This window comes from Balaenoptera musculus, chromosome 13 (assembly GCF_009873245.2).
Source record: "Balaenoptera musculus isolate JJ_BM4_2016_0621 chromosome 13, mBalMus1.pri.v3, whole genome shotgun sequence".
In the NCBI taxonomy this organism is placed as follows: domain Eukaryota; kingdom Metazoa; phylum Chordata; class Mammalia; order Artiodactyla; family Balaenopteridae; genus Balaenoptera; species Balaenoptera musculus.
In genome coordinates, this window is record NC_045797.1 from 56,128,042 (window position 1) to 56,200,130 (window position 72,089).

A 72,089-nucleotide genomic window follows, 5' to 3' on the forward strand; every position below is an offset into this window, starting at 1 on the left:
CTTCTATCCCTAGGCCCGAGGAGTAAGGGAGGGAGTGGTTATGGGAGCCCAGAGAGGACGGTTTATGGAGAGGGCTGCCTTCGTTAGAGGTGCACACCCAGCTTGGCTGACTCAGTAGGGAGGGAGCTAGGGAGTAAAATCTGATTTTACTTTCTTCTTTGCTTCTAATACTCAAACGGTGCTTCTCAATGTCTGGATCTACGTGAAGCCAAAGGGCAAGGGAACGCATTGATGCAGTGTATACTTAACCTCCTGTAGCAAAGAGGCGGTTGAAGAAAGGTAGGGAGTGGATTTGAAAGAGTAAATGGGAAATAACCAGCACATTACTTGTTTCAACTACTTGTATGGAAGAAGAAATCAGCATCTGTGGAACAGTAACCATCCGCTAGGCTCTGTGCCAGACACTCTACTTATACCATTCCTGTAATGCAACATTCCTTATTCCTATGCCTCAGAGGAAGAGGCACTCAGTGACGTACCCCAGGCCAGAAGTGGGATTCAAAATCTGTGCTGGCTCATTTCATAGCCATTGTTCTGTGCATCCCACCATGATGACCCTAGTAACACATGCTCAGGGAGCCAAACAGAAAGGAACTTCTGCTGTCTTGTATGAACATTCTTTCCTGCAGCAGAGAATGAAAAAATAGGCAAGAAGTAGGTAACTTGAGGAATTTGTCTTCTCTGCATCAGAGGACAACATAGGGCTGATAATGACCTGCTTGCAAAAATGGGGAGCTGGAGACCAAGGGCGATTCAGTGCTTATCGGTGCTTAGCACATTGATCACAATCTGTGTCTTCGGAAAGTGTATCGTTTACTGGGTCTTTTTTCATGGGTTCTTGCCTGGCATTCATGGAGCCTTGGGGATCCATGGATGGAACTGTGTTCCAATGTAATTGGTCCCTTTGTGATACAATGTAGTTTATTTGTGCATTTGTAGGCTTTAGTGACTGACATAGGCATCCCACCATACAAAAGATTAAGAACCCCTGTGTGACAACGAATTCAACATTAGTTAGTAATAGAGGACTTTAATTTTAATAAGAATATGATTAGAAGTCATGCATCCCTTGTATAGGGCAGGAGAGGTACTAAATGTCATGCCCAAACTCACTGTTCTAAGTGACAAGGAAAAGGCAATGCTTTCATTAAGTAGAGAAGAAAGCAAGCAAGCATGCTAGAAATATTTCATCAAGAAACATTTATGAAGTAGATATTAGGCACGGTAGTAAGTGATTAAAAAACAAGGGGGGGGGGTCCTTTTCTGTGCCCAGATATTAGATCTCGCCATATATTCTTACCTTATTTTGATGTGCAGGTTTGTTGTTTTGTGGCAGACACAGTTAAGGTGGGGTGGGATTGGAAGACCCAAGACCTGATGACCCTATGTGTGTGTTAAAACACAGAAAGGCAAAGTCACAGAGGCAGAGTTAGAAGGGACATTGGAATCCATGAGATTCAACCTCCCACCTAACAAAGGACTCTCTTACATAACTCGTGTGACAGCTGGTTGTCTGACCTCTGCCTGACATGTCAGAGACGGAGCACTCCAGACCCTGCAGGGCCCAACGCTGTCTTTTTTTTGGCCTTAATTTAGCATTAATGAAGCAGTAGCAACACCACCACTCACGTCATTTATAGAGTACTTACTCTATGCTGGGCACTGTGCCTGAGCACTTTAAATGCATGATCCCCTTTAATCCTTAAAATGACTCTGTGGGATGGGTGATGTCACCTCCATTTCATAGATGGATGAACTGAAGCTTAGTGATTAGCCCACATATTTGTCACAGGGGTGTGTGTGTGTGTGTGTGTGTGTGTTTGTGTTTGTAGGAGTATGTGTATTTGCGTGTAAAATAAATATGTAGTACCCTGCTTCTCCTCCCACAAGCAGAAGACCAATACACACTGCAGGGGATCTGACAGGACACTGTTATGGGTGTCCCAGACAGGCCAATCATTTGGTGACTTTTTAAACTTATTTGGAATTTTCTAGAAGTTATAATTTTTTTCTGCACATAATTATTGGGAAGTTATTTATCTTTATCCACCTCCTTTCCTTCTTTCTTTCGTCTTCTTCTTTCTTTTTTTTTTTTTTTTTGGTCTTTATTGAATCTGTTGCAATATTGCTTCTGTTTTTTATATTTTGGTTTTTTGGCCACGAGGCATGTGGGCTCTTAGCTCCCTGACCAGGGATTGAAACCGCACCCCCTGCATTGGAAGGCAAAGTCTTAACCACTGGACTGTCAGGGAAGTTCCGTTTCTTTTTGTTTTTATAATCAGTTTAAAAAAAATGTATTTTTTAAATTGAAGTATAGTTGATGTATAATATGTTACAGGTGAACAATATAGTGATTCACAATTTGTAAAGGTTATACTCCATTTATAGTTGTTATAAAATATTTGCTATATTTCCTGTGTTGTACAATATATCCTTGTGGCTTATTTTATACCTAATAGATTGTAGCTATTGATCCCCTACCCCTATTTTCCTCTCCCCTTTCCCTCTCCCCTCTGGTAAATACTAGTTTGTCCTCTATATCTGTGAGTCTGCTTCTTTTTTGTTATATTCTAGTTTGTTGTATTTTTTAGATTTCACATATAAGTGATATACAGTATTTGTCTTTCTCTGTCTGACTTATTTCACTTAGCATAATGTCCTCCAAGTCCATCCATGTTGCTGCAAATGGCAAGATTTTGTTCTTTCTTATGGCTGAGTAGTATTCCATTCTATATATATACCACATCTTCTTTGTCCATTCATCTGTTTATGGACACTTAGGTTGCTTCCATATCTTGGCTATTGTAAATAATGCTGCTATGAACATTGGGGTGCATGTATCATTTTGAATTAGGAGTGGAATTGCTGGGTCATATGGTAGTTCTATTTTTAGCTTTTTGAGAAAGCTTCATACTGTTTTCCACAGTGGTTCCACCAATTTACATTCCCACCAACAGTGTAGGAAGGTTCCCTTTTCTCCACATCCTTGCCAACATGTGTTATTTGTGTTCTTTTTGATGATAGCCATTCTGACAGGTGTGAGGTGATACCTCATTGTGGTTTTGATTTGCATTTCCCTGATGATTAGACATGCTGAACGTCTTTTCATGTGCCTGTTGGCCATCTGTGTGTCTTTGTTGGAAAAATATCTATTCAGTTCTCTGGCATTTTTAATCAGGTTTTTTTAAAAAAAATAAATTTATTTAGTTTTTAAATTTTTGGCTGCGTTGGGTCTTTGTTGCTGCGCACAGGCTTTCTCTAGTTGTGGTGAGTGGGGGCTACTCTTCGTTTTGGTGCACGGGCTCTAGGTGCTCGGGCTTCAGTAGTTGTGGCACACAGGCTCAGTAGTTGTGGCTTGCAGGCTCTAGAGTGCAGGCTCAGTAGTTGTGGCTCACGGGCTTAGCTGCTCCACAGTATGTGGGATCTTCCCGGACCAGGGCTCGAACCCGTGTCCCCTGCATTGGCAGGCAGATTCTTAACCACGGTGCCACCAGGGAAGTCCTTGTTTGTTTTTTTGATGTTGGGCTGTATGAGGTGTTTATATACGTTGGATATTAACCCCTTATCAGTCGTATCATTTGCAAATGTTTTCTCTCATTCAGTAGTCCACCTACTTTCTTTTTCTTTTTCTTTTTTTAACATCTTTATTGGAGTATAATTGCTTTACAATGTTGTGTTAGTTTCTGCTGTATAACAAAGTCAATCAGCTATATGTATACATATATCCCCATATCGCCTCCCTCTTGCGTCTCCCTCCCACTCTCCTTATGCCACCCTTCTAGGTGGTCGCAAAGCACCGAGCTGATCTCCCTGTGCTATGCGGCTGCTTCCCACTAGCTATCTATTTTACATTTGGTACTGTATATATGTCAGTGTTACTCTCTCAGTTAGTCCCAGCTTACCCTTCCCTCTCCCTGTGTCCTCAATTCCATTCTCTACATCTGTGTCTGCCCCTAGGTTCTTCAGAACCATTTTTTTTTTTTAGATTCCATATATATGTGTTAGCATATGGTATTTGTTTTTCTCTTTCTGACTTAACTTCACTCTGTATGACAGACTCTAACTCCATCCACCTCACTACAAATAACTCAATTTCATTTCTTTTTATGGCTGAGTAATATTCCATTGTATATATGTGCCACATCTTCTTTATCCATTCATCTGTCAATGGACACTTAGGTAGCTTCCATGTCCTGGCTATTGTAAATAGTGCTGCAATGAACATTGTTGTACATGACTCTTTTAGAATTGTGGCTTTCTCAGGGTATATGCCCAGTAGTGGGATTGCTGGGTCATATGGTAGTTCTATTTTTAGTTTTTTAAGGAACCTCCATACTGTTCTCCATAGTGGCTGTATCAATTTACATTCCCACCAGCAGTGCAAGAAGGTTCCCTTTTCTCCACACTCTCTCCAGCATTTATTGTTTGTAGATTTTTTGATGATGGCCATTCTGACTGGTGTGAGGTGATACCTCATTGTAGTTTTGATTTGCATTTCTCTAATGATTAGTGATGTTGAGCATCTTTTCATGTGTTTGTTGGCAGTCTGTATATCTTCTTTGGAGAAATGTCTGTTTAGGTCTTCTGCCCATTTTTGGATTGGGTTGTTTGGTTTTTTGATATTGAGCTGCATGAGCTGCTTGTATATTTTGGAGATTAATCCTTCGTCAGTTGCTTCATTTGCAAATATTTTCTCCCATTCTGAGGGTTATCTTTTCGTCTTTTTTATGGTTTCCTTTGCTGTGCAAAAGCTTTTAAGTTTCATTAGGTCCCATTTGTTTATTTTTGTTTGTTTTTATTTCCATTTCTCTAGGAGGTGGGTCAAAAAGGATCTTGCTGTGATGTATGTCATAGAGTGTTCTGCCTATGTTTCCCTCTAAGAGTTTGATAGTGTCTGGCCTTACATTTAGGTCTTTAATCCATTTTGAGTTTATTTTTGTGTATGGTGTTAGGGAGTGTTCTAATTTCATTGTTTTACATGTAGCTGTCCAGTTTTCCCAGCACCACTTATTGAAGAGGTTGTCTTTCCTCCATTGTATACTCTTGCCTCCTTTATCAAAGATAGGGTGACCATATGTGCGTGGGTTTATCTCTGGGCTTTCTATCCTGTTCCATTGATCTATATTTCTGTTTTTGTGCCAGTACCATACTGTCTTGATTACTGTAGCATTGTATTATAGTCTGAAGTCAGGGAGCCTGGTCCTCCAGCTCCATTTTTTCCTCAAGATTGCTTTGGCTATTTGGGGTCTTTTGTGTTTCCATACAAATTGTGCAATTTTTTGTTCTAGTTCTGTGAAAAATGCCATTGGTAGTTTGATAGGGATTGCATTGAATCTGTAGATTGCTTTAGGTAGTATAGCTATTTTCACAATGTTGATTCTTCCAATCCAAGAACATGGTATATCTGTCCATCTGTTTGTATCATCTTTAATTTCTTTCATCAGTGTCTTATAGTTTTCTGCATACAGGTCTTTTGTCTCCTTAGGTAGGTTTATTCCTAGGTATTTGATTCTTTTTGTTGCAGTGGTAAATGGGAGTGTTTCCTTAATTTCTCTTTCAGATTTTTCATCATTAGTGTATAGGAATGCAAGAGATTTCTGTGCATTAATTTTGTATCCTGCTACTCTACCAAATTCATTGATTAGCGCTAGTAGTTTTCTGGTAGCATCTTTAGGATTCTGTATGTATAGTATCATGTCACCTGTAAACAGTGACAGTTTTACTTCTTTTCCGATTTGGATTCCTTTTATTTCTTTTTCTTCTCTGATTGCTGTGGCTAAAACTTCCAAAACTATGTTGAATAATAGTGGTGAGAGTGTACAACCTTGTCTTGTTCCTGATCTTAGAGGAAATAGTTTCAGTTTTTCACCATTGAGAATGGTGTTGGCTGTGGGTTTGTCATATATGGCCTTTATTATGTTGAGGTAGGTTCCCTCTATGCCTACTTTCTCCACCTCCTTTCTTTAACTCATGTTAATCCAGTATACCCAAGGATGCATTCTGGGCATAGATTTTGACCTCAGATGCTGCTTGGTTTTACTTGTCTCTTAATCCAGCTCTGGAATTGAGGTGGTATTGCTGGTGGAAGTGTATTGTTGATGAAAAGAGGGGTTCTCAGCCCAGAGACAGATTTCCTCCTTTGTAAAACGATATGGGCAGGTTCCATGGGTGCCTAAGTTTCATTCTGGCTATGACACTGTGTGAGTCTATGAACCTGAAAGTGAAAAATGTAAACATGGGGATAAGAGAGAACACAGTGTTCGTTGGCTTGGGGGAATAATAAAGAAATTTTCCATAGATAAAATTGCTTTTATCAAGTTAACTTAGTTACTTATCATTGCTAAATAAAAAAGGAACTATTTTTTTCCTCAAGGCTGAATGCTGAACGCAAGACCTGCGTAGTTCCTGTTAATGGGAACGGTAATTTGTAATATTTAGTGAGACCACTGGGTGGCGCAATTGCTCCACATTGTTAGTAAAAACCACCCTGCATTTTTAGGTGAAGTGGGTTTTCAGGAAGCTGCTGAACCTGCATCTCCTTAAGGAGAAATATACAGTGGTTATAGCCGGAAAGGACTTCCGGAGTTATTTGGTTCAATCCCTTTTATTTTATTTTAATTGCACTATTTTATTTTATTTAATTTATGTGATATATAAATACATTCTAATTATAAAAGAATGAAGTTTTATATATGCCCCGCTTCACTCTCTCTGTGCTGTGCTCATTCCCCACCACAGAGAAAACCCATTGTTAACCCTTTGGGGTATTTCTTTAAGGTCCTTCCTTTGTAGTATACACATAGGTATATGTGCATGTGATATATGTCTTTTCTTTTTTTTTTTTTAAAGGCTCAATGTTTTCTTTCCTTTTGCTACATTAGTTTTTTTTTTTTAAATTAATTAATTAATTATTCATTTATGGCTGTGTTGGGTCTTCGTTTCTGTGCGAGGGCTTCCTCTAGTTGTGGCAAGCGGGGGCCACTCTTCATCGCGGTGCACGGGTCTCTCACTATCACAGCCTCTCTTGTTGCGGAGCACAGGCTCCAGACACGCAGGCTCAGTAGTTGTGGCTCACGGGCCCAGTTGCTCCGCGGCACGTGGGATCTTCCCAGACCAGGGCTCAAACCCGTGTCCCCTGCATTGGCAGGCAGATTCTCAACCACTGCGCCACCAGGGAAGCCCTATATGTCTTTTCTTAATGAACATTCATGCAACCTCCTGATTTTGTAAATGAAGAAAGATACAGTGTAGGATTTGGAGCCAATATTGTCTTATGGGAAGAGCCTGTGCTTTAGAGTCACACAGACTTGATTTTTAAATTTTGATCTTGCAACTTAATAGTTACCAACCTTGGCCAAGCTATTTAGTTCTCACCTGAGCCTCATTCCCCTCATCTTGCAAGCTATTCAGGTGTACTAAAAGTGATGAATACATGCAAATGCTCCTAGCTCAGCTGGCCAGCTGTAAAGTGTTAGTTTCCTTCCCTGTCACTCTTTGCCAAGTTCATACAACTCAGTAGTGGAAGAACACAGTTTTCTCTATCCTGTGCCTCCTAGGAACCTTTGAAAGATGTCAGTACATGTGTACATGCATAATCATATGCAAACTCCACCTTAAGGACCCAGTGACCCATAAGTATGAATCCTGCTGTTGCCAAAGCCTTCCCTGGCCTCTGTGTATCTTGCTTCTGTCCAAATTCAGGGAAGAACTGTATTTGAGGGCTGGAGGGAAACGCCAGGGGTGCCAAAGGGCACAGGAATTCAGAAAGGCTCAATTGACTGGGGTTCAAGTTCAGACTAGGCTCAGGTCTGTAAACTTGTGCAAAACTCCTATGTTCTCTTTGCCCAAGTTTCTTTACCTGTAAAACCAGAAAGATGAATTTGGACCCCATTAGAGCTTATACTAGTGAGTAGATAAATAAGCCATGTAGCTCATGATGCTTTCCTTTTTGCCTTGTTTTCCAGAAAGCTCAGAGCCAAATTGAATGTGAATTGAAACCACTTTCCTTGCCCCCAGGTTTCTGGGCTAAGTACCTTCCATTTCGTGGTTTTATGTTGGTTATTATTTTAATGATGTGAACTGTGGATCTATAAAGGCGATGGTGAGGAGATGGGCTGGACTTCTTGCTAATCCAGGCATGTGGGAGCTTCAGGCCTTGCCCTTTGAGATACTGTGGGCAGGAGGGGTTCCTACCCCTGTTTAAAATGTTCTCCTCTCAGTTTTGCATAACAGTTCCTGATATTTCATTTGGCATTTTAGAAGATCCTTTCAGATAAGTTTGAAAATAGTTATTTAAAAATAAGATCTCTGATCTTATTTGAAACTCACAACAGTCTCTGAGGCTTGATCACAAAGCAGCAGGCACACGGGGACACTAGTCGAATAGTAGTTTATAAAAACAACACAACCTCAAAAACATTAAAAAACCAAACCAAACCAAACCCAGAGTAACAGCGTATGTGTTTCAGTTAAGAAAGTCCTTTCTTGAAAAAACAAAGCGGACTTTAGAGGAAACTAGATGGCTGGCAGCACAGGTCTTGAGGGCAGCTTTGCAGGTTGATGATTTTATTTCATCTCCGGGTAGACTAGGCTCCGTCAGATGGGGCCGCATGCTCCCTTGTCTCTGTCTGGTTCTGAGCTGCTCACTGAGTGACAGCTCGTTCCCCCTTTACTCTGTGGATGTGAATCTCACCTACAACCACCTCACAGTTTTCCTCAGGAGGAGAAAGGGGCTGTGGAACCCACCTTGAAGATCACAACCTGCATTGTTATGGCACCTTGTTCTGCCACTGCCCATGAAATGGGAAAGGTCTCTTTGTTTGGTTCATATCCTGCCTAAATTGACCAAAGAATCTCCCAGGGTTCCTGGGGTGGGGCCCTGGAGCTCCCCAGAGGGACCACCTCAGGGACTCCCTGGATCCCTGATTTTAGGACTCCTGGATGGTCCTTCTGAGATACAGAAGGATCAATTTTGCAGTTAAGGAGAAACGAGGAAGACACAGACCTCAGAGCAGAATCTTTCAGTCACTCTGAAAAGCAACTCCATTACTGTGAATTCTAGAATGAGCTTGCTGTGGGATGAACAGGAACGGCCTTTGCCACTTTGCAGGTTTTCTCTCATTCCAGGCAGGTGAGGCGGGGAAGCAGCTGCAGGCTTTGGGTTTTAAACAAGTCTCCTGTCCTGGTGTAAAGGCTGAGCTTTCTCATGAAGAGGAGAGAGAGGCTTCGATGACACAGTGGAGCTGTGGGAGAACGCCTTCACATCCCAGCAGAAGGGGCGGGAGATAAGCCTTGACAGAGTCTCCCTTGACGAGGCTTCAAGGAGGGACGTCTGTTTCTTTTCCTGAGTTAAGAGACAGGCACAGTCTACAGTCAAGGCTGTGAGCTGTGCTACTACTAATTTTATTTAAATAGAATTTCTTCTCATTTCTGCATGAATTGCTATTGACAGTGTCTGAGTATCTTCCTCGCTAACGGTCTCCCACTGGAGAGTCTTGTCTGAGTAGAACTGTACCTAAAGCCATTCAGGTCCAAGCTGCCCGGCATTCAGCAGAAGAAAGCCTGCTTGCAACAGCTGTGTTCCAATGGTCACTATCTTGCCTCCGCAGGAAGCTAGGCAGCTTTTTCGAAATGCAAAGTCAGCTAAGTCAGTGCAGTGCTGAGACCTGATTAAGAAAGCCTCACTATTCAATTTGACTTAAATGAAGCGATTTTCAAAATCTTAACAGTTTAGATGCCAAAGGAGAAGGAAGAAAGCCGAAGCTGATGGGGAACGAAATCATTTTCCAAAAATGGGGGCTATTTTCACAATGGAAAAATCAGTTCTGAACTGCTGCGCTGGGGACAAAGTGGTGGCAGACCTGGCTTCAGGGCCTTATCTGCGAAGCGTGCAGAGTGCCCTGGCAGTTGGAAAGAGCCAGATGGCCTGCAGGTTCCACTCAGCTTGGCTGCACTTGTCAATCCTGCAACAGGGCTTCTTCCTGACTCCAGACCTCTGACCTCCTTTTCTTAGAGTACTTACTTTAGAAAACTTTCAATTGTAAATTCTTTCTCTGCCCCTTTGAGAGGTAAATATTCTCCCAGCCTCTTGCCAGGGTTATAATCCAGGAATGTCTTCTTCAGGGACCTGGGAGCCACCCCTTTGAAATGAATCATCAGGAAACTTGGTGGTCGTATCTCCCAGTCTATGTGGGCAGGTAGCAGTCTAACTGCCACAAGCACCAATTAGCAAACGCAGATGGCCTGTTCACATTGATCCACTTCCCTGCTAACTCCCTCTAGCACCTTTACACCAGCTCACCCCAGCACTTAATAACTCTCCTGCCTTGCCTTTTGTTCAGCCTCTCTCCCCTCTTGCTGCAAGAGTCCTGATTAAAATCTTCCTTGCCTGTTTAATTCTGTCTAGTGCAATGTTCTTTGGCATTGCTCAATCCAAACCCTCTTTCTGCCACCCCCTGTGGAGCAAACTCTTCTCAGATGGAACCGTCCTGGGAGATGCCCCTCCCCCACCTTCACTTCTGGTTGGAAGAACCCCATTCCGGTCCCTCTGGCTGCCATCTGTAATCCCAGAGATGCTCACCTCAGTATTTCCTAAGGAGGGAGGACATGGGGAAAGGGAAAGGAAACCAGCACTTGGATGCTCCTTGGGTCTGATCTCTTTTTCCACAGTGGTCTCTCTAGTTTGTAATTTTCTTTTAAAAATACAGTTTTAGGGAATTCCCTGGCAGTACAGTGGTTAAGACTCGGTGCTTTCACTGCCGGGGCCTGGGTTCAATCCCTGGCCGGGGAACTAAGATCCTGCAAGCTGTGTGGTGCAGCCAAAAAAATATTTTTCTTCTTTTTTTAAAACTTGGATGGGGAATAAATTAGAAATGCTACACACAGCAGTGCGAGAGAACATCCCTTGAGCCACTGCACTGGGGTTCGGGGAGAGAGTATCTCAACGGCTTTACTTAGAGAAATGTGTGGTCCACGTGGAGTGTACATCCCACTGAGTGTGGTGCCTTAGAGACTGGGCTCTGGAGTCCGCCTGCCTGGGCTGATTCTCACCTCCACTGCTTGATGTGTGACCGTGGGCGAGTTGCCCAAGTCTCCCTGTGCCTCAGTTTCCTCATCTGTAAAATCTGGGCTCCATCATAGGGTTGTCATGAGGGTTACATGCTTACGTGTAAAACGCTTAGTACAGTGCCTAGCACAGAGTAAACTTCCAATAAATGCTTAGCCATAATCATTATAGTATGCACATTTTTGTTTTCTCCTGAAAGGAAGCACGTGCAGTTGTTAACAAATAACCTTTGGGGAGAAACAGAGTAGGGAGGGAGATATTGCCTTTTGATTTTATACTTCCTTGTACTGTTTCAACTTTTTAGCCCTATACTTCTTTTATTTAAAGATTTTAATTAACTAAACATTTTTTCCCTTTGGTAATTAAGTGAAATAGCCCATTGATAGGAAGGGAGGAAATAATTGTCTAGAAACAAGGCTTCAATAAATCTGTGCCATTTCAGAGTAAAATTTAATCTTGAAGAGCCCATTTTAAAAAATGAAAATTAAACATGTGAAACAAATAAATACTACTTATTTCAGATCCCTTCTCCTAAGCCCCTTTGATTTGATTGACTTAAAATTACATGGTAATGCAACAGAATCACTGCTGGGAAAACACTTAATGTGTTTCAGAGGTGAACTGCCCTGCAGGGTGGCACCGTAATGTATTTTTGGGTGGAGAAAAAAATACGTATTGTTTCCAACCTGATAGCAGGATTCCTGTCAGGGTGGGATTAGCCTTTAGGAAAATTTACTGTTATCTTCTTTAGGTGTGAGGGGATGCTCCTGGTCCCTCTGCCTTCCTGCCCCTACTGGCTGAGTTAGAGACCAAGAGAGATGAGAATTTCTCTTTATCAGAAGCTGGAGCAATGTTAAATTCCCATGGGCAGCTGGGAAATGAGGGGACGAGGAGCTCAGAGATAGAGGAAAGCAAGAAAGCTGACCAGGGAGAGGTTCTGGGAGGAATGGTCAAGGGGAGCTTTGGAAGACGGGTGTCTTTGATTTGAAGTTATCCCCCGTGCAGCAGTATACCCCACAATCACTGTTCTACGTACCAGCTCTCGTGTAAGGGTTTGGGGAAATAAGGAAAGAGACTAAAAGAGGACGAAAAGAATAGCCTTAAGAGGACTGATTTGACTAAGATAATTATTTAGGGGGTGGAAGAAGTCAAAGCCAGAGGAAATAGTGCAACCTCTTTGAGAGCTATTGGGGATGTTGGGTTTCCCACTGACTGGGGCCAAGGAGGCTGAAGCCATTTCTTCTAGTAGTGTGGCAGAAAATTCTAATTGTCCCCCATCATCTATTCTTGCTTTTAACCTAGAGCTCGCCTAGCTTCACCAAGGCACATGATTACCCTACTAGAGACTACATTTCCTTTGCAGCTAGATGTGTCCCTTTGACCATGCATCTCGCCAATGGAAGACACACAGAATGTGCCAAGCATGTAATTTCCCTTTCATTCCCTTGACAGGAAATGATTTATCTCTCACCTCCTCTTTTCCTCCTTCCATGGTCTAGAACATGGAAGTAGCAGTAAGTCCATTTGACTGCAAAGAGAAGGACAGCGTCTACAAGGCTTGTCAAAGCATAGATGGCAGGACCTCCCTTTCTAGAGTTTCTGATTCCAGGAGGGTTGAGGTGGGGGCAGGAGAATTTGCATTTCTAACAAGCTCTGGGGTGATGCTGATACTGCTACTCCAGGGAACACAGGAGAATGGAGGACAACACAGTAGGAGCCTGGGTCCCTGGATTTTCTTGTGGAGCAGAGTCACCTAACCCACTGTATTATGTCTGGACTGTTACCGTAAGAGTGGAGTAAACTTTTACCTTGTTGGAGCCACAGTGTTTTCGTATCTCTCTTTTTTTTTAAGCAGTTGAACGTGTATCTTTTTTTTTTTTAAATTTATTTATTATTTATTATTTATTTTTGGCTATGTTGGGTCTTCGTTTCTGTGCGAGGGCTTTCTCCAGTTGCGGCAAGCGGGGGCCACTCTTCATCGTGGTGCGTGGGCCTCTCACTATCGTGGCCTCTCTTGTTGCGGAGCACAGGCTCCAGATGCGCAGGCTCAGCAGCTGTGGCTCACGGGCCTAGTTGCTCCGTGGCATGTGGGATCCTCCCGGACCAGGGCTCGAACCCGTGTCCCCTGCATTGGCAGGCAGACTCTCAACCACTGCGCCACCAGGGAAGCCCCTGAACCTGTATCTTAATACAAATATTGCAGGTAAGGGTTACATAGTAAGGCTGGAGGACTTGGGGACTGCTGGGCAGCTGGCTCTTATGTTCGACACAGGTGATTTTTTATTTGGAAAAGTAATAAAACAAAGGCAATTACTTGTTTAATGACATAATGACTTCTTTTATGAGAGTATTACAGGTAGGCAGTGAACTGAAAACATTCCTTCCACGTCTGCGTCATTGCTTGTTTTCTTGCCTTGGGAAAATCTAAACACTTGTGTGCCCTTGTGTTCTCATTTAAGTGGGGCCTGCAATTTCAGTGGTTTTGTTCAAAGAGGGGTACCTTGTCTTAGAAGTCATTGGAAAGTCAAGCATTTCCTATTATGTACTTGTTAGTTAATATGAACATAAAGATAATGATAACAATAATAACGAACATTACTGAACGCTTACTAGGTACCAGGTACTATGTACTCTCCATGCATCATTTCATTTATTCTTACAGTGACCCTGTGAGGAAGCATTACTATTATCTCCATTTTGCAGATGAAATTGAGGCTTGGAGGGCTCAAATAACAGGTTAAATTCCATTCCAGGTCTGCCAGATACCAAAGCCCATGAGCTCAACCTTGGCAATACTGTCTCTCTCCCTGGTAAATGATTCATTCTCAGATGGTTTTCAGGCTTAGTGTATCAGGCCTATCATTTGTTAGCAACTGGGTTCTTTTTAGTGTGTATATGTTTTCAAATGCAAATATTATTATTTTTTCTTTGAGCAGTTAGGCCTACCTTGCATAATCTAGACTGCTCTGGTTCTAGGAATCTGCTGTGGGGACTGTTAGTTGGAAATGAGAAAAGAGCATGGAGTTTAAAAGGTGACAAATGGCTTTGGGTTGCCTGGATTTAAGGCTGTGAGAATTTACTACCAATGCAGTGTTGGGTTTAGTAAGTAATCACCTGCCTATGGGGGCAACAGTGAGGGGCGCCATCCGACAACAGTTTCAGGCAGGGACCGTGGTAATTTTCCAAGTTATATGCCTCTGGAGCAAAGCCAAACCCCAATAAATGCAGGCCAGCATGAATGGGGAGCATTAACCACCATTAGAACAAATCCATACATCTTTATAGTGGTCCCTCTTGGTTCTGGGCCTCTGGCTGCTTCTTGGAGTTGGTATTTTCCCCAGCCTCCTGTCACTGCTTCAAAATTCATGTGTTGTTTTTCCCATTTTTCTGTATCATAGCAGAACAGTCATTGAATTAATTAATCAACAGTTCATTAATTAATTCCATTCTTACTTTGATGGGATTATTAGAATCAGGCAATGCCACCAGCAGAGTATATCTTTAGTTCTACACAGACCCTAGGGCTGATCACATGTTTACATGACTTCACAACTGTGAACCATTGTTCCTAAATGTGCTGATTAATCATTGGTAATAAACCATAGGCCTGTAACACCCTGTCTTTGACTTGATTCTATTCTGCATATTTCAAGGCCTTAATTTGGGGAATCAGTAAACTTTTCCTGTAAAGGGCCAGATAGTAAATATTTTTGAGACCATATGGCCTCTGTTGCAACTACTTAACTTTGCTGTTGTAGTGGGAAAGCAGCCACACACAGTAGGTAAACAAATGAGTGTGGCTGTGTTCCAATAAAACTTTATTGTAACAAGTAGTGGGACAGATTTGGCCCACGGGCTATATATTTGCCTACCCCTGATTTAGATGAAGACAACAATTTATTCACTCAACATTTAAGAGGACTTAACAGCTGCTGAGAAAAGTTGGAGGAGGAAGAAGTTAGCTGGACCATGGTTTATAGGACCAACATTCAAAGCTGTCTTGGCATTCTGGCCCCTACTCAAGACAATAAGATTAAATATGATAGATAGGTTCAAAGTATGACCTTGTGTATGTAGGATGGGAGTCAACTTGCTGGGAGGGAATTTGCATGAAAAAGACCTAATTCCTACTTTGCCTTAAAGTGGGAGGCCTTGCCTGCTAAAAGTGCTGACCATCTGGGGCTGTACTGCAGGTTGACTGGGTGTAGATCAGCGATATGATAGTCCTCCTGGGTTTTCTGCTGGTCAGATTACACCTGGAGTGTGGAGTGCAATTTGGACACCTCATTTTGGGGTCCACTGACAAATTAAAGTGCATCTGAAGGAGGGGGACCAAGACGGTTAGGGGCCAGGACATCATGGTCTGTGAGGAATTGTGAACTGAACTGGTTATGTTTAGTCAGGGAAGAGAGGACCAAAGTGAGGATTCTCATTACCTTCATTTGTCTGGATTTCTGTCATGAAAGATTTGTATGTGGCTTGAGGGCTGTGGCGCTTGCAGACGGCAACCACACAATTAGTACATGACTGAACAATGTGCAGAGAGGTTACAAGGAGGGAAAGTCAGGCCTGGGAGAAAGGTAAACTTTCTAACAGTCAGAGTTGTCTGTCAATGGAACTGCCGCTTTGGTTATTTCCAAGCGTCTGGAGAGTGCTGGGCACCAAAGAGTTACTGAGATGCAACAACATTTCCCTCTGCATCAGGAGGGAGACCAAATGTTTTGATGTGCTAACAAAATGGCCTTTAAAGAAAGATAAAAGGAGTGAGGACAGATGGGTTATTTTTATTGTTTGTAAAATCCAATGAAAATATTCTCTGTAGTGTACGGTGTCTTTGGCTGAGCAGGCATTCAAGTATTGAGGGGGGATAATAAACATTTTCAACAAATTGCTTGTATTGTTCAACAGAGAAGAGGGAGAGATGATCATGTAAGTGCTTACAGGTTTGCCAGGTGGTCAGTGCCACATGGATTCGTTACCAAGGCCTTTGAAGAATGGAGGGTGATTCAGAAATGTGTAACTTTATTAGGTGCTCTATAAGAATAATGAAGTCCTCTTTGTTACAGAACAAACTGTCTGTCTAGTCTCCAGACTCTGTTATCCTCTGGGTCAAGTTATGGAGCATTTGCTACGTGCCAGGAATAGGTCTAAGCATTGTATGTATTGATTTGTTTATTTCGCTGCAGCAGTGTTTCTTAACCAAGGATGATTTTGCCCTTGCAGGGGACATTTGGTAATATCTGGAAACATTTTGGTGGTCATAACTGAGGGAGGGGGCTGGAATCCAGTGGTTGGAGGCCAGGGATGCTGCGAAACATCCTACAATGCACAGGACAGCCCTTCACAACATAGAACTGTCCAGGCCCAAATGCTGATAATGTTGACATCGAGGTACCTTGTTTTATAGGATGGTAGGTTCTATTATCATACCCATTTTACAGATAGAGAAACTCAGAAGCTAAGTAACTGGTCCAGGGTCCACCAGAGCTGGAAAATTAGGTGACCACTTTACTGTCTTGTCTCTTTGTTTACCTAGTGATGTTATAATGCATGCAGCCTCTGAAGTACTTTGTGTGCTTGTCATATTTTCTTGGTACCAGGACAAAAATGGACTATTTTCATTTTTGATTTTATACTTAATAAATAGGAAAATTCTTAGCGAGCAACTCAGTTCTCTCCTGATGAGTCTGTTAGTGGAGTCAGACCAAAGGTTCTGGGAGGCTCTAGTGGCCTGGGAAGAAGAAGGCATGATCCAGTCTTCCTTATTGTCTACCGTGCCCTTAGTGGCTGATGGCAGAGAGGTTACCTGCCGCCTGTGTAGGTAAGTTCGGGTGATCAGCACTTCCTCATGAGAGCTGTTTATATATCAGACAGGGAAACCACTTAAGTTTGTGACTTAAGAAGTGGATCAAAATTCTCTGTTTTTCCTTCTCGCTGTGGTCTCCAGTCCTGACACTAATCCCTAGCCAGGGGTCTGAATTTCTTCCATAAGTAGCTTGTTGCTTATTGTGATAAAGTATCCTAAGGTGCAGATGTGTTATCTGGAAGGGCTAACCTAAATTAGGTTCCTACATTTGTTCTAGAGGCCTCTCAGGATTCTTACGGAAGGACAGAGGACTGGGGATTTCAGTGGAGAGAAAAGAAAAAGGAAAAGGCAAACATCATTTGTTACAGAGGAAGGGCTCCCATGGCTGGGGCTTGGGAAGGAATGGAAATGGAAACATTTGTTTACCGAATTGGTAGGAAACTGGCCCTGTCTTCTTTCTCCATCTTCAGCTCTCCTGCTGGTTTGGCTCTTTCTTCCAGAGACAGTCTCAGAGACTGTATGTATGTCACGTGCATAGTGTGTGTGATTGACCTTTGAGAATCTAGTACCTAGTGCAGAGCCTGGCATGACTTTACTGATGCACCCATTCAACTGGCATTTAAGGAGTGCTTCATGTATATCCTGGTTCCTGACCTCAAGAGGCTTAAAATCACGTCTAGGAACCAGATAAGTAAAATGAAGGCTACATGCTCGGACATGCATGCACAGGGGGTTTTGGGGGCATCAGTGTTTCTGGGTCAGACTAGGGGGTCAGGGAAGGTCTCCTGGAGTAGAAATTTCTTGAGCTGATTTTTGAAGGCTCAGATATAGTTAGCTATTAAAAGAAGTGATTGGAATGTGTCTCAGCCCAAAGGAGTAGCATGTGCCAGGGCGCAGAAGTGTAAACCTTGGCAATGAGAGAGAATTGTAAGGGTTCAGCAAAGTGAGTGTGGGGGAGGGATGGGAATGAGGCCAGGGATGTGGGCAGTAGCCACACCAATAAGAACCTTCCTGCCACACTAAGGGCGTTGGATGTGGACCTGAAAGCTCCAGGGACTCCACTGAGGGCTCCCATTGTGCTTTCAAATGTGCCCTCTGGCAGCTGCTTGCAGAAAGTATTGGAGAAGGGCCAGACTGGCAGCAGGAAATAGTGTCGGGAGCTTTTGTTACGTTTTGGTGTGGAGGAGAAGCACAAAGGCCTGAGCTCACAACTCATAGGAGCACTGGCTAGGAAGGGACTGATTTGAGAAATACCTGGAAGTAGAATCTTCACGGTTGGTAACTGCTTCTACACGGATAATGGCAGGAGCGTGCTTCCCGACTCCCTCTGAAGTTAGGTGTGGCCACGTGACTTGCTTTGGCCAATGAAATATGAATGGAAGCGCTTTTATGGTGTCTCATCAGAGATTGCATTGTTTGAAATGAGATTGTAGATGAAAACTTTTTAATGAAACATTTTAGCAGAATATAACATAAAAACTACCCAGCAACAGAGATCTTATGTTTAAATGCTCTGCAACCAGAGGAAGACAAGAATGAAAATGACCAGCCCTCCTGGGATCTGTTCACAAGCAGAGTGAACCCTTGTGGTTTTGTTTTTGTATGGATTTTTCAGCATTCGACTCCTATATTTGTCTACATCTTAACTGGAGATACTCTGCAGCACAAAGTCACACACACATACACACACCCCCCTCCACTCAAGCCAGGATATAGTGTTCTAAAGGCCTTTAAAGAGAATAGGACAGTTTCACCTTGGTGTGGCTCTCCAGTGATGAAGGGAGATAATGTGAAATGGTCAAAGTTGTTGGCTTCTAGTGTTTCTTCTCTCCTAATGTTTCAGGGTGTGGCCCTGCAGTCAACTCTACATCATTCATGCTCGAATTGATGAGGACTGGCTTCGTGTGCCTCTTTCCTTTTTTCTCTCCCACCTGATCTGCTGGGGTTTTTATTGTTTGTTTGTTTTTTAATCACTTTATTGCTAACTGTACTGTTGCAGCAGGGAAGGAAGATCTGGCTAAATCAATCTGATTTACCTGCCCCCCAGAACTGGTGGAGGGGACTGAAAAATGACCCGGAGAATAGTCTCCTGATAACATTAAAAAAAATTCAGATTATTCTCTTCCTCAGCTGGGAAAAGTAACATGTTGAGTGTTGACTTCCCAAGTAGTTTATTCCATAAGTTACAAAATATGTCATCTTGAACCTACCACTTGAGAAGTGCTGCAGAGCCTTTCTTTGATGGTCCATAAAATGAGATGGGGCTTCAGGGTGCAGGGCGAGGCTGTCTGGGATGCGTAGCCTGGTAGGAAATGCTCTTTGCAAAACTTCTCTTCTGCCCTCCTTCCCTACCAACTGCCAAGATTTAAACTCACCATCAGACAGAGAGATGAGCTCTGGAACTCTCATTCATTACTGAGATTCAAAGGTACTAAAATAACCACTAAGAAATGAGATTCCTTCTTCAGATTGCCAGAGAAGGAAGTGAATGATCTGTGACTCAGAGGTATCTCCTTAAGTTAATCATGGCTGACTCTTCACTGCCTGCAATCCCTATAAATCACTATGAAACGAGGAAGAGAAATGACATATGCGACATGGAAGGAAGGGAAATAGGCTGCATGTTTCTACATAGGGTTGCTGAGACAGGAGTTCTGAGTTTTTAAGAGGCAGCACCCGCACGTAGAAGGCGGGAATGACAAATGTGTCTGAATCATTGGTTAGCAAAGCTGGCCTCGCTTGACTGATGGCCGTCTGATGGGCTCTGCCCATTCCCGTGTGTTTCACAAGTTCATTGCCAGTAGGGGAAACATGCTTAGCTTAGAACTGTGTTCTGGTCTTGCTCCATGCTTTGATAAATCACAGGAACCTTAGAATGAGCTGAAGGTGACTAGAGAAAGTATCTCTTTGCACTCTATCCTGCATCTGAGTTCCCTGGTAAGCTGGTTCCACCTCGACTAGACTAAGACAGGGATGTTCTTTCATGACAAGGTGGGAAACAGGGAAGGATTTTCAAATGAGAAGGGTCCCCTGGCATACTGTGTCTACTTCCACAGCCATGGCCCTGGAAAAACAAATAAGACAATTGTGCTCATTTCTGGGAACCCTCGCAATACTTGGCAGAAACATTCTCTTTCTTGGTGGCCCTGCCTGAAAGCACGTGTCCTTTATTCTTTTGACAAGGCATTATTCAGTGTCCTTAAATATAACTTTTATTCTTTCAAGCTCCAATAACCTGAGGCAGTAATTGAAGAGTATATGTGTTTGTGACTTGTGATCCTTGTGTCTGGTTTGTAACCAGACACACTGGGGGCATCTGTCTGTCCTCTGTGGCGGCCATCATGAACCCGGTCTTGCCTCCACTGTAGTTCTCCAATGGGTTGATCTCACTCCTTGTGGTTATTGCTGCGGCTCAGTTACCACTGTGTTATGTGTACAAGTGGTCCTCTGTATCCTTGGGTTTTGTATCCTCTGGTTTCGCATCTGCAGATTCAACCAATCACAGATTCAACTATAGTTGGTTGAATCTGTGGATGTGAAACTTGTGAATATGGAGTGCCACCTGTATTCCTCCATTTTACATAAGGGACCTGAGCATCTCTGGATTTTGGTATCTGTGGGGGCTCCTGAAACCAATTCCCCGCAGATACTGAGGGAGGACGGTACATCCTTGGGGGTGGGGTGGGTGTGGAGGTGTGAAGATTCAAGATGAATCGCCAGCAGTAAAGTCCCAGTGACAGAATTATAAATATACCGATGGAAATGGAAAAACAAAATCAACAGACTTGGCGACTGGATGACTTTCAGTCATTTGGGGAATTGGAGTTCTATGCAGGTAAACTAAGGAAGAACCTAACTGTGTAAACAGTGTAAGAAAAGAAAACGATTAAAGGGGAAAGGTTGGAAGAGGAAACACAGGGTAAGGAGATTATTTGAGGTCTGGTGGGGAAGGTGATTTCTGATCTAAAAATCGTTGTAGAATTGGTAATTTGGCAACGAAGGCAGGCAATTTGGGGGGTTGTGTTTGGTAGGGAATTGGAAATCTCAGAAGGAACTGAGATTCAGAAGTGAGGTCAGTACCAGTGAGATAGGTTTAAGAGTATTTTGTGTTGATGTGATAATTGCTAGGTCCAAGGGAGTAGGTCTGATTGCACAGAGAGAGATGTGCATGGTAAAGAGAAGAGACCTGCAGAAGACGTCTGAAATGTTTCCATTTGAGGGCTGGGAGGAGAAAGGTGCCGGTGCAATGGAGACTGAGAAGGAACAGTAGAAAAAGGAGACCAGAGGGCACAGAGGAAAAACAAAACAGTTTTAGGAGAGGATAGCCACATCGAAGGTTCCAGAGGGGTCAAGTAGGGGGGAGGACTGTGATGAGACCATAGTGTTTCCTCTTAGAAAGATATTGGAGATGTTTGAAAAAGCATTTTCAGTGAAGTATTTGATGTGGAAGCCTGATTACTGGGAGCTGAGAGGTGAATGAGGGATGGAGAGCCATGGGTAGTGAATGGGATTTGTGTATGATGTTGATGGATGGAAGGAGGGTTGCTTGACGTGGGGACACGTGGAAAAGGCATCTTACCGTAAGGGATAAAGGGAAGAGATGAACGTTCAAGAGAGGGTGAGGAGCTGATTAATGTGACAAAATCTAGGAGGAGGCATGAAGGATGGAAACCTGTAGCTGAAATTCGGTCTCTGTACACCAGTACTGAATTGAATCTCAGAGACAGTTTTGAGTGAAGTAGAAAAGAATAGCTTTACTGCTTTGTCAGGCAAAGGGGGCCACAGCGGGCTAATGCCCTCAAGACGGTGTCCAGAGCTGGAGGGGGTAGTGAGGAGTTTTATAGTAATGGTTCAAAGAGGAGGGCGTGATCAGCTCGTGGACATTCTTCTGATTGGTTGGTGGTGACGTAAGTGGGAGTCAGCATCATTAACCTTCTGATTCCAACTGGTCTGGGGTCTACATGCTTTTGGGCAGCATACAGTTAATTTCTTTCACCTGGTGGGGATTTCAGTATCTGCAAAACAGTTCAAAGATATTGTTATGGATATCCCTTGATGGGGAACCAGGACCCTGCCCCCAAGGCTGCACTATTGTTTTTTGACTGCCCCTCCCTTGTCTCCACATCCCCTCCCTTCCCTGATTGGCAACTGTTTGAACCTGCCCTTTGGAACTCAGGGAAGGTCATGGAGGCTGAATGAAGCCTATTTCCTGCAAACAAGAAACGGGGGACACGGAAAGACTTTTGTGCCCAGGAGCCCCAAGGGTCCTTCTCTGTTTCAAACCAAAGCCCAGGGATCACCATTAGCACAGGAGAGGAGTTGGGATTCCTCCTCCCTGCAGACTAGAGAGAGGCCGGAGGGGCAGATGAAACAATGAAGTTACTTTGAGGTGAAGGTGGCGCGGGGGTGGGGGTGGGGGACGGGGGTGGTGGTAGTGAGGGAGAGAACGTTTTCAGTGAAGTAGGAGGCTCAGAAAGAAGAGGATGGGGTATTTGAAGATTAGAGTAGGATGGGTTGAAATTGCTGCCATATGGAGCAAGAAGGACAGTTAATAAGGATGAATAAAAGGATTAGTGGGCAGCTGAGGCGGAATAACAGAGATTTATAATGGAGCTGGTCAGCTGGCTTTTATAGTTTTCTACAGTTTGGGAACAGGAGTGGATAAAATGGATGAATAGGTTTACCCAGGGCTGGGGATTGGCAAGATGAGAGAGATCATAGGGTGGGATAGATCTGGGAAGAGGACTTCAGGGTGTTTCTGCGTATCTGTATTTAACAACAGAGACCCCTGGGATGGGTCACTGAGAGAGGCCTCAGAGTCTTGAATGCCACAGCACAAATGAGCTCACTAGCTCTCTTTCACTCAAGAACTTCTCCGAGGAGGTCTTCCTGGTATGGTACCTTTCAAAGGTGAGTTTTCATGGGAAGAGGTGAGGAAAAATGAAGAGCCCTGCTAAGGGGGTTAGGATAGTGTTGGAAATCAAAGGCATTGAGGATCCTGGGACCACAGAAGTCTCCCAGATGGAGGGGGCAGCTCCTTGGCCTCTAATCTGTGTCAAGAGTTGCATCATGTAATCCTTTCTCTAAGGCTGTGAATTAAACACAGAAGGCTGAGACTTGTGCCCCAGGTTGCCTGGGTTGGGAATAAGAAAATGAGCCAGGATTCCAGCCCAGGTTTGTATGACACCAAAGTGCATGAACCACTCACTGCCCCACACCACCATCTTCCTTGAAGCTTTAGAAGGTTCCATGAAGGGAAGTCTCTGGTTGGTCCTGAAGAGGTTTTGGACCACCAGCACCATCCTGACTCTGCTCATCAGGGAGCAGATTCACAAGCACAGTAGGTTTGGATAGGAGTGTAGCTGCCTTTCTGTAAAGCGTGACCAATAACCAGGGAGGTGATTGCTTCTGGTGTGCTGTAAATTCCTCATGACTCATTTCTTTGGAGAATGCTTCCTCAAGTTGGCTTTTCAATTCTCTTCACATAAGCTTGGACATTTGTGTTCAAACTTCAGTTTAAAAACATTCTGAAGTGTCTCTTGTCTACTTAATTCTACCTTCTATTTCCCTCTTGGTGGAAGCAGAATGGGTTAGAATTTGAGCTAGAGAAGGACATGTCATTCACTTGCCTTCCGGTGGAGATCTCCTGACAGGAGGCACTATGCACTGTGTCCCTGGCCGTGGACAGAGACCCTCAGAGAGGGCAACATGGTGGTAACTGACAATGAATGAACTAAAGATTCACAAAAAGGATGCAACCTGAGGGACCATGTGAGCCGAGGAGAGCTGCAAGCATAAGTAATGTGGGGAACAGGAGCCTGAAGCCAAAAGCAGGCCCAAAGGCTGCAGTTAGAGGCTTGTATGCCTTAAAAAAATAAAAACAGTGCCCCTGGGGCTACACTATGCTCAGGCAAGGCAATATTTTAGAAGAAGAATAGGTGACCTCCTTTCATTTCTGAGCTTTATTTTGCTCAGAGCTGGGAATGGAGGCAAACAGTGTGAAGGGAAGACTTCTAGCAGCTACTTTTGGTTAGTTTTTAAGTTCACTATTATGATAGGCAGCCTCTACAATGGCCTCCAGTGATCTCCACATACTGGTATTCATATCACTGTGTAGGAGTGAGTGCTAGGCCTAGTGATGTGTTTCTAACAAGTAGAATGTGGTACAAGTAATGGTCTTCGCTTCCAAGATTAGGTTACAAAAAAGACTGTGACTTTGTCCCACTGCCTCATCTTGCCCTCCCACCTGCTTTCTCTGATGGAGTCAGCTGCCGTGTTGTGGACTGTCCTATGGAGGCCCATGTGGCAAGGAGGCGAATGAGGACTCCAGTCAACAGCCAGTGAGGACCTGAGACCCTCAGTCCAACAACCTCCAAGGAACTGAAGGCTGCCAACAACCACATGAGCTTGGAAGTGAATCTCCCTCCTGTTGAGTCTTGCGATGACTATCGCCCGAGTTGATCTTGATCACGGCCTTGTGACTCTCAGTCATAGGACCCGTCAGAAACTGTGAGTTAATAAGTGTGTATTTAAGATGTTATGTTTTGGGATAATTTATTACACAGAAGTAGATAACGAATACAACTCTATGACTTCCCACGTGACCACTCCATCCACCATTGGCGTAAAATAGGTTCTTCCTGGAAAGACAGAAGAGAGCGCTTTATAATCACTCTGGGCCATATAGCATTGCTGCCACTGAGTCTGTGACACCCCGATCCTCCTTGCCAAGGGCATTGATGACCTCCTGAAATAGAACTGGAGAGGCCAAAATCTCAATGCCTTTGGATGGTGCCTATTACACTGCTTGGACCCCTCTATGTAAAAGGCTGTGAAAATTCTTTGGTTTTGTGGCTCAGTAACACTAAGAACCTACTGGGGAGATGGGCAGGTTAGTTAGTGGTAGAAAGATCAAGTTTTAGGCCAGGGTAGAGTAGAGCCCGGCCTTGATCACCTGGGGACTCTCCTCTCCATAGGACTCTGCTTCTTGACTGGGCTCTGTTCCAGTGGGTGGGGCTTCCCTGTCCACTCTCAGACAATGTCCTGCTCTTCCTGACCTCATCACAGCACACTCTCCCTAATTTTCTGAATTACTAACCACACTGCTTTTCATTAACCCTGGATCCCAACCAAGTGTTTTTCTGACACCGGCATTTTAAGCTACCTACACTTAAAAAAAAATTGCTTTATATACTGATGGTTTTACCTAACATTCTTAATTCCAACTCTATCCTGTCTCCTGCCACAGCTCTCATAGATTTGGCTTTAAAGGAGGTTTTAGTGTTTTTTCCCTCAAGGCCAGTATCCTATCCTTCATTATACCACTCATAGGCAATCGTTAGGGAGCTCCTTGGAAATATTTTCAGTTTGTTCTTAGATATATTGGGCGGGCCAAAAGGTTAGTTCTTTTTTTCCATAAGATGGCTCTAGTAGCACTTAGTTGCCTTTAACTTCATTCAAAACAATTTTGTTAGATTGCATATGACAGCTGTCATATCAGCATGCATTTAAAAAAAGGCTTACCAAAATTGGTGAATTTTTGTGTAGCCATTTTAATATTGAAGATGGAAGAAAAAAAGCAACATTTTCGGCATATTATGCTTATTATTTCAAGAAAGGTAAAAACACAACTGAAACGCAAAAAAAGATTTGTGCAGTGTATGGAGAAGGTGCTGTGATTGAATGTGTCAAAAGTGGTTTGCGAAGTTTCATGCTGGGGATTTCTTGCTGGACGTTGAAATCTACCCGTCTCACTGGATGGGTAGACCAGTTGAAGTTGACAGTGATCAAATCGAAACAATAATTGAGAACAATCAAAGTTATACCACATGGGAGATAGCTGACATACTCAAAATATCCAAATCAAGTGTTGAAAATTATTTGCACCAGCTTGGTTATGTGAATTGCTTTGATGTTGGGTTCCACATAAGTTAAGAGAAAAAAACCTTCTTGACCATATTTCCACATGCTCTTCTCTACTGAAATGTAATGAAAACATTCCAGTTTTAAAACAAATTGTGATGGGTGATGAACAGTGGATACTGTACAACAATGTGGAACGGAAGAGATCGTGGGGCAAGAGAAATGAACCACCACCAACCACACCAAGGGCCAGTCTCCATCCAAAGAAGGTGATGTGTATATGGTGGGATTGGAAGGGAGTCCTCTATTATGAGCTTCTTCCAGAAAACCAAACGATTAATTCCAACAAATACTGCTCCCAATTAGACCACTTGACTGCGACATTCAATGAAAAGCGACCAGAATTAGTCAACAGAAAATGCATAATCTTCCATCAGGATAATGCAAGACCACTTGTTTCTTTGAAGACCTGGCAAAAAATGTTACAGCTTCACTGGGAAGTTCTGATTCATCCGCTGTATTCACCAGATATTGCACTTTCGGATTTCCATTTATTTCGGTCTTTACAAAATTCTCTTAATGGAAAGAATTTCAGTTCCCTGGAAGACTGTAAAAGGCACCTGGAACAGTTCTTTGCTCAAAAAGATAAAAAGTTTTGGGAAGATGGAATTATGAAGTTCCCTGAAAAATGGCAGAAGGTAATGGAACAAAAGGGTGAATACGTTGTTCAATAAAGTTCTTGGTGAAAATGAAATATGTGTCTATCATTTTTACTTAAAAAACCGAAGACACTTTTTGGGCCACCCAATAGAAACCTATTGGACTTATTTACAGAACAGAAATAGACTCACAGACATAGAAAACCAAATTAAGGTTACCAAAAGGGAAAGGGGGGGAAGGGATAAATTAGGAGTTTGAGATTAAAATATACATACTACTATATATAAAATAGATAACCAACAAGGACCTATAGCACAGGGAACTATACTTAATATCTTGTAATAACCTATAATGGAAAAGAATCTAAAAAAGAATATATATGTGTGTGTATATATAGATAACTGAATCACTTTGCTGTATACCTGAAACTGACACAACATTGTACATCAACTATATTTCAATAAAAAATTTTAAAAAGATAAGAGATGCTACATAAGAAAATATCTTATGCTGGCATACTTTTGACAAGATCATGTGTGCATTTCTCTCCTTCTATACTTAGAATAGAAGGAATTGTATTACATTTGAATTTCGGGTACTTATTATTAAAACTGAAAGATCAGGGAAGTAGTCCTTCTCCTTCCTTGACCCCAGATGACAGTTACTTCAGACCTTCTCTCTCCTCAAACCTCCAATACCTCTCCCAACATTGCTTTAAGCTGGTGACCATGCATCCTACTTTATTGAGGACATCAAAGCAACTGAAAGATGCTTCTACAGACTGCTCCCCTGCCAGTGTCTGCCCTTCAAATTCACATCAAACTCCTCCACTTGTGCACAAGCCCATTCTTGTGCCCATTCTCCTCTTGCTCTTTTCAGGGCATCACTTCAGCAACTCTCCACTTCTTTCTTACACCACTGACTTTTTGTTCTTTACTGGATCATTCTTATGGACATACTATTATATCTCCCATCTTAAAAAGGGAATCTTCTCCCGAGTCTACTTTCTCCACCAGCTGCCACCCCATTTCTTTGCACCTGCTGCAACAATAATCCTAGAAAATGATATCTATGCTCACTGTCTCTAATTTCTTGCCTCCTGATTTCTCTTGAAACCTACTTAATCAGGCTTTTTCTCAAATCCTTCCATAGAAACGGCTCTTGTCAAGGTTACCTATGACCTCCACATTGTTATACCCCATGGCTAGTTGTCAGTCTTCATCTTACTTGAACTGTTAGCAGCATTTGAGACACGTGTTCAGTCCCTGCTCTTTGATACACTTTCCCTGCTTGGCTTCCAGTGTACCATGCCCTCCTGGCCACTCCTCCTTGGCTTCCTTTGCTCGTTCCTTTCCTTCTCTCAGATCTCATAATGTAGGAATGTTCTAGGGCTCAGTCCTTGATCCTCTCCTGTTTTTCTCTCCATACTCACTTCCTTGGTGATCTCCTCCAGTCCCATGTCTATAAATGCCATCTATGTGCCTGCCAATGAGTACAAAATTGTTATGTCCAGCTCAGACTTTTATACTCCAGATTCTTATAGCCCTCTGTTTACTTTGCATCTATATTTGGATGTCTAATTGACTTCTTAAACCGAATCTGTACGAAACTGAGTTCCTGTTCCCCTGATTGTTGCCAAACCTGTAACAGTTGTAGCCTTCCCCATCTTAGTTGATAGTGATCCATTATTCCATTATTTAAGCCAAAAAAAATTGGAGTTATCTTTGACTCTATTCTTTCTCTCACGCCCCGTTTAAACAGTCAGGAAATCCTGTTGACTTTAGCTTTTTTAAAAATTGAAGTATAGGGCTTCCCTGGTGGCGCAGTGGTTGAGAATCTGCCTGCTAATGCAGGGGACACGGGTTCAAGCCCTGGTCTGGGAGGATCCCACATGCCGCGGAGCGGCTGGGCCCGTGAGCCACAATTACTGAGCCTGCGTGTCTGGAGCCTGTGCTCCACAACAAGAAAGGCCGCGATAGTGGGAGGCCCGCGCACAGCGATGAAGAGTGGCCCCCACTTGCCACAACTAGAGAAAGCCCTCGCACAGAAACGAAGACCTAACACAGCCATAAATTAAAAATAAATAAATAAATAAATAAATAAATAAAAATTAAAAAAAAAAATTGAAGTATAGTTGATTTACAATATTGTGTTAGTTTCAGGTGTACAGCAAAGTGATTCAGTTATATATCTTTTTCAGATTATATTCCATTGTAGGTCATTATGAGATATTGAATATAATTTCCTGTGCTATACAGGGGATCCTGTTGCTTATCTATTTTATGTATAGTAGTTTGTATCTGTTAATCCCATACTCCTAATTTGCCCCTCCTTCACTCCCTCTCCCCTTTGGTAACCATAAGTTTGTTTTCTATGTCTGTCTGTTTCTGTTTTGTACATAGATTGATTTGTATTATTTTTTAGATTCTACTTATAAGTGATATCATATAATACATGTATTTCTCTGTCTGGTTTACCTCATTAAGTATAATATTCTCTAGGTCCATTCATGTTACTGCAAATGGCAATATTTCATTCTTTTTTATGAGTGAGCACTATTCCATTGTGTGTATGTGTGTGTATGTATGTATGTGTATATATATATATATATATACACACACACACACATACACACACACACACACACACACACACACACACACACACACACATATATATGTATATATACATACCGTATCTTCTTAAGCCAGTTGTATATTGATGGGCACTTGGGTGTTTTCCATGTCTTGGGTATTATAAATAGTGCTGCTTTGAACACTGGGATGAATGTATCTTTTCCAATTAGAGTTTTCATTTTTTCTGGGTATATACCCAGGAGTGGGATTGCTGGATCATATGGTAGCTTTATTTTTAGTTTTTTAAGGAACCTCCATACTGTTTTCCAGTGGCTGCACAAATTTATTTTCTCACTAACAGTGTAGGATGGTTCCTCTTTGCTCCACCCCTTTCCAGCATTTATTATTTGTAGACTTTTCAATGATGGCCATCGTGACAGGTGTGAGGTGAAACCTCATTGTAGTTTTTTTTTTTTTAACATCTTTATTGGAGTATAATTGCTTTACAATGGTGTGTTAGTTTCTGCTGTATAACAAAGTGAATCAGCTATGCATATACATATATACCCATATCTCCTCCCTCTTGCATCTCCCTCCCACCCTCCCTATCCCACCCCTCTAGGTGGTCACAGAGCACTGAGCTGATCTCCCTGCGCTATGTGGCTGCTTCCCACTATTTATCTATTTTGCATTTGGTAGTATATAAGTGAGAGTGCAACTCTCTCACTTCGTCCCAGCTTACTCTTCCCACTCCCCATGTCCTCAAGTCCATTCTCGACGTCTGCGTCTTTATTCCTGTCCTGCCCCTAGGTTCTTCAGACCCCTTTTTTTTTTTTTTTTAGATTCCATATATATGTGTTAGCGTACGGTATTTGTTTTTATCTTTCTGACTTACTTCACTCTGTATGACAGACTCTAACTCCATCCACCTCACTACAAATAACTCAATTTCGTTTCTTTATATGGCTGAGTAATATTCCATTGTATATATGTGCCACATCTTCTTTATCCATTCATCTGTCGATGGACACTTAGTTTGCTTCCATGTCCTGGCTATTGTACATAGAGCTGCAGTGAACATTGTGGTACATGTCTTTCTTTGAATTATGGTTTTCTCAAGGTATATGCCCAGTAGTGGGATTGCTGGGTCATATGGTAGTTCTATTTTTAGTTTTTTAAGGAACTTCCGTACTGTTCTCCTTAGTAGCTGTATCAGTTTACATTCCCACCAACAGTGCAAGAGGGTTGGTTCCCTTTACTCCACACCCTCTCCAGCATTTATTGTTTGTAGATTTTTGATGATGGTCTTTCTGACTGGTGTGAGATGATACCTCACTGTAGTTTTGATTTGCAATTCTCTAATGATTAGTGATGTTGAGCATCCTTTCCTGTGTTTGTTCACAATCTGTATATCTTCTTTGGAGAAATGTCTATTTAGGTCTTCTGCCCGTTTTTGGATTGGCTTGTTTGTTTTTTTGATATTGAATTGCATGAGCTGCTTGTAAATTTGGGAGGTTAATCCTTTGTCAGTTGCTTCGTTTGCAAATCTATTCCTCCATTCTGAGGGTTGTCTCTTCATCTTTTTTATGGTTTCCTTTGCTGTGCAAAAGCTTTTAAGTTTCATTAGGTCCCATTTGTTTATGTTTGTTTTTATTTCCATTTCTCTAGGAGGTGGGTCAAAAAGGATCTTGCTGTGATGTATGTCATAGAGTGTTCTGCCTATGTTTCCCTCTAAGAGTTTGATAGTGTCTGGCCTTACATTTAGGTCTTTAATCCATTTTGAGTTTATTTTTGTGTATGGTGTTAGGGAGTGTTCTGATTTCATTCTTTTACATGTAGCTGTCCAGTTTTCCCAGCACCACTTATTGAAGAGGCTGTCTTTTCTCCATTGTATACTCTTGCCTCCTTTGTCAATGATAAGGTGAATCTCTGGGCTTTCTATCCTGTTCCATTGATCTATATTTCTGTTTTTGTGCCAGTACCATACTGTCTTGATGACTGTAGCTTTGTAGTATAGGCTGAAGTCAGGGAGCCTGATTCCTCCAGCTCTGTTTTTCTTTCTCAAGATTGCTTTGGCTATTCGTGGTCATTTGTGTTTCCATACAAATTGTGCAATTTTTTGTTCTAGTTCTGCGAAGAATGTCATTGGTAGTTTGATAGGGATGCATTGAATCTGTAGATTGCTTTGTGTAGTATAGTCATGTTCGCAATGTTGATTCTTCCAATCCAAGAACATGCAATATCTCTCCATCTGTTTGTATCATCTTTAATTTCTTTCATCAGTGTCTTATAGTTTTCTACATACAGGTCTTTTGTCTCCTTATGTAGGTTTATTCCTAGATATTTGATTCTTTTTGTTGCAGTGGTAAATGGGAGTGTATCCGTAAATTCTCTTTCAGATCTTTCACCGTTAGTGTATAGGAATGCAAGAGATTTCTGTGCATTAATTTTGTATCCTGCTACTTTACCAAATTCATTGATTAGCTCTAGTAGTTTTCTGGTAACATCTTTAGGATTCTGTATGTGTAGTATCATGTCATCTGCAAACAGCGACAGCTTCACATCTTCTTTTCCGATTTGGATTCCTTTTATTTCTTCTTCTTCTGTGATTGCTCTGATTTTTTCTTTGATTGATTCTCAAAACAATGTTGAATAATAGTCGTTAGAGTGGGCAACGTTGTCTTGTTCCTGAACTTAGTGGAAATGGTTTCAGTTTTTCACCATTGGAGATGATGTTGGCTGTGGGTTTGTCATATATGGCCTTTATTATGTTGAGGTAAGTTCCCTCTATGCCTACTTTCTGGAGGGTTTTTATCATAAATGGTGTTGAATTTTGTCAAAAGCTTTTTCTGCATCTATTGAGATGATCATATGGTTTTTATTCTTCAATGTGCTAATGTGGTGTATCACATTGATTGATTTGCGTATATTGAAGAATCCTTGCAATCCTCGGGTAAACCCCATTTGATCATGGTGTATGATCCTTTTAATGTGCTGTTGGATTCTGTTTGCTAGTATTTTGTTGAGGATTTCTGCATCTATGTTCATCAGTGATATTAACCTGTAGTCTTCTTTTTTTGTGACATCTTTGTCTGGTTTTGGTATCAGGATGATGGTGGCCTCGTAGAATGAGTTTGGGAGTGTTCCTTCCTCTGCAATTTTTTGGAAGAGTTTGAGAAGGATGGGTGTTATCTCTTCTCTAAATGTTTGATAGAATTCACCTGTGAAACCATCTGGTCCTTGACTTTTGTTTGTTGGAAGATTTTTAATCACAGTTTCAATTTCATTACTTGTGAGTGGTCTGTTCATATTTTCTATTTCTTCCTGGTTCAGTTGTGGAAGGTTATACCTTTCTAAGAATTTGTCCATTTCTTCCAGGTTGTCCATTTTATTGGCATAGAGTTGCTGGAAGTAGTCTCTTAGGATGCTTTGTATTTCTGCAGTGTCTGTTGTAACTTCTCCTTTTTCATTTCTAATTTTATTGATTTGAGTCCTCTCTCTCTTTTTCTTGATGAGTCTGGCTAATGGTTTATCAGTGTTGTTTATCTTCTCAAAGAACCAGCTTTTAGTTTTATTGATCTTTGCTATTGTTTCCTTCTTTTCTTTTTCATTTATTTCTGATCTGATCTTTATGATTTCTTTCCTTCTGCTAACTTTGGGTTTTTTTTTTCTTCTTTCTCTAATTGCTTTAGGTGTAAGGTTAGGTTGTTTATTTGAGATGTTTCTTGTTTCTTGAGGTAGGATTGTATTGCTATAAAATTCCCTCTTAGAACTGCTTTTTCTGCATCCCGTAGGTTTTAGGTCGCTGTGTTTTCATTGTCATTTGTTTCTAGTTTTTTTCTGATTTCCTCTATGATTTCTTCAGTGATCTCTTGGTTATTGAGTAGTGTATTGTTTAGCCTCCATGTGCTTGTATTGTTTACAGATTTTTTCCTGTAATTGATATCTAGTCTCATATCATTGTGGTCGGAAGACATACTTGGTATGATTTCAGTTTTCTAAAATTTACCAAGGCTTGATTTGTGACCCAAGATATGATGTATCCTGGAGAATGTTCCACGAGCACTTGAGAAGAAAGTGTATTCTGTTGTTTTGGATGGAATGTCCATCAATTAATGGACATAGTTAATGTCCATTAAATATCAATTAAGTCCATCTTGTTTAATGTGTCATTTAAATCTGTATTTCCTTATTTATTTTCATTTTGGATGATCTGTCCATTGGTGAAAGTGGGGTGTTAAAGTCCCCTACTATTATTGTGTTACTGTTGATTTCCCTTTTTATGGCATTTGCCTTATGTACTATGGTGCTCCTGTGTTGGGTGCATAAATATTTACAATTGTTATATCTTCTTCTTGGATTGATCCTTTGATCATTATGTAGTGTCCTTTTTTGTCTCTTGTAATAGTCTTTATTTTAAAGTCTCTTTTGTCTGATATGAGAATTGCTACTCCCGCTTTCTGTTGATTTCCATTTGCATAGAATATGCTTTTCCATCCCCTCACTTTCGGTCTGTATGCATCCCTAGGTCTGAAATGGGTCTCTTGTAGACAGCATATATATGGGTGTTGTTTCCCTTTCCATTCAGGCAGTCTATGTCTTTTGGTTGGAACATTTAATCCATTTACATTTAAGGTAGTTATCGATATGTATGTTCCTATTACCATTTTCTTAATTGTTTTGGGTTTGTTATTGTAGCTCTTTTCCTCCTCTTGTGTTTCCTGCCTAGAGAAGTTCCTTTAGCATTTGTTGTAAAGCTGGTTTGGTGGGGCTGTATTCTCTTAGCTTTTGCTTGTCTGTAAAGGTTTTAATTTCTCCGTCAAATCTGAATGAGATTCTTTCTGGGTAGAGTAATCTTGGTTGTAGGTTTTTACCTTTCAACACTTTAAATATGTCCTGCTACTCCCTTCTGGCTTTCAGTTTCTGCTGAAAGATCAGCTGTTAAGCTTATGGGGATTCCCTTGTATGTTATTTGTTGCTTTTCCCTTGCTGCTTTCAATATTTTTTCTTTGTATTTAATTTTTGATAGTTTGATTAATATGTGTCTTGGCATGTTTCTCCTTGGATTTATCCCGTATGGGATGCTCTGCGCTTCCTGGACTTGATTGACTATTTCCTTTCCCATATTAGGGAAGTTTTCAATTATAATCTCTTCAAATATTTTCTCAGTCCCTTTTTTTCCCTCTTCTTCTTCTGGGACCCCTATAATTCGAATGTTGGTGCATTTAATGTTGTCCCAGAGGTCTCTGAGACTGTCTCAATTCTTTTCATTCTTTTTTCTTTATTCTGCTCTGCAGTAGTTATTTCCACTATTTTATCTTCCAGGTCACTTATCCATTCTTCTGCCTCAGTTATTCTGCTATTGATTCCTTCTAGAGAATTTTTAATTTCATTTATTGTGTTGTTCATCATTGTTTGCTTCCTCTTTAGTTTTTCTAGGTCCTTGTTAAATGTTTCTTGTATTTTCTCCATTCTATTTCCAAGATTTGGGATCATCTTTACTATCATTACTCTGAATTCTTTTTCAGGAAGACTGCCTATTTCCTCTTCATTTGTTTGGTCTGGTGTGTTTTTAACTTGCTCCTTCATCTGCTGTGTATTTCTCTGTCTTCTAATTTTCCTTAACTTACGGTGTTTAGGGTCTCCTTTCACAGGCTACAGGTTCGTAGCTCCTGTTGTTTTTGGTATCTGTCCCCAGTGGCTAAGGTTGGTTCAGTGGGTTGTGTAGGCTTCCTGGTGGAGGGGACTGGTGCTTGTGTTCTGGTGGATGAGGCTGGATCTTGTCTTTCTGCTGGGCAGCACCATGTCTGGTGGTGTGTTTTGGGGTGTCTGTGAACTTATTATGATTTTAAGCAGCCTCTCTGCTAATGGGTGGGGTTGTGTTCCTGTCTTGCTAGTTGTTTGGCATGGGGTGTCCAGCACTGTAGCTTGCTGGTCGTTGAGTGGAGCTGGGTCTTAGCATTGAAAAGGAGATCTCTGGGAGAGCTTTCACCATTTGATATTATGTGGGGCCGGGAGGTCTCTGGTGGACCAATGTCCTGAACTTGGGTCTCCCACCTCAGAGGCTCAGGCCTGACACCCGGCCAGAGCACCAAGACCCTGTCAGCCACATGGCTCAGAAGTAAAGGGAGGAAGGAAAAGAAAGAAAGAAAGAAAGGAAGGAAGAAAGAAAGAAAGAAAGAAAGGAAGGAAGGAAGGAAGGGAGGAAGGAAGGAAGAAAGAAAAGATAAAATAAAATAAAATAAAAAGTTATTAAAATTAAAAATAAAAAAATTATTAAAAATAAAAAATAATAAAGTATTAAAAAAAGGAAAGAAGAGAACAACCAAGTCAATGAAGAAATCCAGCAATGACAATAAGTGTTAAAAACTATACTAAAAAAGAAAAAATGGACAGACAGAACCCTAGGACAAATGGTAAAAGCAAAGCTATATAGACAAAATCACACAAAGAAGCATACACATACAAACTCACAAAAAGAGAAAAAGGTAAAAAAAATATATATATTTAAAAAAAAAGGAAGAGAGCAACCAAATCAGTAAGCAAATCTACCAATGATAATAAGCTCTAAATACTAAACTAAGATAAACATAAAAACAGAAACAAAGTAGCTGCAGAAAGCAAACCCCAAGTCTACAGTTGCTCCCAAATTTCACCACCTCAATTTTGGGATGATTCATTGTTTATTCAGGTTTTCCAGAGATGCAGTGTACATCAAGTTGATTGTGCAGATTTAATCAGCTGCTCCTGAGGCTGCTGGGAGAGATTTCCCTTTCTCTTCTCTGTTCGCACAGCTGCTGGGGTTCAGCTTTGGATATGGCCCCCCCTCTGCTTGTAGGTAGCCTGAGGGCATCTGTTCCCGTCTCAGACAGGACGGGGTTAAAGGAGCAGCTGATTAGGGGGCTCTGGCTCACTCAAGCTCTGGTTGGGGGGGAAGGAGGGGTACGGAATGCGGGGCGAGCCTGCGGCGGCAGAGGCCAGCATGATGTTGCAACAGCCTGAGGCGCACTGTGCGTTCTCCCGGGGAAGTTGACCCTGGATCAGGGGACCCTGGCAGTGGCGGGCTGCACAGACTCCTGGGAGGCGAGGTGTGGATAGTGACCTGTGCTTGCACACAGGCTTCTTGGTGCCTGCAGGAGCAGCCTTAGCGTTTCACGCCCATCTCTGTTGTCTGTGCTGATAGCCGCGGGTTGCTCCTGTCTAGCACTCATTTAGGTGGTGCTCTGAATCCCCTCTCTTCACGCACCCCGAAACAATGGTCTCTTGCCTCTTAGGCAGTTCCAGACTTTTTCCTGGACTCCTTCCCTGCTAGCTGTGGCACACTAGCCCCCTTTAGGCTGTGTTCACACAGCCAACGCCAGTCCTTTCCCTGGGATCTGAACTCGGAAGCCTGAGCCTCAGCTCTCAGCCCCCACCCGCCCCAGCAGGTGAGCAGACAAGCCTCTCGGGCTGATGAGTGCCAGTCAGCACCTATCCTGTGTGCAGGAATCTGTCTGCTTTGTCCTCTGCACTCCTGTTGCTGTGCTCTCCTCCGTGGCTCCGAAGCTCCCCCCGCCGCCCACCCCCCATGTCCACCATTGAAGGGGTTTCCTAGTGTGTGGAAACTTTTCCTCCTTCACAGCTCCCTCCCAGAGGGGCAGGTCCTGTCCCTATTCTTTTGTCTCTATTTTTTCTTTTTTCTTTTGCCCTACCCAGGTACGTGGGGAGTTTCTTGCCTTTTGGGAAGTCTGACGTCTTCTGCCAGTGTTTAGTAGGTATTCTGTAGGAGCTGTTCCACGTGTAGATGTATTTCTGATGTATTTGTGGGGAGGAAGGTGATCTTCACGTCTTACTCCTCTGCCATCTTGAAGGTCCCCCCCTCATTGTAGTTTTGATATGTATTTCTCTAATGATTAGTGATGCTGAGTGTCTTTTCATGTGCCTGTTGGTCATCTGCTTGTCTTCTTTGGAAAAATGTCTATTTAGATCTTCTGCTCATTTTTTGATTGGGTTGTTTGTTTTTTCCATATTGAGCTGTATGAGCCCATTGGCTTTATCTTTAAGATCTATCCAGAATGTGACCATTTTTCACCAATTCCTGTGCTTTCATTCAGATCCACTGTCATATCTTACATGGATTCCTGTAATAGCCTACTGGGGCTCCTTGTTTCCGCCCTTGCTTCTCAGCAGTCTATTTCCAACACAGCAACCAGATCTACTGTTTTGAAAGATTGTGTCGCCTCATTCTTAAAACATTCCAAAAGCTCTCACCCATTTCATATATATGTCCTTTAAGTGGCCTGCATGATCTGATTTCTGTCACTTCTGTGATCTTGGCTGTGCTACAGAAGTCCTCTAAATGGTGGTTTCCTCATCTGAAAAGTGGAGAAGAATATAATTCTTACTTTACAGGATTGTTGTAAGGATTAAATGAGATAGTACATGTAGTAGTAAAAAAAAAATTGAAATAATAATTTTTTTACTATTATTAATAATTATTAAATATTAAGTTTAATGCCTTTAGCTTGGAATTCAAGGTCATTTACATCTTTCCCCAATCTTTCCTTATACTGCATTTCTCATGGTTCTCCCTTCTCTACTTCTCAGTTTTCTTGCTTGTAAAATTTGTAAAATGGAGATAAGTTTTGCCCTTGCTCACAAGGACTGCACATCAAACTCTTACTGAAGAAGGGGCTGCACAAATAGAAGATATTGTCATCCTGTTCCCAAGGACTAAAAGGTTCTTCTTTCTTGTCTCTGCAGTAATAACAACAAAGTGCTTTTCCTTCAAATGTTTTACCTGGGAACCCTCCCTTCTCCCCCACCCCCCAAAAAAAACCACATGTCTGTTGCTCTGGCAACATCAGGAAGGGAATTAGCACCCAAAGAAACTGTAAGTACTGTGCCTGTGCAGGCTTCAGGGTTGGGTACTTGATTTGACAATTTAGAAAACAGCAAAGACCCTTGCTTCTCCACCTTGTGGTACCATTTGTCCTTGTCAACTCTGTTTGATTAATTAATGTTCCAGCAGAACAGAAATGCCATTCATTGTGTATTCTTCTTGATGCTTGAAGTTGATGGGGCTTGTTTCTCTCGTTTAATTGAAATGCTTCCCACACAAAAGAAAGTCAGCTTGTTGGATTCCCAGAGAATATTCATTCACCCTTAGGCCCAGAGCACAATCATTTCAGTGCAAATTGTGACAAAAGAGGGAAATGTGTTATTATCCAATCATTTTGTAAAAAATCTGGTGTAATGTTTGAGTTCAGCAGATGGTTTGACCTGGGGAGATGAAAGACTCTGTCCTAGAACTTTTTGGATGGGCCTGTGACCCATCTGCTTGATTGAGGTACCCTCCATAGCTCCTATGTGAGACCTTTGCTCCTTTTAATCCTGCCTCTACCTCTTTGTCCATAACGGTTGTCTGTATTGTTGGAGCTGGACAACCTAGGTCAGGGGAGGAAGGGGGAAGAGGTCTTGGAAAGAAGTGAGACGCAGCCAGTTCTCTACAGGGATTGTCCAGATGAATGTCTCATTAGTTCTCCATTTTAAATTTGAGTTGAAGACCAGGATATATGAACAACAAAAATAAAAATCTGGTACAACGAACGGAGGTAGTGGAGCCGCCATCAAGTAACTTGAAGTTCATCCTTACTATATGTAGCAATTGAATAATTGTTACCATGTGTATGGTATTTGGACAGAAATTTAACTTTGCACCTATTTTGGGCCCTGGGTCCTCTGCAAGGCATTATGCTTAGCAGTGTAATAAGGTAGGAGAAGCATGACCTCCACGGGCTAACTTTACCATACCAGCTGCATGTCTTTGGGCTAGATGTTGAACCTCTCTGTGCCTCAGTTTCTTCTTCTGCAAAGTGAATGATATGATAATAATGATAATAATACTTTGTAGAGTTATCGTGAGGGTTAAATGAGATAATGTATGTGAAACTAACTGGAATGGAGTTAGATCCTTTGACCCTACGTGCTTTCAGGACCATCGAGGGGTGAGATGAGTATAACAAGATAATGATAACATGATCCCTTTTCACCCAGGTGTAGCAGGAAAGTAAGTAGACAAATAATATAAATATAATGCAAATGATTAAATGTGCTATAAAGCAAAATGATTAGAAAAACAAGAGAATGAGATGAATTTTGACTAAGGAGAAATCTGGATGCTTTGGAGAAGGTAGGATGGGTGGATAGAATGAGTGGTGGGGAGGTGGAGGGACTTTCTGGTGGAGGGGAAAGCAAAAGCAAGCGCCTGGAGTCTGGAGAGCACAGGGTATGGTGGGGTAACCTTATGAGGATGGCTTTCCAGGAACAGGCTCTCTGGAAGGGTATTGGAAAAGAAATCTGGCTTCCAGTTAGGTTGAGATGGAGTCCTGGATGAGTAGTTTTGGTTTTATTGTGTTAAAGAATTGGGAGCCATTGAAGTGTTTTGTTTTGTTTGTTTGCTTGTTTGTTTGTAGCAGGTGAGTGACAATGATCAGGTCTGTGCTTTAGAAACATAATTCTGGCTCTAGTATGTCTGAGGGGTAATGGGGAGGGAGACTGCAATACTCTACAGGAGAAATGATGAGGGCCTTATTCAGGGAGGTTGGATGCAGGGGAGGAAGTGGGTATGGGAGATGTTGCTGAGTAATAATCTACAGATTTTAGCAACTTATCAGATGTAATGACTGAAACTGGGATAGGCCAAGCTTAGATTAGCTTTGAAGTCCCTTGGGCGGCTGGGTGACCTGGAAGATGGACAGACTAGGGACCTGTGGTTGTTAAATGATTAACTTGTATCACTTCCAGGTCAATGGTGGGAAAGGTTAAGGGAAACTGAGTGAAACAGAAAACTACCACAGGCCCCAGTAAAGACCCCTGGATCTGTAACTCTGGATGGGGGATGGGGAGATATGGCGCTCACACTGTAGCTCCCAGCTACTCTGGGAGATGAAACATGAATTTCCAGCCCTCCCATTTCTGTCCAAGGTAAGAATCAAGGTCTGGCCCCATTTAGTCTTCCCTTTCCTCTCCAGTAGCCCATCAAAGCTCAAAGCCTTGCCCAACTTTCAGCAGTCTGTGAAGGAGGAGTCATCTCGTACAACCAAGGGGAGGATGCTTCTCCGGGTGTCTGATGCAGTGCCAGCCCCAGAGTCCCAGCCCCAAGTCTACTCACCAACACCAGGGGGCAGGGACACCTGTCAGCCAGGAGTTGGCATATAGAACTCAAAGAAGTAATTTTTCGGATTATTATTCTTTTTCCCTTTTCCCTTTGGTTCCACTTACCAACATTATCTAATCCTTCAATAAGAAGTTCTTGAATGCCCACCAAGTGCATGGGGTGAGAGCATCCTTTTAACAGTAATTAGACATTGCCCTCAAGGAACTTATGCTAGATGTTTATGTTGCTTGATACCCTTTCCTGTCTGTTAATAGAAGAACTGCCCTGGGAAAGTTAACGGTTGATCATTGGCATTATTTCTTTTTTAAGATTGTTTTATTTATTTATTTTTAAAAATTAATTAATTAATTAATTAATTTATGGCTGTGTTGGGTCTTCGTTTCTGTGCGAGGGCTTTCTCTAGTTGTGGCAAGTGGGGGCCACTCTTCATCGCGGTGCGTGGGCCTCTCACTATCGCTGCCTCTCTTGTTGTGGAGCACAGGCTCCAGACGCGCAGGCTCAGTAATTGTGGCTCACGGGCCTAGTTGCTCCGCAGCATTTGGGATCTTCCCAGACCAGGGCTCGAACCCGTGTCCCCTGCATTGGCAGGCAGATACTTAACCACTGCGCCACCAGGGAAGCCCCCATTGGCATTATTTCTGGCTAGAGCCTGCAGTCTATAAATATAGTCTCCCTTATTTTACAAATAAGAAACAGGCTCAGAGAGGAGGTCAGACAACTCAAACCAAAACTGGGTTTAGAACCCATGTTTTTCCAGCTGTGTCTTTTGAAATTCCTCTTTGTCTCTCTGAAGCTGAAAACCCCAGAATAAATTATCACAAAAATATTCTAGCATAAAATCTTTTTTTGGGAGTGGTGTCAAAGAATAGTAACACTAATTTGATTTATTTTAGTTTTGAAATATTTTCATTGATTTTTGACAAATAAGAACTGTACATATTTAAGGTATACAATATTATGTTTTGATAATGTATACATAATGAAATGATTATCACAATCAAAGTAATTAACATATCCATTACCTCCCATAGTTACCTTTCTTTTGCATGTGTGTAGTGAGAATAGTTGAGATCTACTCTCTTAGCAAAATTCAAGTACATAATGCATTGTTATTAACTACAGTCACCATACTGTATATTAGGTTCCCAGAACTTACTCATCTTGTAACTGAAAGTTTGTAACCTTTGATCAATATCTCCCTCCCCTTTTCACTCACCTTTAGCTTCTGGTAACCTCCATTCTACCCGCTGTTACTATGAGTTCAATTTCTTTTTTCCTTTTTAAAAAATTTTATACCTAAGCGAGATCATGCAGTATTTGCAATATTTGTCTTTCTATATCTGGCTTATTTCACTTAACACAATGTCCTCCAGGTTCATCCATGTTGTCCCAAATGGCACGATTTCCTTCTTATTTTTTTAAGGCTGAATAATATCCTATTTAATTTGTATACAACATTTTCTTTATTCATCTGTCAGTGGACACTTCAGTTGTTTCCATATCTTGGCTACTGTGAGTAATGCTATAATGAACATGGGAGTGCAAATATCCCTTTGAGACAGTGATTTCATTTCTTTTGGATATATACCAAGAAGTAAGATGGCTGGATCATATGGCTGTTTTACTTTTTGAGGAATCTCCACACTGTTTTCTGTAATGACGGTACCAATTTACATTCCCACCAACAGTGCACAAGGGTTCCCTTTTCTCTACACCCTCTCCAATCCTTATCTTTTGACTTAATAATAGCTGTCCTAGTAAGTGAGAGGTGACATATCATTGTGGTTTTGACTTTCCTAGCAAAAGCTCTTAATGATGAAGGATAATTTTTCTTCTCACTCCCTGTCAGTGCACATGGCTTGAATGAGACAGAAGCATGAGTTGAAACAGATGAGGAGGATGGAGCAGTACATTGTGTGGGTGAAGTAGAGATAGTGGAGAATTGCTCTGGATGCAGAGACCCATCAGATACAGCACTGAAGCCTGTGGACAGGGTGGTATCTAGAAGGATGTGCTTTAAGGAAACGGTTGGCTCTTAGAGTGAAGGTAGTTGGAGGAGGATTCTTTATGTTTGTCTTTTACTTGTCTGTAATTGTTAATTTTCCTAGAATAAACATGCTTTGTCTTGTTGCTTTGCTACTCTGCATCCATTCTCCATGCTCCAATCAGTTTTATTTCACTTTTTCTCTGGGAGAATGCCTCTCTCCCTGAATCTCAGTTCATATGCTTTGTGTAGGAATCACCTCTGCCCCTAATCTCCAGCACTGGGGGAGGCATGGATTCCTACAGGTCATCACTTTCTTGGTCACATTCATTGTTTCTGAGATGGACTCATGAGCCAGTAAAATGTAATAGGACATTTTCTGTAACTTTGAGATGAGAATCAAGCTCTCTTGGTATTGTACTTGAACATGAATACTCTCACTTGTCCCCTCTGTGGGAATGTGAATTACCTCTCTAAAGGTAAAAATTATTAGGCACTAGTTGATGGTTTTGTGAGCTCTGTGAAAGAGGATGAGAGAAAATTGAAATCATGTTCTGTGAGACAGGCTGGATATCTTCTCAAGTGGAAAATGAGCATTTTCTCTTCAAGCAGATTCAATATCAAAATACCTGGGCAATCCTGGAATGCTCTCAGGCAGTTGCACCAGGGCCTATCCTAGGCTAGTGCTTAATACAGTTTGTTTTAAAGAGATAATACAAATCCCCTTTACCACACAGTCATTCACATAAACTCTGACACAAATTCTTTATTAAGACTGTTCAATGTAGGTGCAGGTCTTTAGCCCATAGGAAATCAGGTCTGTGCCTTAGGGAAATTTCAGAGTTTTTTTGCAAAAAGTATTATGGATTCAAAAATATCTAGTGAGAAAAATTTAATGCTGGAGAAAAGGAAAACTGTGGAATAGCTGAGCTCTTCTCTTTTTTTTTAATTTATTTTTTATTTTTTAATTTTTTTTGGCTGTGTTGGGTCTTTGTTTCTGTGCGAGGGCTTTCTCTAGTTGCAGCAAGCGGGGGCCACTCTTCATCACGGTGCGCGGGCCTCTCACTATTGCAGCCTCTCTTCTTGCGGAGCACAGGCTCCAGACGCGCAGGCTCAGTAGTTGTGGCTCACGGGCCTAGCTGCTCCGCGGCATGTGGGATCTTCCCAGACCAGGGCTCGAACCCGTGTCCCCTGCATTGGCAGGCAGATTCTCAACCACTGCGCCACCAGGGAAGCCCTGAGCTCTTCTCTTTAATCCAGATAGCTTCTTTTTCTGTATCTCTTTTTCATCTTGGTGTTCTTACAGTTCTCAGATGCCCATATCCTCATGGAACCTCTTAGAACCCAAATTATAATCTTGAAATGCCAGTTTTTGTTAAAAGAAACGCAAGTTCTTGAAGAAATGATTAACCTTAATTCAGGGTCAGCATAACATATTGGGTTCTCTAGAAGCAAAGCCTGAGAAAGGGATTCTGGTGCTTGTGATTTATCAAAAGAGTGCCCTTTAGGAAAATTTATAAGGGAGAAAGTGAATCAGGATAGGGAAGGGAAAGAGTTGAAAAGTCTCAGGTAAAGTCTGATCCATTTGTGTGTGGGGGGACAAGAGCTTTAGAGCATAGATCACATGCAGTGTCAGAAGATGGGAACCAGCCTTTAACACCCCTGAATCAGTCAGTTGCTGGCAGTGGGTTGCCTTATACGTGTGTGTGTGGGAGGGAACATAATTTCCTATGCTAGGCAACTCCTATCAGCCTAGTATAGTTCTCAGGAGAAGTAGGGCAGCTGTTAGTCATTAGCAGTTGTCCTTATCCACACAGGATGCCATAACAGAGTACCATAGACTGAGTGGCTTATAAACAATAGAAATTTATTTTTCATAGTTCTGGAGGCTGGATGTCCAAGATCAGAGTGCCAGCATGGTTGAATTCTGTTGAGAATCCTCTTCCCAATTGCAGACTGCTGATTTCTGACTGTATCCTCACATGGCAGAGAGCAGAGAGAGGAAGCAAGCTCTCTCATTCCTTTTATAAGGGCATTAATCCCATTCATGAGGACTCCACCTTCATGACCTCATCTAATCCCAATTACTTCTCAAAGGCTCCACTTCTTACTATCATTACATGGGGGGGGGTAAGATTTCAACATATGAATTTTAGGGGGACACAAACATTCAGTCCATAACAACAGCCAGCACTCACAGCAGCTGTGGGATGGTTACATAGCCCTATAAAAGAAATCTGGATGGGGCACCAATAGCATCTCCTCAAGGCAGGAGGTATACAGTATGAACTTAACAACTTGTAACGTAAAGCAAGGAAGCTAATGAAACTTACTGGGTTTGTGCTAAAAGAACTCAGGAATCACCTTGAATAGGTTTCCACTGGCCAAGATGAGATTGGTTTCAAACATATAAAATGTTAAAAACCATGAGTTTATAATGATTAAACAACAACAACAACAAATTAATAGCCTTACTGGTCACCTGGTATGTAAAGGGAAAGAAGCAAGCATTTGTTCTGCCCTTCCTTGAAGAACTGTATTCAGGTAACCAAACAGTTGATAAAATAAAGTTCTTCTTTAAGAATAATTCCAGGTAACAAATTGAGAAGGAATAATAGAATAGTACCGCTTTCAACTCCTAATGTAATAATGAATCCGTTGAAGAGATGATCATGGCTAAAACCATTAAATGAAAAGTTGTTTGGGAACCCATCATATATGGGAAACCCATAATTGATGGATCAGATTGAAAACAGCTAAACCCACTGATCAATCTTACTGCAACAAAAAGACAGACAAGCAGACATCATGTGCTTATTGATATTGTGTAATAGGAAGCACACAGCATCACATATAAAATAAACTTGCTGCCCCCCCTCAAATCACACTCAAATCTAATTGAGCTTCTGTATCCAACTACCAGTTTATAGAAAATACAGGGGATAGAGAGACATATTAAATGACATTAACAAATTAGCAAAATCTGGAAAGAAGGGAATTCCATAGGACAAGTGATCTCGTTTCTTCAATAACTGCATTGTTAAAGGAAAATAAGAGAGGAAAATAAAACATATAGAGTAAAAGAGATTTTAGAGGCATATCAAACAAATGAAATGCATGCACCTTATCTGGTTCCTAATTTGAGAAAATCAACCACAACCACAACAACAACAACAACAAATTTGTGGGACGACTGAGGAAATTTTAATATTTCCTGGATAATTAATTATAGTAAGGATTAAAAAACTTTAAGTTGTGATGATTGTAGTTTTGTTAGAAAAAAAGTGCGTGTATATTAGAGATAAATACTGAAATATTTATAGATAAAATGATGTATCTTGAGATTTGCTTCACAGTAACCCACTGTAAGAGAGTGGTAAATGTGGGTATGAATGGAACAAGATTGGCTATCAACTGGCAATATTGAAGCTGGGTGAAAGATACCTTGAGATTTATAATATTATTATTTTAATTTTATATGCATTTGGAATAGTCAATCATATAAATGAAAATAGATTCCAAAAGGATTGTAGTTTTAAATGTGAAAGGTAAAACAATAAAGCTTCTACAAGATATAATAGGAGAAAATGAATATGACCTTGAAAAGAGAGCACTAGCTACAAAATTAGGATAGTTTACTCATTAAAATAAACCATTAAGAAAATACAATAGCAACACATTGAGTGGGAAAATATATTTGCAATATATATTACTGACAAATAACTCATATTAACATAAAACAAAATACTCCTACAAATCAATGAAGATAAAAAGAAAAATAGACAACTCAAAAGAAAGTGGACAGAAGACTTGAATAGGCCCTTTACAAAAAAGGATATCCACGTATATTAACGCATGTATGTGGAACCTAGAAAAATGGTACAGATGAGCCGGTTTGCAGGGCAGAAGTTGAGACACAGATGTAGAGAACAGACATATGGACACCAAGGGGGGAAAAGTGCGGTGGGGTGGGGATGGTGGTGTGCTGAATTGGGCGATTGGGATTGACATGTATACACTGATGTGTATAAAATTGATGACTAATAGGAACCTGCAGTATAAAAAAACAAACAAACAAAACAACTAATACTAAACTTTCATTGGGTTATTTGTATGGAAATATGTTAATATAAATGTTTCAGACATTACATGAAATTTCTAAAAATCAAAAAAAAAAAAAAAAAAGGATATCCAGTGTCCAATAAAGAGGAAAAGTTGCTCAACCTCATTAATCAAGTAGGAAATGCCAATTAAAATCATAATGGGGTATTTCTTTTCCTTTTGTATTTTTTTTTTTTTTCATGGTTTAAGTCCCCTATGGGCTCTGGGTGAACAATTAGTAATTAACACAGAGCTTTTTAAATAAAATTACTCGTGAGACTGATTCATTTTTTTCCTCTAGCTTTATGAGATACTACATAATGCAGTATTTCTACACATCTGCCAGAAAGACTAAAATGAAAAAGACTGACCATTACTAATTCTTAGCAAAAATGTAGAACAACTGGACCTTTCACATGCTGCTGGTGGGAGGTATAAATTGGTGCAACCCCATTGGAAAATTGACAGTGTCTATAAAAACTGAATATATCAATACATGCATAACTCTCTGACCTAGCAATTCCAGTCCTAGGTATACATGCCCAACTGAAATGTGTATAACTGTGCACAAAATGTTTAAGAATGTTCATTGCAACCTTATTATTAATAGCATCAGGTCAGAAACAACCCAAATATCCATCAATAGTAGAATGAATAAATAGTGATACATAGTACTGTGCTCTAATAGAAAATCAGGAATCACTTTTTCATCTTCCCTACACAAAAAGCGACAGGACCAATCGTAGGTTTCCAAACTTTTAGTGAATATTAGTAGTCAGTAATTTACTAGGAGACATTATATGTACCCACAAACAGCACCACAGAAAATATCCTTTGGACAATAACAAGAAGAAATTAGAACAAAGCCTTCTATATATACACTGCCAATTTCATCCCTCTGGTTGGGTCCTTTAGGTAGGAAGTAGGTGCTTATAGCAGAAATGGTTCTTCATCATCATTATTACTTTTTTATGTCTCCTTGTGTTCAAAAGATTTTGAAAGTAATAGAGATTTATTTCCCCTCTCTTATGGTTGTGGAAAGAATTGACTTACTAGGCAGAGGCACTACATTTTATTTTCTGGGGCTTTTTCCCCCAGTCTATTGACATCCACGCACTAAGAAGAATAGGAGTTTGTTTTTTGCCATTTCTTCTGGAGAAATTTCTGGAAGGCAGATAGAATTGAGGTGTTCCAAGCTAGTTCTCAGACACCTACCTGTCTAATATGACTCAGTTTAATATTTTATTCCCATACTTCTGATGTCCTCTTAGGTCTCCCTGCTAAATGCAGTCATAGCACTTATCACAGTTTTTATTGTTTGGCTAGGTGATTATTTATTTAGGGTCTGCTAAGGCAGCAGTCCCCAACCTTTCTGGCACCAGTGACTGGCTTTGTGGAAGGCAATTTTTCCATGGACTGGGGTTGGGGGAGGGATGGTTTTGAGATGATTTAAGCGCATTACATTTATTGTGTACTTTATTTCTATTATTATTACATTGTAATATACAATGAAATAATTATACAACTCACCATAATGCAGAATCAGTGGGAGCCCTGAGCTTGTTTTCACTTGCCACTCACTGATAGGGTTTTGATATGAGTCTGCAAGCAACTGATTTATTATGGTCTCTGTGCAGTCACACCTCTCTGCTAATGATAATCTGTATTTGCAGCCGCTCCCCAGCACTAGCACCACCACCTCAGCTCCACCTCAGATCATCAGGCATTAGATTCTCATGAGGAGCATGTGACTTAGATCCCTCGCATGTGTGGTTCACAGTAGGGTTCGTGCTCCTATGAGAATCTAATGCTGCTGCTGATCCGACAGGATAGGGAGGAGGCGGAGCTCAGGCGGTAATGCAAGCAATGGGGAGTGGCTGTAAATACAGATGAAGCTTCGCTGGCTCGCCGCCGCTCACCTCCTGCTGTGCAGCCCGGTTCCTAACAGGCCATGGACCGGTACCGTGGGGACTGGGGGTTGGGCCCCCCTGGGTTAAGGTCCATGAAGGTTGAGATCACATCTATTTTGCCCACTGCTGGCTCTCCAGTGCCCAGTGAAGTATCTCATACATAGTAGGTGCTAAATTATTTGTTGAATGAAATCGTTTCATTGGACTAACCCCAAAAAATCAGGCCAGTTTTATGCTGCAATTCAGAATGGATTTATTCTTTTTTTTTTTTTAATTATTTATTTATTTATTTTATTTTTGGCTGTGTTGGGTCTTCGTTTCTGTCTGAGGGCTTTCTCTAGTTGTGGCAAGCGGGGGCCACTCTTCATCGCGGTGCGCGGGCCTCTCATCATCACGGCCTCTCTTGTTGCGGAGCACAGGCTCCAGACGCGCAGGCTCAGTAGTTGTGGCTCACGGGCCCAGTTGCTCCGCGGCATGTGAGATCTTCCCAGACCAGGGCTCGAACCTGCGTCCCCTGCATTGGCAGGCAGATTCTCAACCACTGCGCCACCAGGGAAGCCCCCTGGATTTATTCTTATTCCATACACAAATCTAAGAAGCTTGCTTACCTGGTTTACAAATCCGCAATTGATCAAAAGTAAGATTCATATATAAATCACATATTTATATCTATATCCATGTCTATATTTCAGGTATTGGGTGGGAAGCGAAATTCCTAGATTTAATAAAACTTGGAAAGAAATCTCTCCTATTATACAAAACTTATTGACTTGGTTATATTTTCTATGTTGCAATATAAAGCATCTATGGTTTTCACTGTCTTATCGTTTCATGCTCATTGTTGAGGATAAACCCTCAACATCAGTAAACTTCTGCTAATCCCAGTAATGCACACCTCAGGATGCATCACAATTCTGGGGTTAACCACTTAACCAATGTTTGAATTTCTCTTCATCATCCAGTAACATCAGTATCACCTCTTGTGAAAAAAGAATCACAAGCTCAACTCCAGGTCTACCGAGTCAGAATCTGCATTTTATCAAGACCCCCAGATGATGTATATTCATAGTATAGTCTGAGAAGCACTGCTATAGACCATCTTGAACACTCTTGATGATGTTAAAGTTACTGCATTTTGGAGAAGCCCATTTCATCTTAGCAGATTCTTAGAAGGATGATACTGAGCTGAAACCTGACCTTTTATTACTTCCCCATTTGTTCCTGGTTTCACATCCAGGGCCTTATACGAGTCTGCTTCATTTTTTTTCATGACAATTCTTCAAAGATCTCAAAGCAGCTTACCCTCCTTGAGGGTTTTCCAGACCAGCATCTCTTAGAACTTATATCAGGGAATATCACTTTTGTAAAATGTTCTGTGGAAAGAAATGGTTCAGTGCTACATAAATTGCAACTATGTTTGATTTTGCAAAGTTTCATTTGAGGCTCTGAGAAGTAAGGAAAACAGCTTAATTTTGCTTAATCCAATTTTCCCAAACTAAGTAGTTCAGGAAAACTTTTCCATGCATATAACACCTAGTAACATCTTCAAGAATTGAAGAAGGAATTTTGGGAAATGTGGCTCTCAGCTGGAGCCTCTTCAGGTGCTCTGTGGCAGGCTAAATAATGGTTATCTAGGTTCAAAGATATCTAAGTTCAAATCCCTAAAATCCATGAGTGTCACCTATATGGTAAAAGGGACTTTGCGGATATGATTAAATTAAGGATCTTGAGATGTGGAGATTATACTAGAGTATCTTGGTGGGCCCTAGATGTAATCACAAGTATCTCTATAAGGGGGAGGCAGAGGGAGATTTGACTACAGATGCGAGTAGGAGATGTCACACTGGAAGCAAGAGGTTGGAGTGATATGAGGAAAAGGTCCCTAGCCAAGGAATGCAGTAGGCCTCCAGGAGCTAGAAAAGGCAAAGAAATGGATTCTCCCCTAGAAGCCTCCAGAAGGTACTAGTCCTGCTGATGATGTGCTTTAGTCCAGTGAATGAGATATTGGACTTCTGGTCTCTAAAATGGTAAGAGAATCCATCTGTGTTTGATTAAGCTACCATTTGTGGTCCTTTGTTATAGCAGCATAGGAAACTAATACACTCATCATATCACTGCCTACTCAAAACCTGCAGTGACTTTCAGTTACCCTTCGGAAAGAGAATCCAAGCTCCTCACTATGGCCTGCAAGTCTGCACCCAATTCCACAAACCCTTCAGTCTGAGTCCTACCACTCTCTCTTGTTCATGGTGTTTGAATTGCACTGCTCTTCTTTCTGTTACTTGAACCTACCAAACTCAATCCTGTTTCACAGCCTTGTACTGCTAAGCTTTCTAATTTATTTGTTGACCTATTTATTGTCTGTTCTTCCATTCCTCTGAGGAGATGAGAGCCTGGCACATAGTCAATACTCAGAAGGCATTTGTTGTTGAATGGATAAATGGATAACTGAATATGAATGTGGTTTCAACTTTCTTCACCAGCCTGATTGCTTCCTTTGGATTATTTTCTGCTTGATTTATGTCTTTAAAATTATAATCCCAGGCCTGACTCCAATATTATGGACCTGATACGACCATTGTCAAGCAAAGCAGAGATATTTCTTGCGAGCTTTAGGGAGCTTATATTTCACATTTTTGTGTCTGAATTATTTTATAATACATTTTTTTAAAAGGAGGAAAGTCTGGGGACTTCCCTGGTGGCCCAGTGGTTAAGAATCCGCCTGCCAATGCAGGGGGACACGGGTTTGATTCCTGGTCCGGGAAGACCCACATGCCAGGGAACAACTAAGCCCCTGCGCCACAACTACTGAGCCTGAGCTCTAGAGCCCGCGAGCCACAGCTGCTGAGCCTGCTCGCCTAGAGCCTGTGCTCCACAACAAGAGAAGCCACTGCAATGAGAAGCCCGCGCACCGCAATGAACAGTAGCCCCCGCTTGCCGCAGCTAAGTAAGGAAAGCCCACGCACAGCAGTGAAGACCCAATGCAGCCGAAAAGAAAAAAAAAAGGAGAAACCTTTCGTTTAAAACCAAACTCAGATGGTATTAACGCTGACATCTTCCCTAGACATTCTGCCTAAAGTTGTAGACTACCTCCCACCTACGTTCCCTGTCTCCTTTTCTGCTTTATTCTTCTTAATACTCGTCACTAAAATCCCATATATTTTACTTATTTTTCTTTTTTGGTGTCTGTCTGACGACACTAGAAAATAAGCTTTATGCTGACAAGGAGTTTGCTATTTTTTAAAAACTGCTGTATTCCAGTGCCTAAAGAGTGAGTAGCACAGAGTAGATGGTCAATAAATGCATATTAAGTGAATGAACGTGTGAGTAAATTAACTAGCTGAGTTTATTCACCCAAATGTTGGCTAGAAATTAATTTCAAAATTATTATTCTTTTTAATTATTTCCGGGAAGAAGGATTTTTAAGAAAATTCATTTTCTCTTTTTCCCAGATTGTATTTCTCTGTTTCACCGGCTGTTTGGTGTAGCTAATTAATGGAACGTGAGCAGAGGAATTATGCCTCCCTCCCACGTCAGCTCCGTTAAACCTCCCCAACCTAATTCTCTCTGCTCTTTACCCTCCTGGCTGTGACATGGATGCCAGGATGACATTGAATGCCACGTGTTGAGGCTGGCAGAGTCTCTCTCAGTCTGGGGCCCTGTACAGTTTTGTGGAACCAAACAGGAAATGCCTTGAACTGTTTATGTGCAGGAGAAACTAGACTCCTATTGCACGTGAGCCTGTTATACATTTTTGGGTGTATTTGTGGCAACAGTGAGTCTACCCTAACAGATAAATTTGTACAAATAAATACTCTTAACATATTAAAGCAGTTAACATGCAAAAAGGCTAAGACAGATGAAGGATAGTATTTTCATTATCATCTTTATTTTTCCTGCGTCCTATCTTTGAGGTCCTTGGTTACACATGACAGTTTGAGGAATGAGTTGTTGGACAACTAGGTCACCCCTAAAGGATACCCTTAAAACCATTTATTCTCTCTTTGAGGTGGCAGAAAGCAATATCCCTGCTTTAGCATTTCTTTCTCATCAGAGTGATTTATGGAAGCCTCTCAATTCCTGGGATTGCAGCAACATTTGGCTGTTCCCCAGATGCCAATACATTGTCTTTAAAGAATCAATGGCCTTGCAGTTCCCCTCATTTGCAAAGGCATGTGTAAGCACTGTGAACCCCAGATGCCCTCAGTGAAAAATCAAATCAACCATCTGGTGTGTTCAGCAAACATAGATGGAGGAGGTTAGATGCAGAATAGATGGGGCCCATTATAGCTGACACACGCACTCTTCACCAACAATATTGCACAAACATGCAATATGTAACTCAGAGTATATATATGACTTTTCCATTGTTTGTTTTCCACAATATCTTATCAGGTGGGTTGGCACATATTATAGTTTCTAGTTTGTGGGGCGAACTGAGATTCGGAGGAATTAAGGAGAGCAAGCTCCCTTGGGGTAGCAAGCTCCCATGGGAGAAATGGGGCAACACCATCAGATGGGGTGAGCTAGCATGTCTTGCATGAACATTCCCTTTTATTGGGAAAGAGGGATAGGACTAGGGTCAAAGCAGGGAAGAAATGGATGGGCTTTAGGGGGATGTGGACATTCTGAAATCATAAGCAGCCTTTATGTGTACCTGTGTGCATTTTATTGGAGAGAGTCCATAGCCTTTAGCCAATTTTTTAAGGGGCTAGAAACCCTCAAGTAGTTAAGAACCATTGTTCAGGTGTTCTGTACCTGTAGACTGTCTTGGGCTGTACAGAGCAACTGATATCCAAAGCCTTACTGTGGGAAAATAGTGCTTTTGTATAAGAGAAAAGGGGCACAGAATCTTCTTAGACAGGATTTACATGTGCCTTATGGATATTTATTGCACAAAACAATATGAATACCAATTCCTATAACCGCAGAGAATTCCTCTGGCTCCACAGTGATCAGATTTACTATTTTGCCAAAGAATAATAAAGACAAGCTTGCCATTTTAAGAAGAAAATGCTTAGCATTAGCAAAATCCTGTAGATCCATTCCAGGTAAGGTGTATAAGACTCAGAAAGCTTTTATTTTGTATACTGATGTTTATACAGTGGAAAGGTTGGCTTACCAAGTTATCAAAGGGAGCCACAGTTGCTGGGGCATCGATTAAGGGAAATAGGGACTTAGGCAATTATTTTATAAGCATTTCTTTGCTTAGAATTTCAGAAGGGTTGACAAGGTCACGCTTACAACTCTGGCTACCAACATGCCTATCCTAGGGACACTTCACACATTTTCTGAACCAGGTGCTTAGCCAAGCGTAGACCACGAATGAAACCATTACCTTGAGAGGGTACTGTGCTCAGGGCTCAGGGTCTGTTGAGGGAAAGAGTGTGAGGGGAAAGAGAAATAGCCCTGAGAGTTGCCCTATAATTGGGGAAATTATAACGTTCACTCTCTTGTCTTGAAAGTAAACATTAAGCTTTGCTTAGTCACCAAGGGCAAACCCTGAAGCCAGTTGCTGACACCAACTGGTTGTTTTGTATTTTGGCCCTAGGATTTGACTCTAGGGGAGCTCCTTTTCTTAGCTGAGAAACAAAGTAACTGAATTCTCAGCACAGTGTTGATTCTGGGAAATCATTTTGGTTTGTACAATTTGGGGTTCTGAGCACAGAATATAATCAAAGTGGCAGTGATGGGGTGAGGAACCCCAGGAGGCTGCCCATTCTTGTTGTCTCTTGTCTATGTGTTTTAGTAAGAGATTAGAATGTCCTAGATGTCATCCCATGATTGCTGGCAACATAGCGACTGGGTCTAATTTTCCACTCAGGATGTAAAAATATGTTCAAGAAACTGAAGTGAAATGGAAAACATGAAGAAGCTATCTTCTTTATATTCCCCCCACCACCTCTTCCTTCACTCTTTACCCACTGATTGTAAAAATGCTCATCTCAGCATTCATCTCTTTGCCTTTCTGGAACTTAGCAACTCACATTTCAGCTACAAATACATTACTGTGGCATTGCAGCCAGACCTGAGCTCTCACGCCTATTCTAAGTGTCAAGCTCTGTTGTTGGCCAGGTTCTTGCAGGTTTTACTGCTGCTTAAAGGAAAGAGATTGGGATTCAAAATCTATTTGCCAAAAGAAGGTAGTTAGGTATGTATGTGTATTCATATGAACATTGCAGTAAGGATGTGGAGACCCTGGAGACAGGATAGAGATAGACAGGAACACTATCTGTGGGCTCATTCTTTAGTTAGAGGACATGAGTTCTAGTCCCAAATACCACCCCCCCTCCCCCCACCCCATGCTAGCTATATGACTTTGGCCAATTCAGTTAAGCTTTTTGAGCCTCAGTTTCTTTCATCTTTAAAATGGGAATAGTGCATGTCTTGCCTGCCCTATTGTGTAATTATGAAGACCAAATGAGGTAATGCCTTATTCAAACATAAGATGGTGTTTTAGTCAGGAGAACTTAGGTTATGTTGTGATAACAAACATTCCTAGAATTTCAGTTGCTTAAAATAATAATTTTTTTTTTCTCACAGTTCATGTCCAAAATGGGTTAGATGGGTTGGCAGAGGGACTCTTCTCATTGAAGTGTCTCAGAGATCCAAGTTTATGAAGATTCCATCTTCTTGTGATTCTACCCTCTCCATGTGCAATGACTGTGTGCTTCCATGATTACTGCATCGGGAGAGGAGAACACTGGAGAGTGAAACATTGGTTATTATATACATTGGTTTAGAAGTGACATTCACTTCTGCTCACGTTTCATTGGCCAAAAAAATATGGTCTTACGTAACTTTAGAGGAGATAGCAGTGTCATTCCATGAGAACCTATTGAGCTTTAGTAATGCCATGCATAGGTGGTTTTGTGGAATTCTCCTCTCCCCTCCCACCGCCATTTTAGTATCTCTGAAGTTGAGATGCATTGAACAATCAATATTATCTTATAATCACCATAAGCCACTTTTTCAAATTTTATCTCTGAAGCCAGAATGCAGTTTACAACTGGTGGTAGCCTAGATTTGACGATAATATGGCATTATTGCTATTCTTCCCAGATACTTGGCCTTCAGTGATCCTAAGGGACCCCGACTGGGATGGGGTCTGTAATCCCAGCAGTGCTAGATAGTGCCGTAGTTTCTCAGCCTCCTTGAATTTTCTTGTATCATTTGTGTGGGGCCACTGGGATGAGAGAGTTCCCTGAGGCTTTCTCTCACTCCCAGGAATGACAGTCCTCTTTTCCTTTGCCCTGACTTTGGATCCCCGTTCTAAGACAAGTCGTTGAGTGTATAAGGGCCCATAAAGATTTATAAGACAGCAGTCTCCTCAGTGGCAGTGACAGCATGTTTTCCTTCTGTCCAAACAATCCCCTAGACACCCAGAGGGTCAAGATAAATGGTGGTTTAGGATTCAAAATTCCCATTCCAGCTGCTGAAGAAGTGTGACCCTCAGCTTGTGTCTGGGCCAATGTCCACACTGTTTTACTTTTGGGCTTTACCCTTATCCCCTTTATTGCCTTCCAGGTAATTTCCTTGAGACATCAGATGCTGTCTTCTCTCTCGTTTCTGGTTTCCTCACCTGTGGGCTCCTAGACCGTTTGCTTTTCACACCTGTGCACTCAGACGATGATGGCTGGTGGGCGCGGGGGTGAGGGGCGTTGGAGGGGAGTAGAGAATAGAATGGAGGGTGGGCTGAAGCTCAGATCGACGCCATCTGAGGGCTGAAGTAGGAAGTAGAAAGCGTGGGTTTTCTCCATGGCTTCTACCCAAACTGTGTGAGTCTCCTGGCCTCTAGGTCATGCATCCTAGTACTTTATACACATCTCCACAAAAAACATGATTTTTGGCAAAAGGACTGAGATTAACCTTCCACGCTATTTTCATTTGCAGCCCAGGCAGCCTGTCATGTATAATTTGGTATTTAAAGCCTCTCCACTGTGGCCAAGATAATGACCTTTCTGGGAATTAATGGCTGAGTAACGGCATGCCCTTTTGGGGAGCTTCATGGTAACACATCTGATTCTAAGTTAGACCCAACTCCCTGGCGTTCTTGCCTGCTTGGAGACCACCTGGGGCTAACCCTGGGACCAGAGAGCCCTTTTCTCTCAGGCTGTGGTTGCCGTTGGAGAGTTTGGGGTTATGTTCTTGTCCAGAGCCTCCTTAGCTCGTGCTCCTACTCAGATTCTCTGGGTCTTGATGCTTCTTTTCCTTTAATCTCTGCTTTTAATTTGATTCACTTGTTTAAGTTTTGTTGGAGGCCAACTTCAAATACCATGACATTTATGGGCTGTTCCCTGGTGGCTACTGGGTCTAGACAAGGCCCGGTGACTCACCAACCTCTTCCCCACCCCACGTGCTCTGTGTGCTCCCAGAGAGCTGCATCTCGGGCTTTGTTTTGACCCTTTTCCTGGCCTCAGGCTGCTGCGCAGTCATAGTCTCCTGTTGTTGACTCCAGTTGGTATACTCTAGTCCCTTCCTGCTGCCGCCTCTTGAGGGTATGGTATGTCCCTACCACAGGGCGCAGAAGGACCGCTGATGCATTTCCAGCCCATGCTGCCTCCACCTGATCCTGCCATTGTCTCCACTCCTCCCAATGTAGCCAGTCCTGGCCTGGCCCAGCCACCAACAAGCCTCCATGGTCATGGGTGCTGTTCATGGCCTTGCTCCCTTTTCTCATTCCAACCTGCCTCTGTTCAATGGACACTTGAATGGTGCCACAGCTGGCTTTAGAGACAGACAGCCTTGGGCTCAAAGATTGGTACTACCACTTATTTTACCAAAGTCGGTTTCTCGAACTATAAAAGTTGGGTATAGCAGTGCCCAACCAAGCACCCAGCATGCAGCATGAGCCGTGACTATTAGCATGTTATTAGCATAGGAAGTAGGATAATTGTGGTTAAGTTCATAGGGTTTAGGGCCAAACAGACTTGAGTTCTAACTTTTGCCTTACTGCTTAGCCAGTGTCAGTTTCAGTTTCTGACTCCCAGTCTGGTGCTCTCAGCATTTCTCTGGGCTGTCTTACCACAGTTTACTTTTCACGTTGGTAGATGGCGACCTAGCCAACTCCTTGGACAGACCATTGTAAACTGCTGGATCTGAATAAAGGGGTGATTATTATTGCAGGGAGGAGGACATGCAAGTAATTGATGGTCGCTTAGTCCAGTGTCTCAACAGAAGAATACTGGCTCTACAGGGCTCCAGGAATCCTCTGCTTTCCTTGGCTCAGACTATTTTTTGGAGAAGAGCTAGTGCCAGGGGTAAGACTGACTCCTTCTTGACAAATAGTGATGGGAAAGTTAATAAGGTGCTTGGAAGAAAAAGTGCCCTTTCTCTTTGGACAAAGAAAGAGGGAAGAACCACCGTTTGATTGGGCTAGGATAGAAGGAATGAACTCGTAGGACTTAGGAAATTTGCAACCACATTGTCTCTTTGCCAGGAAAGCAAGCCAGTGACTCAGCAGTTTTCTCAAGTCGGCAGAAGGAGAAGGGCTGAGAGTGTCAGAGATCATGACTCTGAAGGGAGCAGGTTATCTTTTCTGGGGACTTGACAGCAGTCAGCCTAGAGAGAGATAGGTTTAACATGGATAATTGAAATTCACATATAATTCTAACTCCTCATTGTCGGTGGTGGTAACTACAGCCTCTCTCCTGTAGTAAGTCTTTCAACAGAGCTGTTCAGAAGCAGCAGCAATGATTGCCTTGATTTTAATCTTGTTCTGTTCCTCTGCCTACCTTGAGGGGAGCTGCAAATAAAGTACGGAATGAACTTAAAGATGAGCTGCAAAGCACGAGAGGAGAGCTAGTTGGCTAGGGCTCTGGGCTTTGAGCTGGAAGAGCATCTGGTGCCCCAGAGAGGCCCAGGAGCAGCTCATACACCTTCCGCCTGGCCCCAAGAGTACAAAGGCTCATTTCTCCCTGGTTATTTGGGTCCGATGGCTCCCATACACACGGAACTTTCACGCTTGTTGAAAACCTTTTGAGGATTGTAGAAGCACACTATTCCATTGGAACACTCAAATTCCTGAAGTGTCCTGCTTTAACTGCATCGGAATGTGAATTGTGTTTGGAATGCACTGGGGAGAATTGCCTGTTAAGAGCTTTTCTATGAGCCCCTTTTAGAAGGAGAGAAATCACTTTTAGATTATCTTTTTGTAAAACTCTGCATTTCCAATTATTCAGAGTGTATGAAATCTCCCTCCAGAACCCTCATTCCAATCTGGTCCTCTAAGAAATTCTGATAGCTCCAAATGTGTAACTCTCAAACCTTGTTTTTAAAAATAGTCATGTACTTTCTCTACAACATGATAGAATTTGCAGAAATTCTGGATGTGTTTCCTGGCTTTCCCAAAAGGCCTTTCTTTACCAGGGGACCCACTGCAGAGAGTGAGGCCTGCATGATGATAGAGAGGGCCATCCCCCAGAGTGCTACAGGAGCAAACGAAGCAAAAATACCTGCCAAATGAACAAAAAGAAAAGTTAATAGGACAAGAACCCCAGGTTAGAAACTCACAGTGCTGAATCCCAAGGGGCTGGGAACTTGCTATTTGGATGATCTTGCTGTGAAAGTTTCAAAGACTCAAGGGGATTTATTAATAGTTGGGCCATTGAAACCTTTGGCTGCTTGCAGCAGTGTCCTTTACAATAGCAAATTTATCTTTTAAAAATATCTAGAACTTGTGCTTAATGTTCTTTACTGATTTAAACCAGGCAAGGAGGCAGTAAATCAGATTATCATCATCCTCGAGAAGGAGAGCAATCTGGAATGTTAATTTTCCAGCTGAGATTACTGGAAGTTTCTTTTCGGTTTATTTTTTAAAGGGAGAGAATAAAAAAGGAAGAAAGCCAAAGGTAAGAGGTTTTTTGTTTTTTTTTTTTCCAGGAAAGCATATATTCCAGGTTTCCATTCTTGTCACTTTGTGAGTTATAACTTATTGTTTCTTATGTTTTCCCTAAAAGTATAAAGATCCAGAGGATCTCCTCCAGTGGAGCAAGGGATTTTGTCCCTGTATGGAGTATGGACTGTAGGAATTTGTATAGGGATATTAACCACTCCATAATCAGAGAAAAGATTTCCATATGGCAGATCAAATATAAGATCATTGTGTTTCAAAGCTTGTTAACTGTGGCTGTATTGGAAAAATGCCTTAATTGGTTTATTTATTTTTTAACAAACATATGGGCTTTGGGCAGATATGTTTAAGGTGGAATTTTCTTTCCATTTAATAGGGCTAATAAATATTTTCCTTTTCCCAGGAGACTTGTCTCTCCCTGTGTACAGTGTGACACATGCTGGGTCCTTTATGAACCCAGCCTTCTCAGAACATGGGAGTTGAGCAGCTTCCCTGGTGGTGAGGGTACCTCAGGGAGGAGACCTGCTTAGGGAAAGGGCCTGGAGTTGGGTACCAGAGGGACCCAGAGTCAAACTGGCACTGCTTGCTCACTACCTCTGTGGTCTTGGATCTCGTGAGTGCTCGGAGCTTCAGCCTCTCACTTATGTAATGGGATAATGGCATTGGCCTTGAAGAATTGTCTTGAGGTTGAAACTGTGTGTTTATGAAGTCCCCGATGTAGTGTCTGACTGGTTAGTCTGGGACATCATGGCTGTAGGATTGGCCCAATCGAGCAACAAATGTCCTGCTGAATCTCCCTGACAACCTGATTTTGTAAAACGGTTGATTGAAGCTGGAGGGAAGAAAAATAAGTCTATTATGAATGGAGATATCATGCACTCAGAATCCCAAGTCCCCTCAAAGAACCTGAAGTATCAACTTCAGCTCCCTTTTGTGGGAAATGCTGTAGGAGTTTTAAACACAGGCTCTGAAGCTTTTCCTGGAATTGCAAGAATTGTAGGCTAGTTACGGTGTCAGAGGAGTGCCTCATGAGTAATGGTTGCATTCTCTAATGACTCTTGGGATAATTAATCAGCATAGCTTCATGAACCTTCCATGGCCTTCTTTTCTCAGCAGCGACAACTTGATTAGTTTGGACATAGAATAATAGTTTGGTACTTAAAGAGGATTGGCTTCATAATGCTCATTTTCATGATTCTCATTTTCTTCCTCTTGAATTTTTTGAACTTCTAATTATTTAAAGACCTGAAAATCCTTTTAAAAAATTCATAGAGAATCTTGAGGCTAGTTTTGATCATTTATGTGTTATCATTAATGGAAAGAATTTTATCCCTCGTAGAGGGGACACAGCTGTGCAACAGCTGTCAAATTCTATTTCTTATCGCTGGGGTTTTCCTGGGCTTAAGTATTCGAGGCAGAACTGGTACTCCATTTTATCAAACTGATAACAGGGGCAGGTTTATGTAGGGAAGAGAGCACTGGACTTAGGTTGACCAACTGCTACTGGTTTGTCTGGGACTTGCCTTGTTTTTGCCCTGAAAATCCTCTATCCTGGGAAACCTCTCAGTTTTAGGCAAACAGAGACAATTTGCCCAGGCTGTTCTGCTTTGAATATGGAAGGTTTCATGTCTTGGAAATCTTGGGAAAACTAGATATTTGAGTTCTAGTCCTTGCGGAGCTGATATATAGCCATGTGACATTGGCCAATCAGTTTGTTGAAAAAAATGAGGTGTTGGATCATATAATCCTGAAAGTCCCTATTAAGGTTGCCCCTTTGGCTTAAGAGGCAGCTTTTTATTGGAATTTACCCTTTGTGTCATTACTCAAGGTTTTCTTTCCTTCTGAGAAATCAGTATCCAATTTGTTCTGAAAGGTCCTATAAATGAATCCAGACTCCAAACTGTATAAAAATGTTCAGAATACTTCTGGATCAAATCTCAGGTATGGAGGTATATGACACTTGAATATTGGGGTGCTGGAGGAAGCAGGTGCTACTCTTGTTGATGTTATAAACCAAACACCCAATGCAAGTATCCTACATTTCATGACCAGGGAGGAAATTGGCTGGGATTTTCCATTTTAGCTAACTTGCAGTATTTCCCCACTAGTGAGATTGAAGCCTTAGCTGTAACTCTGGAACCAAGCCTATTTATAAATTGGAATAAATGTTTCCAAGCCAAGATCAACCATGTGCACAAAGTTGGGGTGACACTGATGCTTTTTGGGCACTTGGAGTGGGGAGTGTTGTTCCCAGTGGGCCAATGATCACCCAGTGCAGCAATAACTTCCTGATTTCCCATCATGTGCTTGGGATCCAGGTACAAATAAGACATGGTCCCGCCCTCTAGAAGCGTACTGTCTTGTGAGCGGCATGGAATGGTAATTAATTACCAAACAGAGTTTGGCAAGTCCTGTAATGGAAGCATAAGCAGAATGATGTGGGAGAGTGGAAGAGGAAGCAGTTGATTCCATTATTCTGCTGCATATGGTGATGGCACCCTACTCCCCAGACTGCTAGCTCCTGCATGTATGCCCATAGCCCAAAGGGTGGGACCAAGATGCCCCAAAGCTGTGTTTCTGTGGTTTTTTCTTTGCATATAACAGGATAGAGTGCATCATTATTCTTGTTACTGTTCAAGGCAAAAAATAAAGATGACAAGAATGATTTGTTTCCATTGAGTTTCCCTGAAATCCCACACCCAACTTACTTCCATTAAGCTTTTCAACTTAATAGCTGGTAAAACAGTATGTGCATGCATTATAAATATGTCCTTTTAAAATCCAGTTGCTCCCTGCAACAGGAGATAGCAAAGAAATTTGGCTTCTATCATTTTGACCCATTGTTCAACTTTTAAATGACAGTAAAATAATGACTCCAACATGAAGTTTCTAATTAAATGAGCACCAGTGTAGTCCCAAGGTTAATAGTATAGTAATTTTTGGCATAAAGTGATACAGGAAGCTTGATTTTAGCTATCTTACATTAAGGAAAACTTGACTTTTGTGTTTAATAATGAGAAGTTTGAAACTTTATAGAGTGCTTTTCTTCCTAGGAACAAGGAGCAGTTCATATATTTTTTGATTTGTCTTCATAACATCCTTGAAAGAAGGGAGGAAGAGGTATTGCATTGTATATTTTATAGAATAGGAAATTGGGACCTAGAACAGGTAAAGGCCTTAACGAAGGATGTACAGCTGGTTAATGAAAAGCCTTTTCCTGGTTCCCATGTCTCCTTACCTAATGTCCTCACAACAGGTTGTGCTGTTTTGCTGTGGTCATCAAAATATCTCAGGAAGTCACATTTTCTGATGAAAAAGTTCACTTGCACCTATGGAAACTCAAAATACTAGAACCATGGAGGCCACGCCTCCAGATGTCATTATAGCTGTGATCACACTATTTTGAAATTTTTATAGCAGTGTTGTTTAGGTCTTCACCCCCGACAGTTAAGGTTCTGGAGGGGTCAGACTCCTTTCTTTAAAAAAAGAAATGTCTGAATCCAAACCAAGCACGGTACAAGAGTACACGTTGTAACAAAGCCCCAGCACACGTCATTAAAGTTGGAAACAGCCAGGAAGACCTGTGCTAGACAGTGACCTGGGTGTGACAGCTGAGAAGCGGTGGGAAGAATGGGTCAGAGGATATGGGATCTGGGTCTTCATGCTGACTCTACCATAAATTTGCTGAGTGATATTGGGCTTCAAGGTCTTACTTGTTTGTAAAATGAATGAGCTAAGCTGTACTGTCCAATAGGGTAGCTATTTAACTTAATTAAAATTTAATGAAATTAAAAATTCAGTTCCTCAGTTGCACTAGCCACATCTCAAGTGCTTGATAGCCACATGTGACTAGTGGCTGCCGTAATGGACAGGGTAGAGGTAACATGTTTCCGTCATTGCAGAAAGTTCTGTTGGAGACCCCTAAGCTAGACTGTATCAGTGGTTTCCCCAGTGTGTTTCAGTAAGTCTCCAGGATTCCTTAGACATTCCCTAGGACCTCTGAGAAGATAAGGGAGAGCCCAGCAGGCAGGCGGGGCTCTGAGCACCCTGGCTTCATTTTCATCTGCTTTAAATGAAATGGGTATTTTGAAACACCTTTGAATTTAGGTTCTTTTATGAACCTGAAACTGGTCTCTCTCTCTCCACTCTGTTCACCATTATAACTAGAGGAAGAGGAGGGTAAGAACAGGGGGAATGTTCTAACCCAAGAGAAAGAGGAAGGAAGAAAACCTGCCCCCTCCAGGCTGAGGAGCTGTGGGAAGAAGAGGGGAGATTGAGGAATGGGAAGGGAGACACGTGTGCTTGGTTTCCTCGCGCTGGCTGAAGCTGTGAAGGGGGACTGAGTTCGTAGATTGAGGGAAGCCGGGCTTCTGTGCTGCTCTCGTTCAAGGCCCTGGCAGGTTACCTTGACGTGTACCCACTGCAAGCTGGAATGGCCGTTTGGTGAAAGTGAGGACCTGCCCTTAGCTCCCGAATAGAGCAGAATTTGGCTTCTTTCTTTAGGGAGCCTGGCTGGGAAGCTGGTTGGGAGTGGGAGGGGGCGGCATGGTGTGGGTGGCCATGTTGCTGAGGCTGCAGGGTAGGACTTCGGGGTCTCAGGGCTGTAGAGGAATCACTGCTAAACTTCAGGGGCACCGCCGGGCTGATGAGAGCTGAGGTGAGGCCAGGAGAGAACGGGGATCCTGGGCCTGACCAGACCAAGGAAGCATAGTGTGTGAATTATATCTGCTGTGGACTGTCGACAGTGGAAGCCAGTGGGATGACGGGGAGTGGGGTGGGATTGTGGGACTGACCAACCATACTTCATGTGGCTCCAGGCCAGTACATGCCCAAGAGCTAGCACGAGGTGGTAGTGGAGGGGGAGGGCTTCTTTGGTCCCCCTCCCAACCTCCAATGCCACAAGGCCACGTGTGCTCCCTGTACACAGATACCGTCTTGGTGAGGGCCCGGGAAGGGGAGAAAACCAGGACGGCTGAGTCAGTCAAAATGAGAGTGAGTTTACAAAATTGAAATGCATTTGTTCATTTCTCCATTTCTCTCCCCCATCTATCCAGTGTGGTGTCTAAACTTTGGGGGTGGGGTTTGGTGATCTGAGGGCAGATCATTATAGCCACCAATCAACATACCAACCAGTCAGCCAACAAGTGTTCTGGGTAGGGGTCCTGGGCTGTATGTGTTATCCTGGGGGATAATATGCTGCTTATGACTGTGTATGTGTGTAGACTAGGTCTTGATGCAAAATGTATTTTTTACTGTGTTTCATGGTCGAAGTTAGAAGATACTTGTCTAATGCGGAGACAGGATATACACACATTAACTGGGGCTTTCCTAGATCTCACCCTCTTGTAGGTAACTGGTTACATCAGCAATGCCAACTGAAAATTCAGTGTGGCTTCATCTGTTGACATAGAATATTGGGTTCAAGGCCCTTGTGAGGCTCAACTGCTCTTCCTGACCTTGGATTTCCCCACTAAAGTTCCCCTTTCCAAGCATTTTCTTTTTGCATGTGCATATTTGAAGAGATTTATATTACTTGCAACCAAAAGTGCCTTTAATAAGATAAGAAGGGAGATCTTGGGAGCAGGGAGAAAATTTGCAAGGCTTGCATGAAAGGCTAAAGCACCTGAGCGTGCTCTGTCCTCCTTATGCTCCCTGAGCTCCAGTGAGGATCCTCTTCATGGTCCCCATATGCCTCACCAATTCCCACCTCAATCTCACCCTCCAATTTATATTAATCCCTCAACTTTGTCCAATTTCTGCTTCCTCCTCAAAGGTCACCTCCATACCAACCTCTGAATTCCTCAGGGAGACAGCACTGATGACGGTTCAAATCCTGGTTCTGCCAGTTACTAGCTATGCAATTTTGCGCAAGTTGCGTCAAGTATGTGCCTTGGTCTTCTCATCTGTGAAGTGGGGTAGTAATAACATCTACCTTTTAGGGTTGGACTGAGGATTAAGTGCTTGGAACAGCGCCTGGCACGGTGAGCACAGTTTGCGGTCATCAGTTCTGCATTTGCCTCTCTCACTGTTAATTGCTTGTTGTATGTTTAGTCATGGCTCCTTGCCCCTTTCTCCCTGATTACTTAGTTGTAAGCTTCTCCTGTTTATTTGTTAGTACTATGGCCTCTCCGTCTATAATTCCACATTTTCACAGAATCCAGCTATTTCTCTTTTTGGTAACTGAGATGGTATTAGCTTAGCTTCAGTCTTTGGCTCTCCTTGTCCATGATTTTGCACAGATTTGCAGCTCTGGGGCTCTGAGAACACCTGCAGTTCTTTCAGTGTCTTGGAATCAATTAATCTGGGTCAGGGCCTTGAATAAATGTAAAGCCGTACTTGCGGGATTTTACTGTCTTCTCATCCATCCCTGGCTTTCTGTCTCCATTGACGATGGGTATTCTGCTCTGCAGAGTCGCATCATTTTCTCAGCAGCAAAGAGGAAAGCAAAATAGGATTTGAGTAATTCTGCCTTCTTCCTGAAACTGAGTAACATATTTTCTGACTCTGGGATTGCACCTATTCCCTTCTTATACATAAGTTAAAGTACCTTTATGGTTGTCTCCTTCGTATTGTACAGGCTTCTCAATACCCTGTGAATCTGAGTCATGAAGCTGAACCACTGCAACATGACTGTGCTTCCTCCAGGACTTGTCTGCCTGATTCCAGCTTTCTCTCTTTAGCTCCTACCCATGGAGCTATGTGCTTTGGCTTCTGTATTTTGCTTGGTTCAGGATCTGTTTTTTGTTTGTTTGTTTGTTTCCCTGGCCTTCTTTGTTCCTTGGGTCTAGATGTTCAGGGTTCAGATGCTCAATCCCCCTTGGAGATGTGCCCTGATTCAGAAGAACTCTGGTCCTGGCATGGCCTGGGGTTCTTGGGGAGATAGAAATAAACTGCACCTTGGAATGTGGGGGGTGGGATATTAAACACTGTGTTAATCTAGTTAAGACTGTATAAAGTTCTAAACCTTTGGGCTGGGACTTCCTTGGTGGCGCAGTGGTTAAGAATCCGCCTGAGGGTTTGATCGCTGGTCCGGGAAGATCCCATATGCCACAGAGCAACCAAGCCCATGTGACACAACTACTGAGCCTGCACTCTAGAGCCCGTGAGCCACAACTACTGAGCCCATGCACCACAACTACTAAAGCCAGTGCGCTCTAGGGCCCGCGTGCCGCAACTACTGAGCCCGCGTGCTGCAAGAACTGAAGCCCTTATGCCTAGAGCCCGTGCTCCGCAACGAGAGAAGCCCCCGCAATGAGAAGCCTCCGCAATGAGAAGCCCACGCACGGCAACGGAGAGTAGCCCCCACTCGCCGCAACTAGAGAAAAGCTTGCGCACAGCAACTAAGACCCAACGCGACCAAAAATAAAATAAATAAATAAATAAAATAAACCTTTGGACTCTGTTTACTGTGATTTGAGACTTTCTTCAGGGAAAAGTTGTTGGCCACTTTCTTACTGAAGTCAGGAAGAAGTTACTAATTGGCAGTTTCTAATTGGACATAAAAATACTTTCTTTTAAGCTGCTTTCTGAGGCAATAAATTCCATGTCAATGGAAGTGTTCAAACCAAGAGCAGACGATTTCTGTTTAGGTTATTGGAATAAGATTGGATGGAAGATTAGAGCCAGAAGGCCACTGAGTTCCCTGCTCTACAGAAGAGTAACCTTGAGAATACCTTTTTTCCCTTAAAGACACGACTTGGTGTCTAGCCCAGTACCCAGGAAAGACTGGGCTTAGAGTGGATGCTTTTTGTAGGGTGTACACTGTTGAAGTTTAAAGGTCCAAGTCTTTTGTTCCAGGCTTACTTCCTATTTGAGGCTCTAGATATACTAGATTGTTTCCACTCAAATATGTCCTGTTCTCTCTTACTTCCTTGTCTTTGAGCATATAACTTCATGTTCATGGAGTTTGTCCCCACTCCCCGCCCTCCCTTTGCATCTGGCTAACTCTTAACTTGACCTTGGGATAGTCTTGCCTTGGTATCCCTCAGTGTCCTCCACTGCACCCTGGGCTTACCTCGTCAACTCACAAGACCCACCTCATGGTGCTGTAATCCTCTCCTTGTCTGTCTCCCATATGAAATGTCCCTCTTTCTGGAACCCAGGGACTGTGTCTAATGCCTTTTTGTTTCCCCGCACAGTGCCTGGCAGACTAGGGGTCTAACTGATGGTTGCCAAGTAAGTGAAATGAGCTGGACTGTGGGTTCCAGGCCTTGCAGACCTAACGTGTTTCTGTTCCCTGATTTATTTCTGTCTCTGATCCTTCCTTTATGGGACTGAATTATAAACAACTTTGAGAGGAAAAAATAAATGATGATATAAGAAAAATTGCTTTAGTGCATTGGAGACACCAAACCACCCAGCATTTCTTTCTCAGCCAGTACTGGCAAGAGACAGAGAAATTGAGCTGTGCTGGGCAATCCTTGTCTACTTTTTAGCGTGACTTGGCAGAATTAAATTATTCTTTCCCTTGCACTTCAGGGAGTAGGTGGATGCCTTAAAATATTCAAACCAGTACTTTGGGATATCAGATCTGGATGACTTTTTGTCCAAACACATAGGTGGTGGATGGCGTAATCACTCAGTGGGCACTGGAACTTTCTCTGGGCATCAGTTTAATGAACAAAGTTTGTTGTAAAGCTGTACTTGGGGTTCTTTAATGCATGCATATCATTCCTGAACCAAATTTATGAAAATGTGTTGGGGCGGTGAGCATTTAAAGAACTTCAGGGAATAAGTCAGAATTGAAAGTTCCAAACAAGTGTAATTATTATTGCATGCATGTTGTGTTCAAACCCTTGGCCCTCCTGGGAACAGGCTGACTTCACAGAGTGCCTTATTAATTAAAGGGAAAACAAATGTGCTGCTGGAGTAGTTCTTGCCTCTCCTTGGACTGACCTTGGGAGACTCATGTCAGCTTTCTAGGCCTCAGTTTCCTCAGCTGAAAAATTAGGGATTTGTTCATCTTTAGAATCTCTCCAGGTTTTTAAATCTGTAAATAAGGCACATCTGCTTTTTCTCTTTCTGAAGACCTGCATCTGAAAAGTAGCTTTGTGGCTGAGATGATAAACTTATTTAACATGATTTATTTACGCAATGAATTTTCATTGAACACTTACTTTGTGCAGGTCACTGAATTTATAGCAAAATCCCTGTTCTTAGGAAACCTAGAGTCTAGAACAGGGCTTGGCAAACTTTTTTTTGTAAAAGGCCAGATAGTAAGTATTTTTGGCTTTTCAGACCAGTGTCTGTCACAACTACTCAACTCTGCCTTTGTAATGGGAACGCAGCCTCAGGCAATATGCAAATGAGTGGGTGTGACTATGTAAATAACCCCTTTATTTACAAAAACAGACGATGGGCCTGATTTGGCCCATGGACCAGTTTGTAGACCTATGACCTAGAAGGCAGAGACATTCAGTAAATATATAAACAAATAGATATGTAAGATTTAAGTGGTGATAAGCACCCGATTTCACTGAGATAGAAGATCAAGGAGAAGTACAACGTTCACTAACAACTCAGCATTTCTGATCAAAACAATCCTATTTTGCACTGGCTTAAATATTGGCTAGGTATTCCCTGTTCCATGGAAATTAAGCATATCATTTAAAAAAAATCTTTTGATTTTAATAAGAAACAAAATGAAGACAAGGAAAGCAGTGAGTGTCAACACATAATTAATCACCACGATGGGGTGCCATGCTAGAATTTAGGGCAGTTTATCTGAATCAGGTTGAGGATGGGGGCAGCCATGACCTGTCCTAAATTGCATGGTGAGGGGCTGCCGAGGGTGGACAGATTTCCACAGAGGTTGATCATTTTGAAATGACTTTAAATGTATGGCATTTGGTGACATATCATTGATCAATAATATTCTTAAATTCCTGCTTTGCTCCTGTTCAATCTTAATTTATAAAGGTTTTCTGTCATTGGGAAATGAGTCAGAACCAAGAAAATAGGTTTCATCATTTAAAAATACATTTTGGGAAAATCTAAATGCATCTGTTATTTGTTACCAATGCAGAGACCAAAAAAAAAAAAAAAGTGGGGGGGGTTCATTTGCTTTGTGGCACCAGGCTTCTTAAAAAAATGACAGAAATTTAACAGTACTCCTTTGTGCAGAAGTATATTTGCAGACCTGTCCAGGAGACTTATGATTAGCAAAGAAAACAATTCTACTATCCAGAGATGATTTTGCTGCTATGTAGCTGTAATGGTGTTATTGCCTTACTCCGCAGTCATTTTTAGTTCTTCGCTTTTGTGGTGAGCCGGTCCGGAGCAGCTTGTTCAAGAATCCTTAGGCAAAGGGGAAAAGAAATGGATATTTATTGCTTGTCTACTATGGGGGCTTTTTATATACTTAATCTCACTTAATATTTAAACACCTTATATGGTAGGAATTATTATACCATTTGCCTTAGGAGGAAATCAAGGCTCAGAGAAGCTTAAGGAGGTTAAATAAGTTGCTCCAAGTCATGTACCTAATAAGGAACTGACCAAGGATTTAACTGCAGCTTGGACTCCAAAACCTCTTCCTACTCCATACTGTTTCTAAATGGTTTAATCAGAAATAGCCAAGCTATCTTGCTAACAATTCAAAGAGAGAAATAGAATTGCAATCCTAGTACAAATTAGAATCTAGTGCAATGCCTTCCATTCATAGGCATGGAAGGTAAGGGCCCCATGCGGTGGTTCCCAACCTTGAGGATACATTGGAATCATTTGGGGAGTTTGAAAAAAATGCTGTCTCTTCCCTAGTGCTTCTGATTTGATTGTCCTGGGGTGTGACTTGGGCATGGGGAGTTTTAAAAAGCTCCCCAGGTGATCTGAATGTACAGCAGGTCAGGGTTGAGAACCACTGGCCTAGAGAGGTTACAGTGTAACCAAAAGTGGGGTCCAGCTGTTTGCCACTCAAAAGCCAATAAAGAGGCAAGATTGGTGGAAAGGAAAGTTTGCTTTATTTTGGATGCCAGCAACCGGAGGGGAGGGCGGACTTCTGTCCAAAGGGTGACTCCCCACCCCTGACGATCAGTGGGCAAGAGCTTTTATAGGTGGAGGGAGGGGGCTACATGTAGAAACAGCACAGTCAGCTCTGACAGTCATCTTGAAGTTGGTCATTGGTGGTCTGACCAGTGTCATCTTGATTGTTTTAAGTACAATTAATCTTCAGTTCCAGGGTTGGTTTGTTCCCATTTCTTTGAGGCCAGTTCTCATAATTGTGGCAGCTTATGTCATGGCTACAGTCTGGTCATCATGTAGTTAACTTCTTCCATCTGGTGAGGGTTTCAGTATCTACAAAACAGCTCACAAGTTATGGCTTAGAATATTATCTATAGCCCCTGAGAAGGAACTAAAGGTCCTTGACTATGCTGAATGACTATATTATTATTTGGTCTCCTTTGACCGTTTTCCTTTGTTTCTATATTTTCTCACTCCTCTGATTAAACTTATTCTTTGGCTAAAGTTTTTCCATAGACAGAAGGCAGGCGGAGGACATGGGGGAAAGGCCATAGGGTCCTGCTCCGTTTCAACATGACATGATCAGGTGGACATCCTTTTGCAGGCTCATCTGATTGTGGTTCATGGGGGACTTAAAAATATATAAAAATATTTCTGAGACAGAAAAGAGATAATCTTTGGAGTTTCTGGTTACAGCAGCTTTTTGTCCAAATCACAGTAAATTTCATGGCTTAATAAGAATCCCATTGCTGGTTTGATGCCCTCTCAGACTATGACTCTTAGGGACCCATAGAGTGTGGTTTTAAAGCATTTTAACTATGAACTTGGGATTTAACATTTGGGATTTTACCTTAGGAAGAAAGCATGATACTCCAATAACAAAATTGATGGAATGTACAATTTCAGAAAGGCCAAGAGTAAATAACACCAAGCTTGGAAATTATTTTCCTTGATTTTTAATTCTGGAAGAAATTTCCAATTTAATAGAATGTAAGTGTGGATGGAGTCTTGGAGTAAGAGCATAGGGGAAAATCTTACGTGAATTTAGAGACCATAAGAAAAACCTGATACACTAATTCTCCTTATATGGTTTTGTCTAGCTCTTTCCCACAAGCTCAGCTGAAAGAGATGACAGCTATGAAAACAAGTTGTCCTTGGATTGGTGGCAGTGGCTGGTGCTTTTCAAGAGGAGTGGGTTTTAGACAGGGAGCCAGTGGTGTGGCAGTTTATAGTTTATAAAGCATATTTACATAGATCCTATGATAGAGTGATTACAAAATAGCCCTATTTCTTCACTCTTCCATGTATACATGCCCTTTGAAGTGTGATTTTGGAGTCTGTTTCCCCAACCCTTGAATCTAGGCTGGTCTTGTGATTTACTTAGCTAACAGAATATGGTGTAAGTGATGTAGTGCCAGTTCTGACCCTAGGATACTAGAGGACTTGTATGCTTTCTCTGTCTCTGTAATGAGAACAAACCTGGACTTGCCTATTAGAGATGAGAGGCCACAGGGAGCAGAGCTAGTTATCCCAGTGATGCCATGCTAGATCATCAACAACCAGCTGACCACCAGGCACATGCTCAGACCATTAAAACTGTCCCGTCTAGTCCAGCCAAGATCAGCAGACTGCCTAGCCTTCTCATGGACCCAGGAGAAATAACAGATTAGGTTACTGTGGCAAAAGACAACAGGTACACATCGTCATGTGACTATAGAAGGAATTATAATAATCCCTTTCTAGATGAAGAGACTGAGGTTCTGAGAGGTTACATTTAGGAGGAGGTGTCCCAGCATTGTGGAAAGGATGGATGCTTTCAAATTATACACAGGCTTTCAAGCCAGGGAAAACTCCTGGTTCTGATATCTACTAATTGTAAAACCTTGGGATGATTACTCAAGTTTTCTGAATCTGTTTCTCTGTCTATAAAGTGGGGATAATAGGACCTTGCTTATAAAGTTGCAGTGAGGATTAAAGGAGATAACCTATAATCTGTGTAAAGGGCTGTTTGTTTTAAGTTCTCTATAAGTTATAGCTTGTTATGACGATGATAATGATGAAGGTGATGAGAATCGCTCAAGATCACATGGCCAGGAGGGGTCAGGGACGTGAATTCAGGTCTTGTAATTCCTAATTCCACAGACTTTCTATCTCCT